Below are 69,603 nucleotides of genomic sequence, written 5' to 3'. Positions count from 1 at the left end.
TTGCATGAAATGATGTCTATCTAAATGAACTCCAAGAAATGGATATGAGGTTTTTTTGTTATTTTGCTTTTTGTTGTTGGCATTTCCCCCCCTCCTCTGTTGCTGCTTTTGTTTTCTGTGCCTTTGTATGTAGGTCTGTCTGATTGGGGGAGGGTACGGGGGATGACAGATATGATGAGACAAAGAATGAGCAAATGCAGCAGTGATACAGACACTGTGGTGAAAAGGCTATACACCTTGTGGGGGGTTGAGGGGTCAGGAGGGAAAAACTGGGAGAAAAGGAGGGAAGAGGTGACAGTGTTCAAAAAGAAATGTACTCGTTACCTGACTTGTGTCACTGTAACCCTTCTGGACATCTCCTTTACCATAACAATAAAAAAGAAAAAGCCTTGGAAAGGACCACTACAGGGCAGATGAGGCCACCAGGCACAGAAACAGCGGAGGGGAGCATGCAATTCTGCTTTGGGACTCAGAAAATAAGTACCATATCCTCTTGCTCTCTTATGTCCTCCTAGAGAGAACATTGATCATAGATGGCAGCTTTGAACCTTTCTTCAGTGGCTGATTTTATCCTTGAAGGCTTAACAAGCAGGCCCGAGCTTCAGCTGCCCCTCTTCTTCTTGTTTCTTGGGATATACGTGGTCACGGTGGTGGGGAACCTGGGCATGATCCTCTTGATCGCCACCAGCTCCCCTCTGCACTCTCCTATGTATTATTTCCTCAGTCATTTGTCCTTCATCGACCTCTGCTATTCCTCCGTCATTACCCCGAAGATGCTGGTGAACTTCGTGTCCGAGAAAAACGTCATCTCCTTTCTAGAGTGCATGACGCAGCTCTACTTCTTCCTGGTGTTTGTCATTGCTGAGGGCTACCTGCTGACGGCCATGGCGTATGACCGCTACGTGGCCATCTGCAGCCCCCTGCTCTACAGCGCCGTCATGTCCCACAGGGCCTGCTCCGTCATGATGGCCGTGGTGTACTCGCTGGGTTTGTTCGGGGCCACCGTCCACACCACGCGCATGACCATGCTGTCCTTCTGTGGGTCTCATGTCATCAGCCATTACTTCTGTGACATTCTGCCCTTGCTGACCCTGTCCTGCTCCAGCACCCGCATCAATGAGACACTGCTGTTTATTATCGGAGGGGTCAACACCTTAGCGCCCACCCTGGCTGTCCTGGTCTCTTATGCTTTCATTCTGTCTAGTATTCTCCGTATTCGCTCCACGGAGGGGCGATCCAAAGCTTTTGGCACGTGTAGCTCCCACCTCATGGCTGTGGGCATCTTTTTTGGATCTATAACATTCATGTACTTCAAGCCCCCTTCCAGTGACTCCATGGAACAAGAGAAGGTATCATCTGTGTTCTACACCACAGTGATCCCCATGCTGAACCCCCTCATCTACAGTCTGAGGAACAAGGATGTGAAAACTGCCTTGAGGAAGGTGGCCGGGGGGAGGCAATCCTCCTAACAGACAAAGCACACCAGGGGCAGGCTCCCGGCATGCTCTTCCTGATGAAGTGTGCATTCCCTGTGTAAGAATGAGGGAGGCCTGCGAGGTTGGGTTTGAGACTGATCTACAGTTCACGGCTTATCAAAGAGTGTAATGTTTCCAATAGTGAATATAATATCTGAAAATGTTTCAGAGATGTAGGAATTGGCAGAAAATGGAGGGCAATTGAACATGAACACTTCTATCATTACGGTAGTGATATTGCTCTCTTCCACTGGAAACTAGACGTGATGTTATCATATAGGAAGAAAGGTCTTTCTAGTGTTGGGAAAAGAATATATTTGATCAAAAATGTATGTAGTATATACCCAAAATCTCATATATTATAACTTTCTGTTGTGAACAACAATCATCAATAAAGCATTTAATTTCTAAAAATAAAAGGAATATATTTGATTGTATTTGCATGTCCATTCACTTAGTATTCCAGTTCCTGAGGGGTTTGTACATTAGTCTTACTGATACAGTGTTTGGTGAAGAGAAATGATGCATGACAGCCAGTTCTGTATCGTTTATGAATAAGCTACCTGGGAGAAATTCTTGGTCTTAATTATCTCCTTTCTTTCCTTTTTAAAAAAATCATGATGTATTTTTTTTCCAACTTAAATACAGGATTGCAAACTACAAGATTTAAGTTTATCTTTGTAAAGCCTGCAAGACAGTGTTCCAGATGACCAAGAAGGAATATAAAGTAGTCCTTGTAAATAAACGTATAATGTATTTCAATGGGCTAGTTATGGTGTTTCACAAACACAAGTGTGGATATACATGAACTATTGATTTTGATGACATCACCATGCATATTTTGGGTCTATAACACAAATTTGGTGATCCTGTACTGTTTCTGGTCTCTGTTGCCCTTCTTCCAGGGAGCGGGAAAGCTCATAAACTCTCAAGGAGTTAGTAAAAACCATTGTCGTGGAGTCCATGTTAGTTTCTGATAGCTGCTTATGAGTTTCCTACAATTTAGTGTTTTAAGCACAGAATAGTGGACAACTGCAGTCATAATATTCAATGTGTATGTATAAATATATACATATATACACGTGGGGGATGGGGAGAATAAAAGGGGAACATTGATCAAGAGGTTCTGTGCTCATAAACTGACAGGGTGAATTGAAATCCCTTTGTACAACTCCTTGACAGTCAAATAAACAGGTCACATAGGTTAAAGAACAATAAAATTAAATGGATAAATAAAAGAGTAAATTTGTTCTCCTACAATTCTAGAGGCCATAAGTTTTCATTTCAGTGGGCCTATAATAGGGTTTAGGCTGACCCTCATTCCTTCTGGAAGTTGCGGGACAGACTCTTCATTGCTACTGCAAGTTCCATGGGGAAGTCAGCTTGGCTTCAGTTGTAGTTGTATCACTCCAGTCTCTACTATTGTGGTCAAAAAAGAAGACTTGAATAAGTTTTCTTTTCTATCCCTCATAAGGATATGTTTGATTTCATCTAAATCCCACCTAAATATTTTTTGATAATTTGTTCATCCCAAGATCCTTAAACTACTCACACCTGCAAACTTTTTTCTTTTTGCACAGAAAGTAACATTTACAGGCAGCATGCAGTAAGCTGTGGATATCTTTGGGAAGATATTTTCAGCCTACTACAAATCTTTAGAGATATGAGGACCTCTGAGATTAATTTAAAAATCATATACTCTGTGGAATTCCTAGAGTTGTCATCTGATGCAATAACATGGAAAGCTCACTATTTTAATTAATTGTAATTAACTCTTGAATTAACTCTACAAATTACAAAACTATAAAAAGTTCATGGGCCTCATTCAAGGATACATGTCCAAATGCTTGGAAGAAAAATATATGCTGAGCCCAAGGCGTTCTCAGTGTCAGTCATTATATGAAAGTGGTTATTTTATTCATTTCATATTTTTCAATATATTATATCCTAAAGTATTGATTCATATTCACAGTCCTTTAGTATCTGTCATTCATAACAAACACTAGTTCTGTGGTCAGCCACAGTGACCTCAATGATATTTTTCTGCTTGGAACTGAGTACCTTCTTGGGATTAACTGAAAGTAGAATATCCTCGATAGCCTTTGAACTTCATTGTTGTAACCAGGTAGTTTCTAAGCTAGTGTGTAAGGAATGGTTCCTACAGCCCATTCCTACACAATGAATGTACTTCTAGTAGTAAAGGTATCTTTATGAAGGAGAAGAAAGTAGATTGAGAAATAATAGTTCCTGGGTGACATTAGATAAATTGTGAAGTTTATTAATGTTTTCTCATTAAAGTGCCTGAGAATGTTCAGATTGCATTTTGAACAATATAACTTTGTATTGACCTCATTGAGAAATAGATACTGAGAAACATTGAGAAACAAAGCTTAATTTAACCACATACCACAAATACAAAGCCAAGAGTATAACTCCAGCCTCAAAAACACTACACTGAGGCTTTTTCTCCATTTTTATGATGAATAGTTTTGAGGATGAAATTCAAAGTACTTTCAACATGACTTCTTAAATAAGGAATGATTGCACCTCAAAGACCGCTCTACATGTTTAGTGTAAGCTTCCTTACCATCAAAAAAATGTTTCCAGCAAATGGACCTCAAAAGCAGAAGCTTTTTTTTTTGGGCGGGGGGCCGGTCGTGGGCCTGAACTCTGGGCCTGGGCGCTGTCCTCCCTCAGCTCTTCAGCTCAAGGCTAGTGCTCTACCCCTTGAGCCACAACGCCACTTCTGGCTTTTTTCTTTTTGCTTATGTGGTGCTGAGGAAAGGAACCCAGGGCCTCATGCATGCAAGGCAAGCTCTCTACCACTGAGCCACCTTCCCAGCCCAAGCAGAAGCTTTTATATCTGATAAAGTAAGACTTCAGATAAAATCAATCAGAAAAGGCAGTGAAAGGTACTTCATAAAGGGACCAATTCAGCATGAGGAAATTATAATCGTTGACACACATGAACCAAAGAGCAGCATACCCATGTCCATTAAACACACTTCTAGACTCAGAAGCATTGATGAACCTGTATAGTGATAGTGAGAAACTTAACCCTATTCTCACCAATTGATAGGTTGTCCAATCAATAAATTAATAAAGAAACCTCAGAACCACATGACACTGTAGACCAAATGGACTTAACAGATATCTAGAGAGTACTTCAACGGGCAGCTACACAATGTGTATTCTTCTCAGATGGCCAAATAGATCACATTTTTAGGCAGAAGGCAAATCCTAGCAAGTGCAAGAAAATTTTAAATAAACCCTATAGTTTATCAGACCATAATAGAATTAAACAAGAACTCAACAGCAAAAGACACCACATAAAATATTCACATACATTCAGATAATGGCAGATTGTTGAAAGATGAATGGGTCACTGAAGAAATAAAGGAGGGACATGAAAAAAAGTTCTTGGTATCTAATGAAAATGAAAACATACCCTATCAGAACAGCAACAGCAGTGCTAAGAGGACAATTTCTGAAGTTTATTTATGGATGCCTACATAAACAAAGAGCTCTCAAGGAAATATTTTACTGATGCACCACAAACTTCTGTGGAAACAGGATCAAAAATTTTTCAAAATTAGCAGACAGAAAAAAATAAAAATTAGGACAGAAATTAATGAAAGAAAACCAAAAAAACATAAATAGATCAAAAAGTTGTTTCATTGAAAAAAGAAAAAAATTGGTAATGCTGTAGGTAATTTGGCCGTAAGAAGGGAGGAAAGACTCAATAAAATTAGAGATGAAGAAAGGAGTATCACAACAAATGGCAATGAAATCTAAAGCATCCTGAGGGAATAGTTTGAAAACCTATATTCAAATAAAAGATACAGCACTAGAAAATTTGTGAAATAATGTTCTAGAATCCTGTTGTTTTATAGATGCGGAATCTGGGTCTCAGCATCTCAACAACTTTCTCGAGTCAATTATTGTGATCAAACATATGTCTTTGTATACTCCAATGTGTATAGTCTAACTAGCTGATGAATCGTTGGCCAAGAACTAAGAATTGATTTCTAACTTGCATTTGGAAACCTCTCATTTAATCTCTCTGTGTTGCAGGTACCACACTGGGCCCAGAACATAATACCATCATTTGGGCAGAGTGCAAAACATTCTGGTGATGTCTGGCCTCCACAGTCTGTGGGGGTTTGCATGTGTGTGAGCATGTTTTGTGTTTCTAATGAGGTCCCTAAGCTCACCACACCTCTCAGGACAACTGCATCTCACACCATCCTCTTGCTTTTAAGACTAGAAGTATAGGGAGGGAAGTTACATATTATGAGCTTCTTCAAGGTCCTGAGTATGTGTCCCATTAGAGCAATTGTGAGAGTTCGCCTTCATCCAACAAAATAATTCAGCACTTGAAATACAGGTGTATGCATCAGGCAGCAGAGGAAGTTTCTTTTTGTTGAAACAGGGATCCCTGGCCCGAGCAAAGGGAGTGGTTTCTAAGAACCTCAACCTCCCTGCAGATCCGGGTAAGCCTCCAGCTCAACCTCCCTGCAGATCTGGGTAAGTCTCCAGTTCCCACCCTGGCGGGCATCATTTCTAACATCCAGGCAAATATACTGGAAGCAGTACATAGGCAACGTTTTGGCTTTTTACCAGGAGCATTGGCTTCACTATTCTCTCCAGTCAATTATGTCCTCTTGTCTCCCTTTGTGTCGGTCCAGCCTTGCCAGCATCACTCAATCCGAGAGGAGAAACCTGGCACTTGCATGACTGAAGCCTTTACTCCTCTAACGTCCTTCTAGCTTACTTATTACTGTTCTTTGTCTTCTTGTACCCCAGCTTCTACAGGCCTCAAGAGACCAAGATGACAATGTGAATCCCAAGAAGAATGCTCACTTTTCACATAGAATATTAGTCATAGATGACCACTTCTTATCTATCTGGAAGGAATGTTTCCTGGCCACTAGGAGATCAAGAAATATTGAACTCAAGTGGTCTTGCTTCATTTCCCCTGGTTCAGCAGCACTTACTAGCTGTGTTAGTTACTCACTTTGGGATGAAGGACCTTCAGTGCTTCAACTCCTCCTGTGCCTCTAAAAAAAGCACAATGCATCCAACCTTGCATATTTTCATTATTCACATCAAGGAAAGGGAAAAGGATCCAGGACATAGAAGAGGCAAACAAGTCTGTCTCCTACTAAGCTGGTGGGATTCTTCTCCATCCCTCCATGTGAAGCATATTTTTTAAATGCATCACATTAACTTTTAATTGGCATTCAGTGGATTTATTGGTTTAGTTGATCATAAGAGTCTTTTGAAGCTGATTTTCCTCATTCCCCCTTTGCAGATTGGAACCCTGAGGTTTTCGTTAACTTGAATGTTGCAAATGAGTTAACATTTTGCCTCTCTTCACACCCAAACCTGTCCAGTGCTTGGGTGAATGGACTTTAAATTTTTCTCCTTAAATTCATCTGCCATTTTCTGTGATCAGACAGACACGAGAAGTACTGAGTTTGCAAAGTTGGTCAGGTTTCTTTCCAGTTGGATCACATCAAACTTTTAACACATAAATCTTCACTCTTAATTCTATGAGAGGTATGCCAAACTGTTTCCTTGAATACTGTCTGAACACAGTGACTCTGTGTGCCCCTTAAAGGAAAGGTGCTGAGAGGGAATGATCTTTTAGTCGTCTTTGCACTTTTAATAATCTATCGAATGGGCTTTTCAGAAGCCAGAAACAATTTTGCCTTTATTGCCATTATTCTTCTTCAAGGCCTGATGAGCTTTGAGGTAAACTGAGGTAAAGAGGTTTGTGCTGCGCCTCCACCATGCTGGTGGAAGGATGAGCAGTATTCTCCAGTTGCTTCATGCATGAGCCCCACACCTTCCTGGGGCACGCAATCTAGATTTGCTCCTTCCTGGATGCATTTTGAAATCCAGACTATTTGATAACATCTAAACACGTTCACATTGCCTTGTGAACATTCAGTTTGCCGATGAACTTGAGGACCTCAGGTATCAAGATGCTAATCCATCACCTAAAACTGGAATAAAGAGAGCTCTGACACTGTACCCCCTGGCTCTGAATACTATGTCTACTCTTAAGTTCTCTGTGTCTCAGTAATTTCATCAGTAAAACAGGGGTACAAATAATGCATACAGTTTCAACGGTTTTGAAGATTTAAATAATATCGATAAAGCACATGAAAGTCATATGCAATCAGTGAGGGGAAAAAGGCAACTGAGGGATACGGAGGGAAACAAAGGAAGGCAATCAGTATTGTTTCTGGTGGCTTTTTTTTTTTAATGGAAAAACAGAGTTACTACCACGCCCCAAAGCATGATGGGTACACCAACTGTTGGAAAGTTCAAGTTTTACACCAGCACCCAGCAGTATCTCTTTTTCCCAATAAGGACTGTGCAGTGGGGCTTGGCAGGCCTATAGCTCACTGCTAGGGTGAGCGTATAGCTTTTGTGGTGGGGGAATGGATGTGATGTTCAGAAATTCTGAACTTTGAGCTGAGCACCTGGGTCAGAGGAAACTAACTTAGTTTCTTTCTCCCATCCTTTTCTAGTTTGGCAAGAAGGTGTTGAGTGGGCACTTCTGCTCAGAAGTGTTCTCACCCTGCGTGGTGGAAAGATTCCCTTCAGGGAGCGACTCCTTCCCTTACCCCCAATGGCCTGTCCCTTCTCATCCCAAGCCTAAAAGAGTATCTCACAGATCTGATAATAGAGCATACAACGGCATAAGTGGGAAGACTTGGGGAAATGAAACCATGGTTGGAATCTTTTGTTGATATTTTCTACCATGGAGAGCTATTGGCAAATAGCTTCCTTTCTCCGCATATAGCACAGTCTTGATTGTGCTGCTGGAATGAGGACGTAGTTTGCCTGTTGATCAAGGAGAACTTGCATTTGTGATCTAAATTCTGGACCAGCTAGGATGAAGTCCAATTTGCATTAGGGAGATTGAGCAGAGTATCAGCATCAGAGCTAATGAAAACGGTGACTCTGTGTTTCCACTTTGGCCTTCTTCCTTGATGCAGGTTTGGCTTCATTTGGAAGAACAAGGCCCTTTTGAACTCAGTTCTTGTTTTTCATTTCTGTAGAAATCTCCAGAGAAGAATGGCTCCTGGGAATCATTGCACCGCAAGCATATTCACCTTGCTGGGTTTAAGGCCACAGCCAGAGCTGCAGCTGCCCCTCCTCCTGCTCTTCCTGGCGATCTACGCAGTGACGGTAATTGGGAACTTTAGCATGGTGGTCCTGATCGCCTTTAGCACACCACTCCACACTCCCATGTACTATTTCCTGAGTAGTTTGTCCGTCATTGATCTCTGCTATTCCACTGTTATCACTCCCAAAATGCTGGTGAACTTCCTAGGGAAGAAGAATATGATCCCATATTCTGAGTGCATGGCCCAGCTCTTTTTCTTTGTGGTCTTTGTGGAGGCCGAGGGCTACCTCCTGACTGCCGTGGCCTACGATTGCTATGTGACCATCTGCAGCCGCTGCTCTATAACATGACCATGTCCTGCTGGCTCTGCTCACTGCTGGTCCTGGTTGCCTTCGCCCTGGCATTCTGTCTGCCATGACCCACACTGGTGCCATGATGAAACTGAACTTCTGTAAATCCCACGTCATCAGTCACTGCTTTGTGATGTTCTCCTCAGTCTCTCCTGCTCCAGCATACAGCTCAATGAGCTTCTGCTTTTCATCATTGCAGGACTCAGCACCTTGGTGCCCATACTAGCTGTTATCATTTCTTATGCCTTCATCTTCTGTAGCATCCTTCGCATCCAGTCCTCTGAGGGCCAGTCCAAAGCATTTGGAACTTGCAGCTCCCATCTCATGGCAGTGAGAATCTTACTTTAAGCCTCCTAGTAACTCCCTGGAGTAGGAGAAGGTTTCCTCTGTCTTCTATACCACAGTGATTCCCATGCTAAACCCATTGATACACAGCCTGAGGAACGAGGGTGTCAGGAAGGCACTGAGGAGTGCCTCCGTGGGGAAATGAGATTTGCCCCTGGAGCTTTGTAGATCAGAGATATGAGTAGCTCCAATGGACACAGTTCCTCTCTGTTTATTTTCTTTGTTGTTGTATTATAGTACATTTTTGTGGTGCAGAGGGAATACTCCTATGCTCCAGGTAATCTCTCAACCATGAGATACACACTGAACTCTAATAGCTTCATTTACAAAGGTTATTGTTAAATCCATAGTTGATTTGATTTTCTCAATGAAATGAAAACAGAGAGCTGGGTGAGGTGAGACATGCCTGTAATCCACTCACTTGGGAGGCCAAGATAGGAGGATCACAAGTTTGAGGGCAGTCTGAGCTACAGCAGGGATAGCCTGTCTGAACCTGATTCTCTACCCAAGCCAAAAGAAAAATAGAAAACAAAATCCTACAGAGCTGGTATTAGTGTTCAGATAGATGATAGATAGATACAAAGATGGATGATAGATAGATAGATAGATAGATAGATAGATAGATAGATAGATAGATAGATAGATAGATAGATTTTTTTAATTGGCTAGTCCTGAGGCTTGAACTCTGGGTGTGGGTGCTGTCCTTGAGCTTTTATGCTCAAGGGTAGCACTTTACCACTTGAGCTTTTAATTTCAGCTTTTAATTGGGGTTAAGAATCTAACAGACTTTTCTGCCCAGGCTAGCTCTGAACTGCAATCCTTCGATCTCAGCCTCCTGAGTAGCTAAGATTACAGATATGAGCCACTGGTGCCTGGCTGATGTTCTTATTTTGACAGGAAAACTAGGTTTATTTTTTTTCTTATTGTGGCAGAAAAACAATGAGAATTCAGATTTTTCCCCATTCTCTTTCCTTTTTGAAAAGCCCATGTATGCCTACCAAGTACTTCCTGTGTGAGAAGAACTCAGAGAGAAGTACAGTGATTTAGACATTTAAGGATATGCAGCCTCACTCTAGAGACCGTAATTTGTATGAGAACAAGGCAAATGCAAAATAAAGAAAAACAGAAACTATAGCTACAGAACAGGTATGGGCCATTCTAGTAACTATATCATAGTCAATATGCATCTACTATCCAACATGTTCAAAATCTCTTTTATTTTTGTTTTTTGGGGCCCTCAGAAGACACTTAGGTCTTCCACAAAGACACAGGACAAATGAAGTATGCAGACAGCCATCTCAGTCAATGTAGTTTGCATGAGAAACTCCTTAGAAACTTAAGAAAGAGGGGAGAAAGTTATTAGGTAACAATTTACTTTAACCTTATTAAAAGTTGTCTTTTAATAATAGATGATACCATAATTTATTTGCAGATTGTAGCCGACCTCAAGATGTCTAGGAAACCAATGGCAAAATTAATAGGCAATAGGAGGTAAATTAATAATGAGAAATCAATACAAAATTTATAACTAGTTACAGTATATGACGTATTTCCAACAGCAACAAGAAGATAAAATAAATGTGAAGGTATTTAACCAGGAAAAAAATAGTGAGAAACTATGTGAAGGAAGCATTCAAGTTCTTCCCAAAAAATACCAAAATTAGACTGATTAAATGAAAATTTTTTCTTGGACACAGTGCCTTTACATTTAAAGATTTAAGTTCTCTGTAGTTAATTTCTGGGTTTAAAACTACTCTGATGAAAATACCCCCCCCAAAAGGATCATTTTTTTGTAGTTTTAGAGAGTTCTTTGTCTTTAGGAGATGCCAATATACATTTGATAACTGAAATATAGCCCAAATCCAAGAAACTGCACTTGCGTAAGACCTGCAGTGCGATTACTTTTGATGTGTGGATGTGCCTTTGGAACCATGATCATAGTCAGGATCATAAATATTTTAACCTCTGTCCACTAGCAATAACTGATTTTGTCACAGTATATTGTTGGCAATTTCTATAATGTTATGTAATTAGAATCATACAATATATGTTATTTTGGTGTATTTCACTCAAAATAATAGCTTAACTGCTTTTAAAATTATGAAATTATATGTGGGCATATGTGGGTCTGTGCGTTTATTGACTAAGACTTTGATCTTTATGTAATATCCCTTTAAGGTTAGGGAACATCAGTATTGTCTGATCACGTTGTAAATTATCAAGAACGTAGACTCCAAGGAACTATATACGTAAAACATTATGGGTTAAATCTATTTAGTCTTTTCAGACTTTAGCTTGATTTTACGTATGCATGAGTGCTTTATAGAAAATCAACAAAAGATGAAAGGAAACACTTGAAATATTATGAGGTAGATTACACCTTCCAGTGCCTCTGAAATAATGAAGTTTGGGAGATGTTACTTACCACTTCTGGTACTCAATTTCTACATTTGAACAGAAATGTAGGTTTGAATACATGAGAATTTAGTTTATGAAGATGTATAGTACATTCTTATTGGAAGGAACACATGGATCTTTTATAGAAAGAGGTTATAGTATGTGATCTTTCCCATGACCCCTTTCCTACTGGCACAGGCCTGTGGTTGAGGTAGAATCTCTTGTACTTTTCTGCCTGGATTGGCTTAGAACCATGTTGCTCCCAATCTCCACCTCCTGAGTATTTAGGATTACAGGCATGAAACATCGGTTCCTGGCTCACAGAATCTTTCTCTCTGCTCTGTCCATACTCTCTCTCAACCACACTTGGTCAAAGACCAACACAAAGGACATGTAGGTAAAATAGCATACAAGTGCCCTGGTCCATCTGTAAGAAACCTACATTAGATCCATCCATCTGTTCCTTCACAAGCCCTGTTTATGTTTCAGAAAACACAGGATTCCACTTGAAGCCATGTGGCTGAAACCCTCTCATAGTTTTCAGCAACAGGTAGACTCTCAGGGGCTTATTCAATGCAGAAATCTGAGGAGTGCTGTGTAATCATGCCAATAAAAAATGAACAAATATGGGAAGAAGAGACATGAGAGGTTATAGGAAGGTGACCCAAAGTCAGGAAAATGTTAAGAAATTTCAATACACTTTGCTAACTGAGAACAGATATGCCTTCCTGAATAGAATAATTAGTTACATGACCTTGGCAATTTGTGCTTAGTCTTCATGTTGTAGCTTCTTCATTTGCAGAAGGAGGCAGCAATGCAGCAATAATGTCCTTGGCCTCCACCACACACAGAAAGTCCTTAGGAATGTGATATTGTTCATGTGTTTGTCACTGCGCCTCCCACCTTCACTTCTCAGGAAGGAAACCCACATTGTTCAGCATCTTCCTCAGTGAGGACTTCACCTCTTTATTCCTGAGGCTGTAAATCAAAGGATTCAGCATGGGGGTGGCCAGGTTATTCAGGACCTGAACGGTTGCATTCAGCCAGGGATTGGGGATGGGCTGCAGGTAGATGAGGACCACCGGCATAAAGGAGAGGAGGATGGCCGTGAGGTGGGCGCTGCAGGTGGAGAAGGCCCGGCGCCGGCCCTCTGCAGAGCGGATGCGCAGGATGGAGCCCACGATGCAGCTGTAGGAGGCCAGGATGAGGAGGAAGCAGCTGAGGGGCATGAGGCCCACGCTGACCAACCCCACCAGCTCCAGGGACGAGGTGTCTGCGCAGGCCAGCTTCAGCATCACCGGGATGTCGCAGAAGTAATAGTCCACCTCGTTGGGGCCGCAGTAGGGCAGCTGGAAGGTCAGCACAGTTAGAAAGATGGCCTGGATGCAGCCACAGAAGGAGGTGCCCAGCGCCAGGATGGCACACACTCTGTGGCTCATGATGGTGGAGTAGCGCAGAGGAAAGCAGATGGCCACGAAGCGGTCGTAGGCCATCACCGTGTACAGGAAGCACTCGGTGCAGCCCAGGAAGTGGTAGAAGAAGAGCTGGGACACGCACCCCGAGTAGGAAATCACTCGGCTGTTCCCCACAAGGTAGAAGAGCATCTTGGGGGAGCTCACCGAGGGGAAGAATATATCACACACAGACAGCTTGCACAGGAAGAAGTACATGGGTGTGTGCAGCCGGGGGGAGGAGACAATGGCCAGGAAGATGAGCAGGTTTCCCAGCAGAGTGAAGACGTAGAAGGCCAGGAACAGGAGGAAGAGCGTGGTTTCCAGGCCCTCCGTGTGCGGGATGCCCAGCAGGACAAACACTGTCACCACCGACACATTCCTCATCTCCTTCAGAACATGCAGCAGGACAGCGCTGATGCGCAAGGTCAAGCGCAGAAGCTCCGGAAGGACACACGGTTCCTGTCTTCAAAACCAAGAGAGGACTTTGAACATCAAGGCAGAGTCATGTGAACACATGAGGGGACTGAAATTCCTGCCTCTAATCACAGAACAGACCTACAAACACATGGGCAATTGCTTTTTAACAAATGTGCCAATGTGAATATATTGAACAATAGTCTTTTCGCTATTTCTGGAAAAGTTGAATGACCACTTAAAAAATGAGAAAGAACCAACTTTCTAAACCCCTCCCAAATCAACAACCCAAGGGTCCTAGACTCATACCGAATGCTTATATATAAATATACTTATAGTGATTGTAGATTTAAGTGAAAAATCTGAAACTATAATAGTTCCTCAGAGTATTTTGGAAATCTCTGGTTTGGGTAAAGATTTGTGACACACTGAAAGTACAATTAATTTGCAGTTCTAACATGAAAATTTAAACTAGTTGAAAACCAGAAGTGTCTATTTCAAGGTCATAATATCAAATGAATAAAGATCCTTAGAAGACTAAATGTGAGACAAGAATCACATGGAATCGGAGACATTGGACCGAAGGATCTGGGCATTAAAAATGGACACTATTGTCCAATTGGTGGAGGTGAAATAGGGTATTGAATTAAGAATAATTGCAGCATAGTCGGGTGCCAGTGGGTCACACCTGTATCCTAGCTACTCAGAAGGCTGAGATCTGAGGATCACGGTTCAAAGCCAGCCCTGGCAGGAAAATCTGTGCGACTCTTTTTTTGTTTGTTTGTTTGTTTGTTGTTTTTGGGTCTGGTCGTGGGGCCTGAACTCTGGGCCTGGGCGCTGTCCCTCAGTTCTTCAGCTCAAGGCTAGTGCTGCACCACTTGAGCCACAGCGCCACTTCCAGCTTTTTCTTTTTTTTCTTTTTTTTTTGCTTATGTGGTGCTGGGGAATCGAACCCAGGGCCTCATGCATGCAAGGCAAGCGCTCTACCACTGAGCTACCTTCCCAGCCCCTAAGCCACCTTCCCAGCCCTGTCTGTGAGACTCTTATCTCCAGTTAACCATCAGAAAACCAGAAGTGGTGCTGTTACTTGAGTGGTAAGGTGCTTACCTGGAGCTGAAGAGCTCAGGGACAGTGCCCAGAACCACAGTTCAAGCCCCACGACTGAAAAAAGAAAAATAATTGTAACAGAACTAATCTGCATATTTTAGAAACTAAGGATGCATAGTAAGCTATTTTGAAGTGACTGTGTGTACCCATTACATGCAATTCATAGTATTTCTGAAATACAGGTGAAACACTGATTCAAAATTAAATAGTAAAATGTGAGCAACTTCTTTAGATTCAATCCCAAGCACTGACAGAAACAAAACCACAATAAAAATCTATCAGCAGAAAGGAGAAAAAGTGACTCTCCCATTCTCTTGAAGAATAAAAGGATAACCCAAACTGAGAATAAGATTTATAAATTACACACTCAGAATTTAAAAATAAACTCTAAAATGCAACAAAAAAATCAATTTCTCCATCTCAAGAGAAACAGGCAAGTGACTTGGGCAGATACTTTATGAAGAAAAGATGTCCCATGAGCCCTGGAGATTTCCTCTGTCTTGACTTCTAAGCAAATACTTTTGCCCATGCTGTTTTAATTTAAATTGTTGTTTTGAAACAAACTTAGAGAAATTGAAACAATATTTTCAAAATATTATTTACCACTTTAATAAAAGATATGCAGGTGACAAATAGCTGAAAAGACATGTATCATGGTTAATTAGGGGAAATTAAAAGTAAACCATGAGATACTACTATATCTATAAAGACAAGGAGGGAAAGTCCCTGAAAAGAACTAAGTACCACAAGAATACAGGGCAACTAGATCATCATCACTTTTCTATGTTTGTGCAAATGAAGTGAATACTTATTTCTTTCATGAAAACCTGCTTCTAAGACAATAAGCCTTTAATCCTCTCCATTCTAAAATTCTTTCCAGGAAAGAAGCTTCTTCAAAGAACTAGAAATCCTGAGGTTTACGACATTGAGCATTCAAAATACGTTATTCCAGCGGCTCTGGGACGAAGGTGTCACAGAAGGAAGAACTACAAAGATAGAACCCTGTTGTCCTCAGGAACGGCTGGTGGAGTCCTCTGCAGTGAGGTAAACGCAGCCCAGGGAACATTTTCAGGTTCTTAGAACAGCACGTAGTGTCCTGGCCACAGGAGCTGAGAGCCAGTGTTTGTATTAGAGTTCCACATCGTACACCATCAAGACTGCTGAAACATTCAGGCCTGATTCACTTCTTTCAGACACCTGGAGAACGTGTTCAGATTCTGGCATTGGTACCACTGAGGGAGCAATTAAAGTTAAGCACATTTACCATCCAAAGGAAAGCAACTTTAGCAGGGTCTCCTGAAGTGTGAAACACTTAAGAGAACGGACCCCAAATCCAACTTCAAATTTTCGTACCAACTCCTTTTTTTTTGCTTGTCTCTCACACAGTGAAGTCTGCCGATGATACCACTGTGAAACCCCCACTCCAATTTTATAAAAACACTTGTAAACACTTCACTGTAGAAACATCTAGTTGATTCTCACTTCAACTTTATAAACATTTTATAAGCAAGTGTCTCATAGAGATCTATAACAAACATCACTATTTAAAAGACTAATCCTTTTCATCCCAGCCTGTCTCCCTGAACAGGAGAGATAAATCTCTTAAGGGCTTATTATAATAGAAGTGATAAGTCCCAGTGTGACAGAGAAATCTCACAGCGGAAGAGGATGTCTCAGATGATGATTTAACCTAGAGAAAATTTCCTTTATATTTGTTTTAATAAAAACTATTGTCCTTCCTCATTGTTCCTCTTTTACTTCTGTTTTGGTAGTAAGGATGCGTACAAATGAGTATGCCCTGTATGGCTGGCATAATCTCACCCAAGGACTCAGATACTGGCTCTTGAAAGGGTAGACAAGGTTTTACTTTTGTTTTTTCTGATACTGAGATTTGAACTCGGGGTCTATGGCTTGCTTGGCTAGATTATTCAGCTGATGTCTTCCACTTGAGCCACACCTCCCACTCAGCTTTTTGCTGGCTATTTTGTAGATATGTCTCACAGTCTTTTCTACCTGGGCTAGCTGTGAAACTCAAATCCTCTAATGGTGTAGCTAGGCTTAGCAGCCTGTGCCCCTGGCCTCCAGTGAGGTTTTATTCTTTTAAGCCCATGAATTTGCAGTAAAACAAATCAGGCCTGCCAGGCGTCAATGGCTCACGCCTGAGTAGTAGGATTCTAGCTACTCAGGAGGCTGAGATCTGGTGATCACAATTCAAAGCCGGCCTGGGCAGGAAAGTCCACATGAGACTCTCATCTCCAGTAAACCACTAGAAAACCAGAAGTGGTGCTGTGGTTCAAGTGGTAGAGTGCTTGCATTGAGCCAAAGAGTGCAGGGACAGTGCCCAAGCCCAGAGTTCAAGCCCCATGACCGACAAAAAACAAAACAAAACAAAACAAAAAAAAATCAGGCCTATAAAAATAACTTCACAGGGCTGGGAAGGTGGCTCAGTGGCAGAGTGCTTGCCTTGCATGCATGAGACCCTGGGTTCGATTCCTTAGCACCACACAAGCAGAAAAAGCAGGAAGTAGCACTGTGGCTCTAGTGGTAGAGCGCTAGCCTTGAGCTGAAGAGCTGAGGGACAGCGCCCAGGCCTAGAGTTCAGGCCCCACAACTTTCAAAACAAAGAAAAAACTATTCACATACTATGTGTGTGGTGTGTATGTGTGTATGTCTGTGTGTATATGTGTAAGTGTGTGTGTTTTGTATTGTGTGTGAGTATTGTGTGTTGAAGAGAGTGGGTGGATTATAATTCTCTTGAGGAAATCAAAGGAAACAAGGCTGACTCCTTTAACCACAATGATTCAGAGATTGATAAAACCAAATGTAGACCTAAGGGTTGTGATAATTTAATATGGATCAGTGTATGAATGTGGAAAAGTTTAACAAGAGTTTAGAAAATAAAGTTCAGTGTTGGATTGATATGTCGCAGCTCCGTGGTATAGACTTCTGGGTTGTCTTGCAAAGGCCAGCCCTGAACCTGTCCCCTAAGGGTCATGGGCTGAGCTTTCAGATGGTTTTCTTGTAGGTTTTTATAGATAAAAGATTGCTGAAAACAAAAGAGGCTGAGACTGATCTCACTTCACCATCTTAAGAGCTATTCTTTATGAGTCCCAGCCAACAGGCCTGTGTCAGCATAAAATTTCACAGTAATTATCAAAATTCTACTATTGCACAACTTGTTTTTTAGTGTCAATTTTATTTTCATTTTAACAAGTAATAATTATCTCACTGTAAATATCTAGCTGCACTGACAAAAAAGCATGGAGGAGCAAATGCTGACACTTTTCTTCTGAAGATCTTTACACATTTTATGGTTTATCCTACCCCCAATTTTCTACATTCCCAACCATTTCAGACCTACTAGTTCCCATAATAATTTAAATGTCCTATTCTATTTCTAATAATAGGACTCTTATGTAGCATCTATCCCAAGCTATAGTGTTTCTATATTTAAAGGAAAAAGTAATTGGGCTGTTTTTAAGAGAATATAAATCTCTATTTCAAAGAGTAATTGGCCTGACATCTCATATTATTACATTTTTTGTATCTTTTTCTTTATCATCTGCAGCTATTTATACCTAGCTGCAGATCACTGTAAAGGAAACTTTTGCTGCAACAATGTTTGATAAGAAATGTACTCGTTATCTTGCCCATGTAATTGTAACTTCTCTGTACGGTATTTTCACAATAAAAAAAAAAAAAAACTTTTGCTGTCTCTTGAATTTTTAAAAATTTTGTTACCGTGGCTGGGAAGGTGGCTCAGTGGTAGAGTGCTTGCCTTGCATGCCTGAGGCCCTGGGTTCGATTCCTCAGCACCACATAAGCAAAAAGGAAAAAGCTGGAAGTGGCTGTGGATCAAGTGGTAGAGCATTAGCCTTGAGCTGAAGAGCTGAGGGACAGCGCTCAGGCCCAGAGTTCAAGGCCCCACGACCGGAACCAAAAAAAAAAAATTTTTTTTGTTACCGTTACTATAAAGGTAATATACAGAGGGTTGGAGTGACATGTCAGGTAAAGAGTACATATGCTTTTGGACAAGGTCACTCCTTCACTCCTTCCCTCCTTCTCTCCTGTTTTTTCCTCCCATGCCCACCTACAAGTTATATAGTTGATTTTCAACACAGTATCTAGTATCACTGCTGCCTTTGTTTACCCTTTGTCTCTTGAATTTTTAAAAGGATGCCTTATTTTTGCTGACAGCCCTGAGGTTGGAACCCAGGGCATTGTGCTCTTGTGTGACTTTTTGGCTCAAAGCTATCACATTAACCCTTACCTCCACTTCCATTTTACATAGCTGCACTTAAATGGTTAAAGGGTGATAATTATGTTGCATACACACTGATTTTCATAAAGGGAGAATAAATCTTACAAGAGGAAATAAATCTCAAGAACATTATCAAGGACCTACTCCACAGCAGACGTTTTCTGGGTACCAGAGCTGTGATGTTGAGCCTTATATATAAGGTAGAGACTTCGCTGATATCACCAGGTGGTATAGACCTAGACATTGGCTGCAAATTGTTCTAAAGCTAAGAGTGAATGGTATGGTGTATAACATGTGAACACCGTTATATGTTACAGACTGTGATAGACAATTTGCTCCAGGAAAGTTAGAATGAACTTGTGACTTTAAATGAGCATCATTATTCCACAATACTGTGAAATTCCGGAAATTATGTAATCACTTAATCACAATCAAAAAAAAAAAAAAAAGAACCTTGGGGAAGGTAGGGAGGGAGGGGATGGTAAGGTGAAAACAATGGATGGGGTAACAATGTTCAAGGGGAAGTGTACTCATTACCTCACTCATGTAACTGTAACCCTCTGTATAGTATCTTTACAATAAAAAAAAACAACAATAATAAAATCATAGACAAAAAAAGAGTGAATGGAAAAGTGTGTATTGGAGTGAGCTTATAACATACAGGTGGCTCTCTAATTCAGATGTTGAAGCCAACTATTTTTTTTTTAATAAGAAAGGAGAGCAACCTTAAATAAATGTACTCACTACCTTATGTAACTGTAACCCCAATGTTCATCACCTTGACAATAAAAATAAAAATAAAAATCTCCTAAAAATTAAAAAAAATACTGAGGGAAAAAAATGTTTGAGGTAGAAAAACATCATTTCCAAGACAGAGAGATATACATCTTAAGGTCACCAGTATACCATAGATACGAGAGAAGCTGTGTTCTGAAACAAGGAGGAGAGGCCGCTGGGCTGGGAAGGTGGCATTTCCTTATGTTAAGGACTATGCTTTGATCCAACATGATGGGGCAGGGGAAGGAGAAGACACTGGTGACTCGTGAATCCCCATTCCTATAGCGTGTGTCTCAGGGATAATTATGAGAGAAAAAACAGAGACTATGACATGAATAGTTCCACAGGAAAAGAAACAGTGTCCGTATAATCTCAGGAAACAAAGAAAGGTAAGGATAGATAGATTAAGCCAACAGCTCTTGGTTGGTGCAAGGTTCTAAGCAGGACAGTTAATCAAATACATTTGCATCACTTCTTTTCACAGGACTGTTCTTTTCCCGAACATCTTCAGGGCGATGCTGACGTCCTTGTTCCGCAGGCTGTAGATGAGGGGGTTCAGCATGGGCACCGTGATGGTGTAGAACACGGAAGACACTTTCCCTTGGTCTGTGGAGTTGACAGAGGATGGATTCAGATACATGAAAGCGGCAGAACCATAGAAGAGAGCAACTGCGGAGATGTGGGAGCTGCAGGTGCTGAAGGCCTTGGATCTGCCCTGGGCGGAGCGAATGCGGAGGATGCTGGCGATGATGAAGATGTAGGAGCCCAGGATGGTGAGGCTGGGGGTAAGAATATTAATTCCACTAAATATTAGAATCAGTATTTGATTGACATAGATGGGAGAACAGGAGAGCTTCAGGACAGAAATAAGATCGCAGAAATAATGATTGATAACATTAAATTTGCAGAAGTGAACCCTCAGCAGGAAGCCTGTATGAGCAGATGCACAAACTACACCAATGGTGTAGACCCCTAGCACAAGGATGACACAGGCCTGATTGGACATGATGGTATTATAAAGTAACGGGCTGCAGATGGCCATGTAGCGGTCATAAGCCATGGCAGCCAGCATGTAGCACTCTGAGATAGCAAAAACAAGAAAGAAGAAGAGCTGAGCCATGCACTCTGGGTAGGAGATGGTGTTCTCTGTCACAAAGCTCGCCAGCATTTTGGGGGTGATGACGGTGGACTGGCCCACATCAATTAAGGAGAGACTGCTGAGGAGATAGTACATGGGGTTGTGCAGGTGAGAACTGAGCGCGATCAGCACCATCATGCCCAGGTTCCCCAGCACCGTGAGCACGTAGATCCCCAGGAAGAGGAGGAAGAGGGGCAGCTGGAGCCCTGGCTTCTCCGTTAGCCCCGCCAGGATGAACTCAGTCACTGTGGAGTGGTTTCCTGGGGCCATGTCCTGTGTTCAGAGTCTGAAAGGGAGGAGAAAAGAGCATTGGTGTGGGAGGGACATGGCTGCCATCATGCTCCTTTTGGAACAAGGTGACACCCTTGAAAACCTTTGAGCTGTTTTCTTTTTTGAATATTGCAAAGATTTCACATTCATATTTCTAGGTTGAGATGTAGGTATTTAGTTACATGGAGAATGCCGTGAACGTGAGTAAAGCTGGTTGAGTGGCAGCTGGAAGAAGAACTCCTGCCTACACATGGTCATGTTTAGTAACCTCAGAGTAATTGCTTCTGATAGTCAACCTGTTCAGCTTCTTGCATCAGGAAATAAGAATTCTACAAAAATTCTCCAGCTTTTCTTGTTATGTAAACAAACACAATAGCTACAGTAAATAAGAAAACACAACAAAATAAATTTGGCAGAAATTTATCAATGAGGAAGAAGAGCTGTGACTCGAGGTGGTAGAGCACTAACCTTGAGTGAAAAAGCACAGAGACAGCACCCAGGCCCTGAGTTCAAACCATGTGTCTGATTTTTTTAAAAAAATAAGAAATTTATCAGTGAGAAAATGAGCACAGTCATTATTGTGGCAATATTCTACCAGTTGGAAAATAACTGATTATTACAGATGTCAAATTTCAGAAACACTGATCTTAATAGCTCAATGTTTCCTTTGACTTTTGTGAAAGTTGGGAGCACAAGGCAGAACTGAGAAATGCAGATTGATACGTGTAACTTTTTATTTGTTGAATAGAGTAGATGGGTTAACTTTTGCATGCACCAAAGTAAAAGTCCAAATACATTATTTTTGTTTTGTTTTGTTTTTGGGTCCGGTCGTGGGGCCTGAACTCTGGGCCTGGGTGCTGTCCCTCAGCTCTTCAACTCAAGGCTAGCACTCTACGACTTGAGCCACAGGGCCACTTCTGGCTTTTTTCTTTTTGCTTATGTGGTGCTGAGGAATCAAACCTAGGGCCTCAGGCATGCAAGACAAGCACTCTACCACTGAGCCAACTTCCCAGCCCCATAGTCCAAATATATTAGAGTAGAATTTGTTGAAAAGCAATTGAAACATGAGAGATCTGAAAGTCCCTAACAGCTTGGCAATTATTTAGACACTGTGTGATCTATCCTGCCTCATGGTTCTTACCTGAGAGCACATAAACAATTGCTGTATAAAACTTTGTACAAAATTTTTCATGGTAGCTCTATTAACCATGCCCTGGAATTATAAACAACCAATATGTTAATTAAGGATGAATTGACAACCTATGTCTCTATGTATGTATCCACAAATTTATCATCTATCTATATATGTATGTATCTATCTTATCTAGACTACTACTGAGCCTTAAAAAGAAATACACAGAAATCCAAGCAACAGAATGAATCTCAGAACACTATTTTAGTATGAGTCTTATGAGCTAGATTTCAGACTTATGGGACTAATTGCCAGTGTAGAAATGTAGACTGATGTAAATACATCCCAAGCTTCATTTTTGGTCAGTGTTGAGCTCAATTCACATGAAACAGCAATAATTTCAGAGAAGCTCATATTCTAACAGAAGTCAAATAAAGCAATTAAAAATTCAGATTCAGTCGATAAAACTAAATTCGTAGACTACAATGAATTATCCTGGCTTATTCAAGTATGTTGTAATAAATGATTAGACAGTAATCCCCTTGAGATCTGTAGCATAAATTATCCAATTCGTGGCCCATGGAAATTGAACCCCAGTGCGTTGGTCTGTGGGCACTGGAGTCGTGGGGAGTTCCTGTGGCAGCCTGTGGCACTGCTCGAATATTTATTTTCTCTCCTATCTCTTCCATAATGTGGCAACTGTGGAGCCATTCTGCAAAACCTTGTGATGGATTGGGCCATCCACTTGGTGCTCAGAGATCTACACTTCTGAACAACGAAGTATTTTCTCTGTGTGCTACACCTTTCACTCTGGGAGACAGTCCAGGGTTACAGTGTAATAAACACACATCCAGCATACCACAGCGGGCTTGAGATGTATTTTATGAGTAACTAGTCAAATGAAAGTCTATGGGAACAAATGCCTGATTTTGCATAATAATTATTTCCAGGCCTCGTAGTTTCACGTCACGAGTGTGAGATGAACGTACTCACCTTCTTTCTGCCTGAAAATTCCCAATATCAAACTTGTTTTGCCCCTTGCAAATGATTCTCAGGCTGGTATTGGGAATCACGGGTACCCCCGAGTTCTGCAATCTTCATCGCTGAGAACCAGGGCCTTACATATGACTCAAAGTTCTCTTTGAAGCTGGTTTGCATCACAGGTCAACATTTCAAAGCACATGGTTTTCGTGTATGCTTATTTAGCTTCTGGGTAGTGGACATCTTCCTTTTCCCAGCCATCTGGGCTATGAAGTGTTCCAAGTTTAAATTCATCGGGTACTAAATATTATGAGGGCAACACTCTCCAAGGATTGTCATTCCCCCAGAACCAAGCTCCAGGGAGAAAGAACCACCTTTGCTGACATTTCCCCAATTGGCTCATTATCCTTCAGCAGGTCCTGTTTAAAATTGTCGTCTTCTTCCAAGATGCTGTTTATATGTTGTTATTGCCTATGAGTAAGAGCTCTTTTTCCACATTCCCTGATCCCATATTTTGTAGTGTAATGCTGCATGTTTAATAAGTGTCGCGATTACTTACAGCTTATATATTCCAAAAGGGTTAATTAGCTATTTTAGAGATTATATTTTCATATTGTTTACAAACACAATTAGGTAAGAAAGCCAGACACAAAAAAAATATGGAGACAATCCAGGGATATTGAACAAATATATTTATTTGCTGATTCCATGTAAGCGAGTCTTCTCCCCAAACAGCTATATCCATAAAAATAGAGGGAGTCACTTTTAGAGAACATTCATGGTGTCAGAATGACATGGCGCACCCCGTGTAGAAGGACTCAGGCGTGCAGGAGAGGCCATGTCCTCCAGGTGTTCAAACCTGTGAGTCCAGTCCTGCTACAAAAACTTTTCTTCCCACTACCAAGTAAGTACCTGAAGTGGATGAGTAACAGGCATCCATTGCTGTCTCTGTCCCATTGTGTTAGGAAACAACCTAAATTCATAAATTTCTTTCCTTTTTGTGGTACTTAGGACAGAGGTACATTACCAGTCCACTTTTTGAGTTCATTCTTCAGATAAGAGTCTTATGCTCTGTGTGTTGGTATGGAACCTCTTCTCACCACTTTCCGAGAACCTAGAACACCTGCATGAACCTACACCTGGCTTAAGAAAATTATGCTTTTTAACTTTATTTTTGTGCCACTCACGGAGCTTGAACTCAAAGCCTGGGTGCTATCCCTTAGGGTTTTTTTCACTGTTTAATTAAGTTTTCTATTGTGAAAATACTGTACAGAGGGGTTACAGCTACAAGATCAAGGTCATATGTACATCTCTTATCCAGCATTGTTGCCTCCTCCTTTGTTTTTCCCCTACTATCCCTTCTCTCCCACCTCCTCACCTACACCCCCCCCACCTAAATTATAAAGTTCGTTTTTCAACATAGTGTCTTGTACATCTCATTGTTGCAATGGGTCCACCTGTATCCCTATTTAAACATTTTGTTTTTTCCTTCCCCTCCCCAAATTATACCAACATCAAATACAGTGAAAACAGGATATACCATGGGGGAGTGACGTACAAAGCAATAAAAAAAATCACATGGTACCTTATAAATATGTTAGAAACAATAGCAAGGAAGAAAAAACTACTTGTGTCCCTATCTTGGAGTTCATTTTGCTTACTATCATCTTATCTGACCTTTTTCTGCTTGTCCCAGACATATACTAGTTATTGCAAATAAGGGAAACCAGGGCTGGGAAGGTGGCTCAGTGGTAGAGCGCTTGCCTTGCATGCATGAGGCCCTGGGTTCAATTCCCCAGCACCACATAAGCAAAAAGAAAAAAGCCAGAAGTGGTGCTGTGGCTCAAGTGGTAGAGCGCTAGCCTTGAGGTGAAGAGCTGGGGAACAGCCCCCAGGCCCAGAGTTCAGGCCCACCACTAGACTAAAAAAAATAAAAATAAAAAAATAAGGGAAACCATGTATCCCTTAGTTTTTGCACTCATAGTTTTCCACTCTACCACCTGAGTCATAGTTCTGCTTTTGGCTTTTTGCTGGTTATATGGAGATAAAGGTCTCACAGACTTCCCTGCCTGGGGCTGGCTTTGAATCTCCATCCTCAGATCACAGCCTCCTGAGTTGCTAGGACTACAGGTGTGTGCCCAGGTCACATTACTCCTTTTCATCAGAAATGTTTCTTTTCAATAAACTTATATAAAGCCGCCTTGACATCCTTGTTCCTCAGGCTGTAGATCAAGGGGTTCAGCATGGGGATAATGATGGTGTAAAACACAGAGGACACCTTCCCTTGGTCCATGTTGCTGACTGAGGATGGCTGGAGGTACATGAAGGCCGTAGAACCATAGAAGATGGCAACCGCGGAGAGGTGGGAGCTGCAGGTGCTGAAGGCCTTGGACCTGCCCGAGGTGGAGCGGATGCGGAGGATGCTGGCGATGATGAAGATGTAGGAGCTAAGGGTAGTCAGGCTTGGAATGATGATATTAAATGCACAGAAGCTCATCCCTACAACCTGGTTGATAAACGTGCTAGAGCAGGCGCTCTCCAGTAACGGGTAGAGGTCACAGAAGTAGTGGTTTATTATACCATTACAGAAGTTCAGCCTGAGCAGGCAACCTGTGTGGGCTGTGGAGCCAATCAAACTCAAGCCATAAACCCCAACGACCATCCAGAAACAGACCTGAGAAGACATAGTGGCATTGTAGAGCAAGGGCTTACAGATGGCCGCGTAGCGGTCGTAGGCCATGGCAGAGAGCATGTGACACTCAGCGATAATGAAAAAACAGAAGACGTAGAACTGAGCCATGCACTCCGCATAGGAGATGGTGTTCTCTGTCACGAAGCTCACCAGCATTTTGGGGGTGATGACAGTGGACTGACAGAAGTCAATGAAGGAGAGACTGCTGAGGAGATAGTACATGGGGGTGTGCAGGTTAGAACTGAGTGCGATCAGCGCGATCATGCCCAGGTTCCCCAGCACCGTGAGCATGTAGATCCCCAGGAAGAGGAGGAGGAGGGGCAGCTGGAGCTCTGGCTTCTCCGTTAGCCCACAGAGGAGAAACTCGGTCACTGGTGAGTGATTTCCCTTTGCTCTTTCCTCTGGGAAGACCATGTCCAAAGAGGGGAAAAACTGCGACACAGCCATTGATGATTCTGTCATTCAATGAGCTACCGACGGCCTCTGTCTGTCCCTTCAGCCAGGTGTCTCTGGCTCTCTATGATCTCTTCACCTGCGTCAGCAGTCAAAACCTTGGAGCCCCATCTGTGGTGGAATACATAACAAAAGCAAGAAACGTATCCTACAGGAACATATCCAGCCAGCATTTTTTTAGGTCACCAATGACCTGTCTTTCCGCTTTACTTGTCTCCCACAATGTTATGCCCATAAATACACATCCCCATCACAAAGGCTCCATTTTTCTATTGTCCTGCCGTGGTGTCTCAGACAGTAGTGTGAGGCTCTGACTCACTCCACCTCCCCCTGAGACTGGTTCTGACCCGATGTCTTCATTCCTAAGTCCTCTTCTGCCATGTCCTCCCACCTCTGTGTCCTGAGACCCTGGTAGAAAATTCCCAAACGAATTGCCCTCGATCAGGGGCTCAACCTCCTCTGCCTGAATAAATTCCTAATGAATAAATTATAAGGAAAATGTTGTTGCTTTCTACAAGGAAAATGTGTTGGTTGGTTATTCCTTAAAAATTAATTGGGAGAAGGATTAAAATGCAAAGACTGCATATCTAACATACAATGTGATCAATGTGGCCATTCACAAATGTTCACGGTCACAGGAGCATTATCAAGGTATTCGATATTTTTATTGCTTTCCTAAATTCTTTATGCTACTTTGTGTTTTGTAATTGTTTTGTTTGGGATACTTTGGGGTGGTAAGAATACTTAATATAAAACTCACCATCTGAAATTTTGATATTCACACTATGACATTGTTAGCACAAAACACTACACTTTACAGAGAATCATTAGGTCTTGTTTCATAATGTAAATGGACTCTTTGAATATCTGTTCACTGTCTCCTCTACTTCTCAACTGCCGGTAACCTTTGCTGCCTTGTCTAACTCCGAGACTCACTTATAGCAACATCTCATAAATGATCTCGCACAGCCTTAATTTTCTGTGACTGTCTCTGAAAGGGCAATGTTGCCTCTGAAGAGTAAACATTAGAAGGTCTCGCAGAAGGAAGCGGTGACAACTCAGAATTATCATTATACTGCAAAAATCACAACCAGAATTTTGCTTGCCTTGCATGCATGAGGCCCTGGGTTCAATTCCTCATCACCACATAAGCAAAAAGAAAAAAAGCCGGAAGTGGCGCTGTGGCTCAAGTGGTAGAGCGCTAGCCTTGAGCTGAAGAGCTGAGGGACAGCGCCCAGGCCCAGAGTTCAGGCCCCACGACCAGACCCAAAAAAAAAAAGTAAACCTTCAGACATACCCCTTTTCTTCCCAGAACGTTCAGTGTTGAGTGCTCTGCTTCTCTACTATAAGGAAGAAAATAATGTCTGTGAACATGGGAGACAGTGATCCTCAAAACTATCTTCTGGAAACCAATGTTGATCTCCGAGGGAGCGAGGGCTCACAGACATGTGTCCATCGTGAAAGCTTGCATGTGACAATTTATGCATGCAGCAGGTAAAGAGACTGTGCTCGGGGATGAGATAATGGCCTCCCGCTAGAACGCTGTCCCCAGTGCGGACTCTATGGGGAGGGACACCATTACAAGTCCCCAGGCTTATGTATCTCAGGCTGCACTTTATCACACTGGCCTGATGAATGATTTCTGTTCAGTTATGGATTTTTTTAACATGCTATGAAAGATAACGTCAGGTCTCTAGTGAGTTCAATAACAGCACATTGTAAAATTGAAAATTTTAGGAAGTTTTTTAGACGTACACTAAAGGAAATGATGAAGGTGGTTTCCCAAAAGGGTGGGGGACTAGAAAAATGGGGACAGAAATCTTTGTAAGATTTGAAAGATTTTGTTTCCATGTATTTAATTGATTCCAAAAGTATATTTAACTTGAGGCTTGAATGAAAAAAGATTTCACTGAGCTCTCTTGTTACTTCAAAGATTTTTCTAAGACCTCTGAGGAATTCCTAAAAATGGAGGGAAATGGGCGGACTTTTCCTTCTAAAATTAAAAGGGAAATGCTGAGGACACATGAAAACATATACCACATAGATATTTTCATATTAAACTACTAGTGAGTAAAATTATATTTCATCTAATATAATTTTGTTACGCAAATCAGTTAAAAGTGATACTGAGATAATATTTGTAATGAAAATGTCCTTAATATATTTTCTAATGGTTTTACTTTTTCTTAAAGCTTGGATTTTTTTTTAGTATAAATTGTGTCTACAGCTAAATTCTGCCCTTTTTGTTTAAAGTTTAAGGATATCTATACTATAAAAATTTAACTGCATGGAAATGCTCATCATCAACAATTATTAAATTTTAGAATTGAAATATACATGTGGTAGTGGTGCATATAACCCTACTTACTCAGGAGGCTGAGATCTGAGAGTGGCAATTTGAAGTCAGAATAAACCACGAGACTCTCTATGTCCAAAAGAGCTAGCAAAATAAAGCCAGAAGTGGAGCTGTGGATCAAGAGGTAGAGCACCACCCTTGAGTGGAAAAGTCAAGTGAGAGCAGAAGGCCCTGATTTCAAAGCCATGGTACTGGCACAAGAAAACAAAATAAAAAAAGACATATGCAAGCAAGATTTTTTTTTATCAAGCACTTGACAATTTATCGTTCTCAAGCATAGATCAGTAGTAAAGCACACAGGAGAGCGTGCGTGAGCGTGTTTTGTGAGATGAAGCAGAAGTGAACATGATTACAGCCTGGAGTGCTGCGAATGGAGGAAGAAACGCACGGGGCTGACATCGAGAAGATCTGTGGAGTTTGGAAGACATGATGGAGGTTAAAACAGAGGCACAACCACAATGAAGAGAGGGTGTGGTGGGGCAGGATCATTGCCGCGTCGTGGGATTCGCTGCTCCACACAACCATACGCACTGTATGTTTACTGCACGCATTGCTTCATGTGTTCACACAAGTGATGTCCAAAGCATATGGGAATTTCACAGGCCAGCCACAGGTGATAAGACACTGATTCACCACCAGATAGGACCATGACAACCTACTAGAACGTTATCACTCAAGAAACGATCAGAAATTCCCTTTCCCTGTGGGCTCTCCCTTTTTGAACATAAAACACTATCCTTGCTGGACTATGGGTTGAAAGCGAGGTCGTGAGAGATAAAGTTAGAGCTCTAGGGAGCTTATCAACAACCAATTTAAAATTTCAAAACATTTTAGGACCTACACTAAAGCAATCATCTTAAGGTGATTATTCACAAGTGGAAAAAATAGAAAGTAGAGACAACAATCTATTTATTAATAGTCATGTGGAAAATTGCCCCCCAAAAATCTACCTTTTAAAATTGTAAAAGGCAAGAACTTCCTAACAAAATACCTCAGGAACATCAGGAGACAGATAGTTCTCCTGTGTTGATTCAAACCTTAAAATGAAGTGGAAAGCACAAAGCCGTTGTGAAGGAGCTGACAGTTCTTGTTAGGACCAAGGAGCCTTTCTTGGCAGAAACAGTAACAGAGAAGACATCTTTGTATTTGGAGACAAAGCGGAGGTGAGCTCCCTCCTCCTGTCTTTGCACCAGTCACATCTCTCTTATTGTCTAATTTTTAGTTCCTCACACCTCTTGCATATCTCAAATCCTTCAATTATTTTACAAATTCTTTTAGATTTGTGTGCTAACACATGCATAAGAAAGCCAGGAAACAAACTTCGAAGACTATCAAATGATGTTGAACCAATGTATTTATTCTCATTTAATGTGAATAGCTCTGGCCTTGAAAGAGATGTTCAAACATACAGAAAGCATCGACCTCGCAGTTTACTTTGAAACATGTCAGTGGCATTCAGACGCGAGACAGCTTCCCACACGCCGCTGACTCCGGGCCTCCCAGGGAAACGCCGTCCCAGGGTCTGAAGCTGGGAATTCAGTCCTGTCTTTGGCATTGTGTCCACAGCAGTCCAGGCATGGCAGGCACCTGCCCGTGCTTGATCAAGCATCTCAGTCTGAGTCCTCGTCAAACCTCTGGAAATCGTACTTTTTTTCATTATGAAAGCAAAATACTAATTTTTTATAGAAAACTACTTTTTCCCCAGGAATTTCTTTAGAGCAATTTTGACATCCTTGTTCCTCAGGCTGTAGATCAAGGGGTTCAGCATGGGGATAATGATGGTGTAAAACACAGAGGACACCTTCCCTGGGTTCCTGGAGCTGACTGAGGATGGCTGCAGGTACATGAAGGCTAGAGTGCCGAAGAAGACAGCCACAGCGGAGATGTGGGAGCTGCAAGTGCTGAAGGCCTTGGACCTGCCCTGGGTGGAGCGAATGCGGAGGATGCTGGCGATGATGAAGATGTAGGAGCCCAGGATGGTGAGGCTGGGGACGATGATATTAAATGCACTGAAGCACAGGACCACTACCTCATTGACAAACGTGCTGGAGCAGGAGAGCTCCAGTAATGGGAAAAGGTCACAGAAGTAATGGTTTATTACATCTGCCTGGCAGAAATTCAGTCTTAGCATGAAGACTGTGTGGGCCGTGGCACCAATCAACCCCACGCTGTACACACCAGCCACCATCCAGGAGCAGACTCCACGGGACATGGTGGCATTGTAGAGCAAGGGCTTACAGATGGCCACGTAGCGGTCGTAGGCCATGGCAGACAGCATGTGGCACTCGGCTATTGCAAAAACACACAAGAAGTAGAGCTGAGCCATGCATTCAGGATAGGAGATGGTGTTCTCTGTCACAAAGCTCGCCAGCATTTTGGGGGTGATGACAGTGGACTGGCCCACATCAATGAAGGAGAGACTGCTGAGGAGATAGTACATGGGGTTGTGCAGGTGAGAACTGAGCGCGATCAGCGCGATCATGCCCAGGTTCCCCAGCACCGTGAGCACGTAGATCCCCAGGAAGAGGAGAAAGAGGGGCAGCCAGAGCCCTGGCTTCTCCGTTAGCCCCGCCAGGGTGAACTCAGTCACTGCGGAGTGGTTTCCTGGGGCCATTTCCTTTGATAATTGTATGTAAGGAAAGAAGAACGTTTATGAGGCACTTATTGTCCTGAATGGTAATGAAATGTGAAATGTCACTGAAGCCTTTTAGTCCACTTCTCGCTACTCCTAAATCTTATTTATTTCAGCAATCAAAGACCTTGAGATCCTGCCAGCATGGTCTCTCATATAAAGAGAACTTGATTTGTGACCTGTTTAGGAAGAGCTACCATTATTTGTATCTAGTCCCTTCAACCCCACATTCAACTCCAGGATCATCTGAGTGAGTACACTGGGCACTTTGCCTTCATTCTAGTATTCTCTCCTAGGTCAAGCAAACTGATTTTGTAGTAAAATAATAACATCCACAAGATACCCACGGTCAGTCTCACACTTAGTGCTGAAACATATAGGCTATGTTGCAATACTTAATATTATGTCTATTAAATTCTAAACCATGCACTAATGTGTTGTAACTAAAAGCACTATCTGTGCCTTCAGAAATGACTTGTCCAATATTTCTACACCCATTTACTGTCCCCCACCTCATCTCTGCAGGTGATGATTGCTGTATTTTCCATCTCTGGACTTGTTGTACATACCTCATTCATCTCTGTTTGTGCTGAGAGAGACAAGGGATTCCGAGATTTAAAGTCTAGGGTTCAGGCTCACTTCTCCGTCTTCCTGGGACTTCGCGTAGGGGTATTTTCCTCTCCTTTGCTCAGAAGGCAAAACTGACATGGAGTTGGGTCACTCATCCTGCTCCCTCATGAAGTGGGTGCTCACCTCTGCCCGCCCCTCTGCACACGTAGGCTGATGTGATGGCGTTCTACGCAGGACAGGCGATGAGAGACTAGGTGGGAACAGAGGGCAGTAATGAAATCTCAGGAGAATCTTTTCCCAAAACAATTAGAACTTCACACTTCCCCACTGGTTCTCAAGGGCTGATAATAGTGCTGCTCCTGTGCATGCCTTCCTGTTAGATTGTATGTTAAAAACATGCAAACATGAGAGGCAATATGAAGTCCAATGATACACCACTTTTAAAAGTCAGCATTTCTGGGTTTTTTTTTTTACAAGGCGGATGCTAAAGAAATAAAGAAACGACTATCATCAATTTCTGTAGAGTTACGTGGGTATTCTCTCTGGTGCACTGAGCACCATCACCCATCCTCCAGGGCAGGGCTGCATGTCCTGACCTTTGACCTGACTAGGGAGTCATGGGGCTCCTGTGGTCTCCCTCTAAAGAAACATAACCTCAATCTACCCAAGTTCAAACCCATCATCCAGACTGGAGCTATTCAGTAACATACATGACCAGCATCCCCCAAATCACTGCAAACTAGAAAGATCTAGAGCATTCTGACAGCTTAGTGGAAGGTGAGATCTGTGCTGATAGGTCACAGGCCCATGTCTTCATGAAAGTCGCAAGATCACACTTCAACACCTTAGAAAAGAAGAAAGTGCATGGGACAGTGAATACCTGGGCCAGAACCTATGCTATGGTCCACGGAAGAATTGTTGAAGGCCCTGCAGGGGAGGGAGGTCCACCACAGTGACTCCTACACGTGGTCCTTCCAGGTAAGAGGAATCGGGTGTATGCCGGAGCGTACACTCAGCATATGGAGTGTGTGCTGGGGCAGGCGGGCCATTCTGGTGGAACGAAGTATGAGTGAGAGGTGAATAAGAGGTGAAGTTAGGCGCCAGGGCTTCGGTAAATGAAATTATTCTGTACCTTGAAAGGTGGGATACTTTAGACATGAACTTTTTTTAACCTTTCTTGTCTGTTCTTATTTTTCAGCTTTTTGGGATTTAAGTAATGCACAATAAACTCCAAATGTTTAATGTGTACTATTTGGTAAGTTTTGATATATATACATAAGTTTTGATATATGCAGATAAATATAATTCTGTCAACTCTCTCAAGGAAATACGTGTATGTGAGTACATTTAACCTAAGATGTACAGCACATGTATAGAAATTATCCTACACAAATAAAATGTGTCACCATCTCCCCCCAGGGACTGAGAAACTCCAATTTTTTTCCTTTTTTATTGTGAAAATACTGTACAGAGGGGTTACGATTACATGAGCAAGATCATGAGTACATTTCTTATCAAGCATTGTAACCTCCTCCTTTGTTTCCCCTTGAAACTTCATTTTATGATACAGTATTTTGGCAAATGTACTTCACTTCAAGGTCTGTGGCCTGGAAACGGCAATGTCTTTACATCCACCAGGGGGCGGTAGAGCACAATCTGCAGAGCGCAGCCAGTAATGTGGAGACTGGATGACAGATGACAGCATGACGGTGACCCAATGCTCTGTCCCAAGGGAACACAAGAAGGGTTTGGACGCAGTCGTGTGGTTCTGCTTATGATAACTTTGGAAACTAAAGATGTCAGATGGTCACTGACCTACATTGCCATGACAACTAGGAAGCCAACAGTGGCTGCTGGAATATATGCAGTATGTCTGAACAGAACACCTGGCTTAGGGCTCCTGACTTAACACCAGATGTAGCCCCTCAGGTGAGCCTGGATGGCTGTAAATGTAAGCTAAAGGGAAGAGGGCCACCACCGGTGCCATCTTCCCACTGGGACATGGCAATGAGCGATCAGAAGCCAGGGGTGATTTGGAGAGGCAGAGAAGAGCCTGTGGGCTCATTCTCAAGAAGAAGGTAAGGCGGACTCGCCATTCCCACTCAAGCTCGTTTCCAGCGCTGAAGGCTTGCACGGAGAGCGTGAGCATTTGCTGCAGGTCACCCGTGGGGTCACTGTGGCCAGCATGCAGCTGTCCTTTTGCATTTCGCATTCCTTTATAGTGAGGAAGAGACCTGGCTCCATGCTGCCTGCAGACCATGCCCAGTGCCGCTTCCTCCTCTCACATTACGGGAACACGAAGCTCCAAAACCGAGGAGAGTAGATCCTGTTGCCGGCGCATCTATCAAAGGGAAATTCCACATTCCCTGGCTCTTAGGGTTGCTAGGAATCAAAACATAAATCAACCCTCACAACCAGGACTTGCAAATTTAGTATAAATCTCAGTTTTAAATATGCTACCTAAAACCTACCACATCCTGTATACTTGCCATTTCTGTATGCCTAACTACAAATTGTGCCTAATTGCAAATCGAACTTGGTATAATATTGTGGAGGACTGCTGTTCTCTAAAATGAGGTGCTCCCTTCCACCATCTTGAATGCAGGTGTGGACTAGTTACCAGTACCATCTTTATCTCCAATGACAACATAGCTATAATGGTTGACCAGAGTTTCGGAGTGGTCTCCAAACCTTCCTTGTGTCTTGTTGGAATAGAACATCAGCTTCTTTCCACGTTGAGTGCCTTTACAATTTTGTTCCTTCATATAAATCTCTGTGTGGATGTGCCAGCTATTTAATTGAGTTAGAAAAATCTTTGCCATCTCATTTCCTTTGCAGTCATGCTCTTGTTTCAGCCTGCTACTTGTTATTAAGACCTGTTACCCACAAAGGGATTGCAAGCCAGGCAAGGTGCCACACACCTGTAATCCAGCACGGTAGAGGTGGTAGCAAGTAGTCTCGTGCATTTTGGGTTTGAAGGTGAAATGCCCTCCCCAGGGTGAAGGGCTAAGCACTTCGTCTGGCAGCTGTAGACCAACTGAATGGTTTGGGCCATTGATGGTGTGGGGACGATTGAACCCAAAGCTTTGTGCTCGCTGGGAAACTGCTTTACCATGAGCATGCCCCTGGCTCTGTCTTTTCTTCTTTACCTGATAAATAAAGATGGACATCAGACTTGGCTCTAGTGGCTTATTGGGCTTTGTTGGTTTTTATATTCTGTTCTTAGCATTGAAAGATTGCCTTTTTCCAGTGGTCTACAATGTTCACTTCTCTGAACAGCAAATCCTCATGAATGTTTTAGCTGGTTTGTCATCACTCTGAGCCTTCTTCAAGCCCCTGGTCCACTGATTTCCCATCAGTAAATTACAGTCCCTGGAAGTAGTTGAGGTTCTGTTTTACAACACTGGAAATCTCTCCCTGAGTGTGTTGTCCTGACAAGCTCCACATGTTGCTATAACAACAGACGTCTTCCTCCAAATGGATTTTTGCAGAACAAGACAAAATTTCCATTGAAAATCTGCAAGTTTTCTTTTTTTGGGGGTGGGGGGGTCCAGTCATGGGGCCTGAACTCTGGGCCTGGGCACTGTCCCTCGGCTCTTCAGCTCAAGGCTAGCGCTCTACCACTTGAGCCACAGCACCACTTCTGGCTTTTTTCTTTTTGCTTACGTGGTGCTGAGGAATCGAACCCAGGGCCTCAGGCATGCAAGACAAGCACTCTACCACTGAGCCACCTTCCCAGCCCCTCTGCAAGTTTTCTTTAAGTAAACTTAAAAGATAAATATATTTCATAACAATGAAGTAGGGGCCAAAATGCGAAACCAAAAATGAAGCAGCTACATGTAGATTTTTAGGTTGAACTGTAACCAAATATTGTGGCTTCATATTATTATTTTATAGTGTACTTTTTTTCATTGTTGATGGTTTGAACTTTAATAAAAGATAAATATATTTATCTGTGGCTGCCCCTACACCAGACCTCAGTGTACATCTTTTCTAAGCCACTCAAATTGCCTCTCTTGATTGCTAGACTCGACTCTAGCAGAACATGCTTCCATGTGAAGCATTTTGCTCAAGACAGCTCAAAATAATACTAATAAGATAGGTATGCCAAAACGTCTAAAAGAAACCCCTTTGTACAACTACTTAAGGATATTAATAATAATTTTTCTTTTTTTTTTTTAGGTTCAGGACTGGCACTTGAACTCAGTACCTGCAGCTGCTTTTGCTTTCTGGCTAGCTCTCTGCCAATGAAGCCACGCCTCCAACTCCAGTTTTTAAAAAGTATTCAAGTAAGTCTAAATGTTGGATAGAGAAAGCCGTGAACAGGATGCAACTGTTTGATAAGTGGACACATTTACTCAGATTATAGTTAAGTTTTAACCAGAATCCATAGGTCCCTTAATGGAAGATCACTGTGTATACCCATTTCTCTGATAGACTGGACACTGATGGTAAAATATTAGTCTCTGAGCATAACCTATGCAAAGTCCCAAGTTATTTGTGAGTGTATCTCTTTAATATGTGGACCCGAGAGCAGATCGCTGTTCATATCTACTGCAACTTCACCAACCTCACAGGCTTCTAAATGAAACCAACTGGTCAATATTGAAGAGTTTCACAAAGCACAAATACCCTCAAGAGGGCATGTCAGAAAATATCCCCGTGATCATGATTAGAACCGGAGCACACAGTGTTGTTGAGATCTCTCTGTCCTGAATCAGGAAATGCACGGTACCGAATCAGATTTGCTTTCTGATAGTGTAACTGATCTCTTTTGCTCATTATTCCATTCTGCTCCTTACTTCTGTCCTTGCTCATGTGAGCTTTTGGATTAAAGGCTGTAGTCTCACAGTGATGAGGGAGGGCCTGCCAATAAAGGAAAAGTAGACTTAGATGATATTCCTTTAAATCAGTCCCTTGTATAACCATACAGATGTGTTGCTGGCCTCTTTTTAAAAATCATATAATTGGATGACATTTGGGATGACCTAGGCATGGAAATAATCAACAATCTGCAGAGCAACCAAGGATACAGAGAAGGACAGAGGATGAGAAAAGTGGACAGCAAACAGCATGAGATCGTGTGATGGGATTCAGGAGGAAAGAACCTTTATCATTATTTATTTGGAAGATGCTGGAAGGAGTTGTTTCAGCCAGATAACAGAGAAGAATGAGGAAGTGAGGATCCTGACCACTGACTGCTGGGGTAAGATCCTATAAAGAGTCTCGGGGATACAGTCACCGGGTCTGAGATCAGATGGCTGAGGTTTCCGGCACCTTCCGGTGTCATGAGCCTCATGAGCGTGAGCATCCACCTCATCCTGCCGATTCTGAGACTTCCCACTCAAAACACACAGCGCCTCTATCTGATTATCTGTGGCCGTTACGAGTTGGAGTTGGGAGCATGTTTTAAGAGGAACGCTGCGTCTTCTTGCAGCTTACCCCTTCGGCCGTCTGAGGCCCTGACTCCAAGCCTCTGGGTATTGGCTTGCACAGGAACTTTATCACACTTAGCTTCATTTTGGAAAAGCAATAACTTGTGATTCATAAAACTCTGAATGAAAGTAACAAAGCATGACCTTATTTATTCATGTTTGCAAAAAAAATGTATAAGAGATACTATTTGATAAGTTATAGAACAAAGAAACTAGACTCCTGGTGTGCTCCGCTCCCAGACCCGGCAACAAACAGAACCTGCAGGACCTCATCATGTGACGGTTAGAGGTAAAATATGCATCAAAAATAATCGCCCTTGTTATGTTTGATGGACTTTGGAAATTATTTGATCGATGTGTTTTTATTCCTCAGCCGCATTTTCACTGGCCTTGCTGCTCACAATCTCATTTCACGAGACCCTGTGAACTCGGTCTGGTCTGTGGCTGACTCACGGGTCCTAGGAGACGGGTCTCCAAGGCAACCGAATGCAGAGCCCAAGGAGAGCACAGGCAGGGCCAGCGAAGGACCCCCCTAAGCCTGACTTTCCTTCTCTTTGGGTCTTGACAGCAGAGCCTATGTCCTCAGCCTGGGTGAAACCAGCGGTGTACAAACCTACTACATCCTTCCCCATGCTGAGCGTCATACAGATTCCATAAAGTCCTATCATGTAATAAAAGCGTGATGTCTCACTTATCAGTGAGGACAGGCCCTGAGAAATGTGTCATTAGGTGATTTTGTCATTGTGTCAAGAGTACCACGGCATATGTTTATACAAATTACCTGCATGGTTTACATCAGTTCCTCCATGAGACCTCTTGATATAATTTAAAAACAGAGTACACATGAGATGATAAAGCTGCTATTGATTTAACAATATAGTTTTTTGTTTTTTGTTTTTGTCGGTCGGGGGTTCTGAACTCTGGGCCTGGGCGCTGTCCCTCAGCTCTTTATCAAGGCTAGCACTCGACCACTTGAGCCACAGCGCTACTTCCACCTCTTTCTGCTTATGTGGTGCTGAGGAATCGAACCCAGGGCCTCATGCATATGAGGCAAGCATTCTACCACTGAGCCACCTTCCCAGCCCCTAACAATATAGTTTTAAATTAAACCTTCTTATTTCATAGGCAGAAGCACCCCCTGAATATAACAATAAAATCTATAGCATAAAACCAAATGCAGTAACATGCACCTGTAATCCTAGTTACTCAGGAGGCTGAGATCTGAAGATTGCAGTCCTATGCCAGCCTGGGCAAGAAAGTCCATGAGACTCTTATCTCCAAATACCACCAAAAGATTGGAAGTGGAATTGTGGTTCAAGTGATAGAGCACCAGCCTTGAGGGGGAAAAGCTAAGGAACAATGCCCAAACCCTGAGTTCAAGCCCCAGTACTTTCATAATACAAAAAATGAAACAAAGCAAACAAACAAAATAAACCTCTGTGGTATAGTGAATACACAAACCAGTCACCTAAGGATCCACTGCTACAACCCAGTACCTCATGCTGAGCTGTTCTTACAGATAACTGGAAGTGTAGTAGGTTTGTTTATACCCACATTACCACAAACACGTGAGCGCATGTGTCTCTCTCATGTTGAAAGGGCTACAAAGCAACTGAGCATCAGGACCTCTCCAGTTCTGTAATGATCTTAAGAGAGCACCTTGCATTCGTGGTCCAGTATTGGAAGCACCATTGCTTGGTGCACAGCTGAACAGAGTATATGTATTTTATAATAAAGAGCTGCACCATATCTAACAAATATGCTATTCTTATAAACAAAATCAAATTGGGAAAAGAAAACTGTTGGCATTTTTCTTGTTTTCTTGTCACTCTTGTGCCTTAGCCTCTCATGGATTCTTTTTTTTTTTTTGTCCCTAATTCCTCAATTTTTTTATTCTTCTAAGTTTTCCACTACTTTCATATCCCCTCAACTGATAAAACTTTATTTAAATGTCTGCTACACTAGGCCTGTCTCAACATTTACAGGTAGAACTTGCTTCTCTTATTTGACCCATTTTATATTTTAACTACGTTCATTTTGTGATGGGTGATGCATAATTTGTTTCATAATTAATAGTTCTTTCTGGTTCATTTTTTATTCTCTGAAATTCTTTGTTAGATAGCATGAAACATTTGCTCAATTAATGCAACAAGTTAATTAAAATAGATAGAATCTACTTAGATCTGGGATCCAGACTCCAAATTTTGTACCTTAATTTATATCAATATAAATTGCATTAATTATATTAATTTAATTGCAATGAAATTATAGTTAGGAACTATTTACAGTGGTCATTTCAGAGTTCTAGTTCTAAGCTCAAAGTTTCTTTTATACTGATTAAGAACTAGGAATAAGGAATAATTTCCATTGTACTTCTGCTGGCTTTTGGGGTGATCTGACCTAAATGTGTTTCTTGAGTTTGACCACAGTTGGATTCCAAGTGGCTTGGCATAGTTCTATAAATAACAAAGTTGGCAGTGGCTGAGGGCCAGCTGTGCAAAGATATCATCTACCAGGAGATGGGCAGCTTGATACTGCAAATAGCTAACACCGTTCAACTATGCCCAGGCTCCTGGGCTGGAGTGAGAGGGGAGAATTAAAGATGGAAGTGGTAAGCAAAGATCCACAGAAGTGCCCAGTGCCTCTCCCTGGAAAGCTTCAATCTATGTGGTAGATAAGCTCCAAATTGCTGCAGAATCTTGTTCCAGAACACATAAGATTAATAGATTTAAATACATTTCCTTGACAGAACTATACTTTTTTCTTATTTCTTTCTGTGTTTTTTTATGAATATTGCTTGCCCTGTTGATTCATTGCACATAAAATAATTGCTTTACATGACATTGACAATCCTATACATCCCTATCTACTTACATCTAAAAGGACATAAGCATTTATTGCTCTGAGCCCACCCCCTTTTTTTGTGGTCCTGGGACTAAAATTCAGCACCTAGGGTTAAAATTCAGGCATTGTCCCCTGAGCTTTTTTTCCTCAAAGCTAGGTGTCTACCATTTGAGCCACAGCCATTACTCTGCTTTGGCATAGATTTTTCATTCATTTTGCACCCTAAAGGATTTCTACTGTGTTTTGCTAGAACAATAGAGTCCAATATATTGTGTCTTGTTCAAATAATTGTTATTCTCAGCGATTATATTATGCATAAGCCAGTATGAGCATATGCGCATCTTTTCATATATTTAAATTATATATTCCTTTGTGCCATGAAAATACCTAGGAGTATAAACTGCATGTAGCCAGGGATTCAGAACAGGAGAGCTGGGTGTGGGATATCGCATGTCTCAGCCTTGTGGCTGATGGAAAGAACCAGCAAGTCTCCGGTTCATTCAAACCATGAGGGTCGTCATGGTTGGTAAGTTAAGCCTTCTGCATTCCATCCTGAAATTCACCAAGTCTCCAATTGCTCACGCAGGCCCTGTGGCTCGGGTTTTAATTCTTGTTCTTCGCCATGTGCTGGGCAAAGCCACTTCTGAACCCTGAAATATGATCGCCAGCTGCCAGTGGCATTGCTGCACGGTGAGCGCATCCTGCACACAGCACAGAGCTGCGGGAGCCAAGGCCTTCCCAAGGCTCCGTGTCCACCTTTGTAATTCCCCATTACCACTACCAATTGCATTGTAACTGGTGAGTGCGATTTTTATCACTAGCTCGGATATGAAGAGACATAGGGAGGCTGGGAAGTACGAGCGTTTTAGGAAGAATCAACTTCAGTAAAGCTGTCCACAGCAGGCAAACGGGCAGAGCCTCAGGCTCCTGTGAGGTCACATTCATGGTTAGCTTTCCCTGAGCTGCAATTGCAGAGAGAGCCATGAGGCATAAACACTTGAATAAACTTTTTTTTTTTTTTGCATTGCTCAGGCCAATTTTCCCTGTCTTATTAACCGACGCTGCCCCTTGACACAACCCACAAATAAGGACCAAAAATGAGAGGGAAAAAAATTCAAAGTTGTAATGAGCTTGAGAGGTATCTCGCAGGAGTGATACCACTGAGATTAATTAATGTGAAAAGTTTTCTTCTCTGTGAATCCCTGTGGGAGCTATGGCAAGTTGATGTAAGTGGTTCGCATTTTTGTAAATATGTTTCTTATTAAGATCCTTCCATTATCTAATTTAAGAAAGAAGCACTATTAGCTGAGTTTCAACAAATGATGATGATTGGGCTTGGGAATAGCAGGACCACGTGATTAGTTTTGAACAAGTTGCCTAATCCAATTTTCCCATCTGTAAGATAGAGATAATATCAATTAGTCTGCGCTTCCTAGTCTTATTATGAGAGTTAAGTAGATGAAACTACAAAGGACTAAACACAGTACTCAACTCATGTCAAATACTACAAATCTTAGCTGATCACAACAAAACTTTTATATTCTCTTGGTATCTCAAAGATGGCCTGGTGGTTAGCCTTACTGTTTCCTCTTCTATCTGCAGTTATAATTTGAGTCTGAGTTTGTGCATCTAACTGAAACCCTCTCCAATCGAATATGACCTTTAATCTTATAACTATGCTATTGTTGACAAGTTCTTAACGTCCAGTGGTTATTACAAGTTAGGAAGGTTGTCACTACTGATGTTTCCTGAGAATGTCAGTCAGTTTAAAACAGGCTCATGTTCTGTACTATTTTTCTTACCTTGTCATTATATTTTTGCCTACAATTTGTTATTTGTAGCTAAAGCCCAAATACACATTGAATTGACATGAACTCTGTAATTATGATACTTCTATCATGTGTTAGGGCTCAGCAGCTCATGAGCCTTATGTTAAAGAGAACTGAGGACTAGAATTCTACTGTGTGAATGTAAGTGAACCCAGAAAGCATTATATATTCAAATGCTGTAGTCTATACAACACTGGCTCTATTGGTTCATTTTTATGTGTTAACTTGGTTTGGCAACAGAATGTCCAGATACTTGGGCAAATCTTACTCTGAGCATTTGTGCAGGTGTGCACAATGACAGTAACGTTTCAGTCACTACACAAAGTAGAGCTTGCCCTGCCTCTGTGGGCGGCTCCCCTCCCCCCCTCCATCAGTGGAAGGCCTGGCACAAAGACGCTAAGTGGACAAGAACTCAGTGGTCTGACTGATAGCAGGACAGCCCGCCCTTAGACTAGAATGTGTACCCCTGGCTTGTCTGCTTCTCAGGCTTTCACAGTCAGGCAGAGTTACACTGAATTTACACCAGCAGCTCCACTGGCCAGCTCCAAATCTTGGCATTTCTTAGCCTCCAAATCTGTTAACCAGTTTCTGATAACACACACACACACACTCACACACACACACACACACACACACTCACACACACACACACACACACACACTCACACACACACACACACACACACACTCACACACATATACACACATACACACACAGAGACAGACACAAAGTCTTCAACTTATGATAGTTTTACTTTTGATTTATTTATTTAGTTTTTTACTTTCAAGTGGTACGAATGCTGTATGTGCACTAAAAATTGTACTTTCCACTTTGAACCTTGACCTCTTCCTCCATGGACTATATGCAGTGTCACCATCTTGCAGTGTTGGGCAGTGGTGGAGAACCTCAGCTCCATCATCTGCACCAGATCCACAGGATAGACAACCAGTGTGACCAGCTGTTTACTACTGTGTGGCCAAGTGACGGTGACAGGTATGCTAGGTCTAGTAAATGGACTGTCACCTGACAACACCTTCAACTTACCGTAGCTTAATTAGGATGTAACTGGGTCAATCTAGGGCATTTTGTATGTGTATCTGTTGGGCTCATCTCTGGAAAACCCGGACTAATTAGCTAACATGCTAGCTAGCTTATAAATAAGCTAAGCCCTGGGCCTGGATAACATTCTTTGATCCTCACAATGACCCTGTAAGGGAAGGTCTTTGTCCTGGTCGCTCCTTTGACAAGACCGTACTCAGAGTTCCCCAGTGACTCAGAAGGTCAGTGCCTGAGCGGGCAGTCTAAAGATTTGATTGTAAAGCTCACCACATACTTAAACACTACTCATAAACAATGTTTTATGTCACTAGTGTTCCTGAAGGGCTGGTTCCAAGGAGAAGTCTCATGAGTTGAAAACTACCAGACTGAAATGTCAGTCGTAGCGTACTTCAGCAACACAGAGAATGAGAGCAAGAGAGAGAGAGAGAGAGAGAGAGAGAGAGAGAGAGAGAGAGAGAGAGAGAGAGAGAGAGAGAGAGAGAGAGAGAGAGGAGGGGGGGAAGTCAAGAAATGCAAAAAGCAAAGTCAAATCTGTTCAGGAGACAAAGAAGCCAACAACACAACAGAACAACAGTCTGGATTGGACAGGATCCGCACTGCCATCAGTGAGTAAGACACGTGCTGGCTCATAACCTGGACTCCTGACGTAGCCCCTCTTCGTGGCCCTCTGTCTACCCTCTCCTCATTCACCCGCCAAGGCTCCACACCAGCGTCTGCTTCGAGTCTAAGCCCACAGATGGCTGGGTCAGTGGTGAAGGACATGCCTACCTTTGCTTCACCTAGGAAAGACCTGCTGTCGGTCTTAGCCAGAAATCAGACAACAGAAGGCCTTTTTTTCATATAACTTTTTAAAAAATTGTTATTGTAAAGGTGATGTACAGAGGGATTACAGTTACATAAGGTAATGAGTTCTTTTCTTGTTTCAACACTGTTCATATGACACTATTTGAAACTATAGGATTACATCTCTTTTACATGTGCATCAAAATCCAGAAGAATAAAGTCACGGCAGGCCTTGGAGGAGACCTTCATGGCCACCTCCATGAGAAATCACCATGATGAAGAGGAAAAGGAAGAAGGATGTGTGAAAAGAAAGATGACAAAACTGAAGGTTGTCAAGCAGAAGGTCTGGGTGGTTCTGTTTACTGAGAAAAGTGCGCCCCCCCCCCCATTGCAGTGTGCGTTCCATAAGCACACAGGCCGTAGAGTCAGAAAGTCATCTTGGCATCTTAGCTCCTCGTATTACAGAATGGAGATGATAGTACAAATACCCGTGCTTCTCAAATTCAGAAATACTTATGAGATCCTTTGTGCTGTGCCGTGTGCGTGGATTGAACCGCTGCCTTCATGACTCCTCAGGAAGGAAGCCCAATCGATGCAGGACCCTCCTCAGCGAGGACTTCACCTCTTTATTCCTGAGGCTGTAAATCAAAGGATTCAGCATGGGGGTGGCCAGGTTATTCAGGACCTGAACGGTTGCATTCAGCCAGGGATTGGGGATGGGCTGCAGGTAGATGAGGACCACCGGCATGTAGAAAATTAGGATAGCTGTGAGGTGGGCGCTGCAGGTGGAGAAGGCCCGGCGCCGGCCCTCTGCAGAGCGGATGCGCAGGATGGAGCCCACGATGCAGCTGTAGGAGGCCAGGATGAGGAGGAAGCAGCTGAGGGGCATGAGGCCCACGCTGACCAACCCCACCAGCTCCAGGGACGAGGTGTCTGCGCAGGCCAGCTTCAGCATCACCGGGATGTCGCAGAAGTAATAGTCCACCTCGTTGGGGCCGCAGTAGGGCAGCTGGAAGGTCAGCACAGTTAGAAAGATGGCCTGGATGCAGCCACAGAAGGAGGTGCCCAGCGCCAGGATGGCACACACTCTGTGGCTCATGATGGTGGAGTAGCGCAGAGGAAAGCAGATGGCCACGAAGCGGTCGTAGGCCATCACCGTGTACAGGAAGCACTCGGTGCAGCCCAGGAAGTGGTAGAAGAAGAGCTGGGACACGCACCCCGAGTAGGAAATCACTCGGCTGTTCCCCACAAGGTAGAAGAGCATCTTGGGGGAGCTCACCGAGGGGAAGAATATATCAAAAATAGACAGCTTGCACAGGAAGAAGTACATGGGTGTGTGCAGCCGGGGGGAGGAGACAATGGCCAGGAAGATGAGCAGGTTTCCCAGCAGGGTGAAGACATAGAAGGCCAGGAACAGGAGGAAGAGTATGGTTTCCAGGCCCTCCGTGTGCGGGATGCCCAGCAGGACGAACTCTGTCACCACTGACACATTCCTCATCACTGTGAGAAAGCCTGACTTTGAAAAGATTCCAAGACTCCCAAATCTGCACCCCAGTGTCTGACTATAAAACGTTTTACTGCTGAGGGCGTTATTTCTGTCTTTTAACAAGCCCCAGCCTGTCTTGTTAGAAAGGTTGCTGTAAATCTCTCAGATAATACAAAACACCTGTTTCAGAGTCAGTTTATGTGGCCTCTGGAGGAAATATTTTGCAAAGGCTAATGGTTTCCACATCAAGACCAGAAAGTTTATTGACATTTTCAAAAATATTCTTGAGTCAAAAATGTTTTTCTAGGGCTTGGCTTTCTTTGAGCATGTTTACATTTGGTGTTCTTGTGCTATCTGTAAGTAACAAACTCCTGTTTCACCCTCTGAAAAAATAACAGGAATAAAATTATATTTACACACCAGAGCAATGAATAGAAATCTGACTTTGTAGCCTATGAGCTATATTAGTCAAGATCATTTACGTGGTGTGTTTCATAGGCATAACTTCATAAGCTGTGAACAACAAAAACCGTAATAGTAAAAGCATCATCCTCATTATGAACATACCCTTGCTATCCCAGGACACATGACGAATTGACCGAGATGAAAAATGCTAATGATTTAGTCTACGAGTCTCTTACTCTGTGTCTCTGATCAATGTATCTGAAGCTTAGTTCTATAAGTGCTTTCGCTGAATGTTGCACCTCTGTCATCTGCAAATCATTTTTTTATGAAATCACTCTATAGAGTCAACTAGCTGACATCTTGTATCATGAGTGTTACGGTCTCCCACGCCACACATGTGCATGGGCACATACGTGCCTCTGTACCAGTTCAGGAAGTTTTACTATGTTCCAAGCACTGGCTCCATGGTCTAAAAATACGGCTTATCATTGAAGGTGGTGATGGAGACAGTACGTTACACAGCACTGTCCTAGAACCAGGCAGGATGAAGAGTCAGGAGAGAACTCGCCAGCCTCTGAGGTGTGAGCAAGCCCAGCGCACCTGCAGCGTGTGGGCAACACAGCCTCTGGGAGCTCCTCTTCCCTCCTGGGTCAGAACACACTTGACTCCACACCTGGCCCACGCTGACTCCAAGTCTGGATGGATTTTAAAGCCCACTTCAGGAAAAGAAAATTCCTAAGAACCAGAAAGGTCCGTGTGTGTGTGTGTGTGTGTGTGTGTGTGTGTGTGTGTGTGTGTGTGTGTGTGTGTGTGTGTGTGTGTGTGTGTGTGTGTGTGTGTGTGTGTGTGTGTGTGTGTGTGTGTGTGTGTGTGTGTGTGTGTGTGTGTCTGGGGAGGGAGAACCTAAGAACGAGATACAGAAGGTCAAACACTCACAGTCTACCTGGAAGCTTGGGGTTTCTGGAGCGCGGTTAGGAGCTGACCCTCGCAGCTCCTGTGTGAAGCACAGTGCTCTGGGCTGGGCCTGCGGTCCCTGACTGTGAAGACTGAGGTCTCCAGGGGCTCCTGCAGCCCCGCCCCGCACACAGCCGCCACCTCCCTGAACTCAGAGTAATTTCCCAACCCTCTTAAGCCCACTGGGACTCGGTGCCAGCGCTGAGGGAGCAATTCCTTTGTCAACTTTATTCCTCATGCGATGGCGAGCAAACGGCAATGACCTCCTGGAAGGAGACGCTCCATGAGAGAAGTGTGTCCACAGATTGCCTGCCTGGCAGAATGGACTCAGAGGCCAGCAGGGGCCAGGGGAGCGATGGAGGGGTGAGGGGATGATGGAGGGGTGAGGGGAATGATGAAGGGGATAAGGGGATAATGGAGGGGTGAGTGGTGTGATGGAGGGATGAGGGGGTAAAGGACGGGTGAGGGGATGATGGAGGAGTAAGGGGGATGATGGAGGGGTGAGGGGGATGATGGAGGGGTGAGGGGGATGATGGAGGGGTAAGGGGGATGATGGAGGGGTGAGGGGATGATGGAGGGGTAAGGGATGATGGAGGGGTAAGGGGGATGATGGAGGGGTGAGGGGTGATGGAGGGGTGAGGGGTAGGGAGTGATGGAGGGGTGAGGGTGATGGAGGGGTGAGGGGCAGGAAGTGATGGAGGGGTGAGTTGGTTTAGGATACTTCGGGTGATTATATAGAAATGTCAAAACAGAATCCTCCTGTATGAATAATAGATGCTAATTTTTAAAATCTTCAAAAAGCAGGGATGAAGAGAAAATGTATTAGCGGAAGCATGGTGCATGCAGGAGAGAATTCACATGGTGGAGCTCTGCTGAACAACTAACTTACAGTCTAACAAAATGAATACGGAGGCTGGAACTGGAGACGTGTGGGGAGCGAGGTGAGGACGGGGATGAGGGGAGGATGGAAGAGCCCACCGTTGTGTCCCGGGCATAGCCAGTGACACCAGAAAGATCGGGGGGAGGGGTGGGACTGGGAGGAATGGGGAAGCAATGAAAGGCATGGTATCAACCTAGATAAACTGGCATGTTGATTGGTAACCCTTCTGTACAACTACTGAAAGAATATAATGTAAAGAAGGCTAATAAGCAAAGAAAAATTGCCATTTAAGGCAAAATTACAGTCATTTAGTAACTACTTATTGTGCATCAACCATCAGAATAAATCCTAAAATAATAAGACCCAGCTCATAAAATGATTGATATATTTATGTCTTAAAAGAAAAACATAATACATAATATTTAGTTAACCATTAACTGTAAGCTCTTATCACTTGCTAAGTACTACACATTAATGTAGCACTCATTTAATCTCATTAGTGCATTTCATCTTCCAAAAAATCTTTATGAAGTGGACTATATTATTTAACAAAACAAAAAAGTTAATAAAAATATACAATTTCAGTAATGATCTAATGAAATACGAGTGGACCTTCAAATTAATGCTGAATTAGGCTGACTTACACTGCAAGAGATATAACACATATACATAATAGTTGTTACAAAAATGACCATGGGCTCTGCGACCATTCTCTCAAATCTAACCAGAAAGGTATCGAGCTGGCAGTATTTCCCACATTGTTGTTGTTATTTGTCATGGGGCTTGAACTCAGGGCCAGGGGAATGCTCCTGAGCCCTTTTGCTCAAAGCTGGCACCCTACCACTTTGAACCACAGCTCCACTTCCATTTTTTTTTTCTGGTAGTTGATTGGAGATAAGAGTCACTCAGACTTTCCTGCCAGGGCTGGCTTTGAACGATGATGCTCAGATCTCTGCCTCCTGAGTAGCTGGGATTACAGGCGTGAGCCACCAGGGCCCAGCCCCAGATTTTTTATAGTAGAACATTTAGTATCAATTGAATCGTTTTAAACAAGGAAGCAGGGTTGACAATAGTTGTGCTGCATCTCAAAACTGAAATGATGTGTCTGTTTTCTTGAAGCTACCAAAAAGGCAAGTTTATTACTCATTCCAATTTTCAAATTCTCACTTGCTGCAATCTCATTATCCACTGGGTTAATTATCAAAGACTGAATCAAGCAGGTCATCCTAGCCTCATTTTATAAAGAAGGACCTAGGAAGTTGCCTGAAGTTAGGCCCACAGGAAAGCCCGGGTGTTCCTAAACTTAGCTCACTTTCCACCCGCCATCATCTGATTCCTAAAGTGCCTCAGCCTCCCAGCTGCCCCCGTGAGAGCCGCGCTGCGCTGCGAGCTCATCCTGCAGATCCGGGCGCGTCTCCACCAGCCTCACACTGCCAGCCTCTACTGGAGTGTCACCACGGGGATGCTAGAGGCTTTTGCTGAAATAAAACCATCTTTCACAGTCACCCTTTTTTTCTAAAATGAAGTATAGCAAAAACTAAGTTTTTTTTTGACTTGGGGTGGTTTTTTGGCAAAATAATTCTAGTCTCAAGAAATTTGGTCTATTTACAAAACTTTAGCAAGGATGGTAATTCTATACATAGCTGAAAAGATGATATTTTGGACAAAGACTTGGTAATAGTCGAGGGGCCTTACTGTATCCATTAAGCCAGCCTGAGTGGTGTATATACATTGGCTTGTGAAATGGAGCCTCAAATTAGACCTGTAAGCTTTTCCATGCTAGGCAATCAAATCCAAGCACTTGCCCAGTTATGTCACATTATAAGAAGAAGAGAGAGAGACTCTTGGTAAACCTCTACAAATGTTCATCTTTCCTCGAAGGTGAGAATATTAAATAACACTTTGAATCCTGGAAGAACTATGTAGGGTGAAAATAAGCTAAAATTTTATTATATTTTATTTTTGTTGGTCATGGGGTTTGAGCTCAGGGCCTGGTCACTGTCCTTGAGCTCTTTCGCTCAAGGCTAGTGCTCTGACACTTTGAGACACAGAACCACTTGCAGTTTTCTAGTGTTTAATTGGAGATGAGTCTCACAGACTTTCCTGCCCAAGCTGGCTTAGAACAACAATTTTCAGCTCTCAGCCTCTTGAGTAGTTAAGATTACAAGCGTGAGCTACTGGCACCTGGTTCAATAAATTAATCTTTTAAAAAACCAGACTTAACCAAGAGCACATAGGCATTATCACTTTAATAACAACAATGTTGATTTTTAAGGAACAGCACATCAAGGAGAGCTATTTCAACGAAGCCTAAGGGTAAGAAACAAACACGGTGAGATCCAGGTTCAGGTTCACACACAACTGCTGTTAACCCTGACTTAAGGTCCGGGGAGAGGCTGTGGGCATCCTTCCATTTACAGCACAAAACTGATTCAAACGGGCACGAAACAGCAAACTGTATCACAGCAGGAGATGGAGGAGGAAACCGCGTTAGCCTAGAGGAAGCCCCTCTTCTCCTCCTCCTCCTCCTCAGCGGGTGAAGAGCCGGGGGTTCACGGAGGACTTCAGGAAAGCATTGCCTTTCTTCACAAGCATGGGTACGCCGGGGCCTGGGGAGAAAGGCCTGAGCCAGGCTGGCGGGGCAGGGCGGACCGTGGGCATAGATGAGGAGCTGGCTACCCAGGGAGACGCGGGGCGCGGGCTGTGCGCTTAGCTGCGTGGATGTGACGTAGGGCGCAGGCTGTGCGCTTACCTGCGTGGTCGTGGAGCCACGACACCGCCTTCCTTTCCAGAAGGTGCCACTCATCTTTCAGGTCCCTGCAGTTTGCATGCAGCCAGAGCACGGCCAGCATTGTTGCCCAGTCTGAGCCGTCCACTTGCTGCGTGACAGACAGAGACCTGAGACTGCAGACCGGGCAGGGAGCCCCTAGAGGCCAGCCCCCACCCCAGCCTCCCCTGCCACACTGAGCCGGGTCCCTCCTCGCTCAGCTTCCGATGCCTGCTTGCCAGGCATAAAACCAGGTCCGGAGCCCAGAGCAACAGCCCACTGGATCTTAGGGTGAAGGTGCTTAAGTTTTAGACCCAGGGAAGTGAGTGGGACAGTACTAGAAAGGCCTAAAGTAATGTTCACTTCCTCCACCAGGAGGACTGGCTGGGAATAGAACCAGAGTGGAAGCGGGGATTTGCTTTCCCTTTGCCATCCATCACTCTGAACATGATTCCTACTGCCTGTCCTGCTAATTCCTTGTTCTTTCTGCTTTAACTTCAAAAACTTTTAAACTCTTCTTTGTTCGACACGGATTTCATTTATGCCTACCATGTCTTCTCCTATCTGAATGGCCCCCAATCCACTCTGAGCTTCTCTACTCACCTCACTCCCTCAAAGACTTTCCCCTGTGTTTTTCCTTTGACTCTTACCTCATCAGGGTAGGAAGTCTGCATGTCCTCGAAATTGAGACCAAGGACCTGAGCCAGAGCTCCGTCCAGGTTCCAAGAACCATCTGCATTTTGCAGATACACCAGGAACATAATTGAAGTCTCTCTGCGGACTTTGGGAAGAAGATAAAACGAGAAAGGATGGGTGATGACAGAGCTATTGCCTTCTCCGCACCCTGAGGTAAGCTGCTAATCCCAGGGACAGGCTGGAGCAGGAGCGCTGCAGAGACAAAGCCACCAGACAGCCTCTACAGCTGTCCTCCAAACCAGCGCGTGAAAGGGCCGTCCCTGGATCTAAGATCTAAACAAGGAAGGCAGCCCGGTTGTGCAGAGGTAAGGCCCCACCTGCATGCCGTCTGTGTAGGCAGAGAGAACAGATAGGCTGTGTTCAATGGAGCCACTGTCGGCTCCGGTGGGGTGATGGTTTCATGCACTGACTCTAAAAGCTGGACAAACCTCACCTGCAGCTACTGCACTTCAAGTCATTTCCCTCCTGGGAAGAGAAAGCTCTAGGACAGCAGAGCTGTGAAGATCAAGGGCAGATCAGTCCCCACAGATCAGAGAAGTGAACTTACAGCCCAACTCACTCTTATGGCCGCCTTTGGAGCTGGATGCCTGTGTGTTCTGGCTGAGAAAAGGAGCTTTCACCGCATCTAGAAGGGTGACAGAAAAGCCATCGTCCCTGGAGATGGCGGCACAGCGACCGTCGGGTCTCCAGCCCTGCAGGCCCACACTCACCGCAACTCTGGTAGGTCATGGTGGCACAGCAAGAGCGCTGGCGCCCGGGGTTACGCAACGAGGATGAAGTTGCTGCCAAGGCTGAAAAACCCCAGAGAGAGGTTGAGACAGGCTGCACCTGCTCTCCGTGGCAGGTGGCGACAATCAGGTCCGAGGCCTCCCGCCTCGCTCTTCTTCCCACAAGCCCTCTGACATTCCCATCACATACGAAGTGAAGCCCCCCACTTCCCGGACCTCTGTCCTTTTCTGTACAGTGTTCTGCTGTCCAGGGCTCCCCGTGCCCCACACCTGGCGGGACTGGGCTCACCTCTGCTGTAGCACTGGGCCCTGGCGGCGGTGGACGTGGAGAACAGCACGGGCCGCGGAACCTCCCTGTGCGCCATGGGCCCCTGGACCGGCTCGTTGAGCTCCTTGTTGATGGCGACAAACGCTGTGAAGGAACTCATGACCCCAGACTCCAGGCTCAGGTTCAGCACCTCAATCTTATTTCTGCCTATGGTCTCACGGAAGCCCAGGTCTTTGGTTTGGATTAAGGACTTTGCAGCAAGGCGATGAATGGTGAGGCTGAAAGGGAAAATTCCTGAGCTGTAGAGGAAGAGAAGAACCACTTGCCTGCCTCGGCCTTGGGAGCTATGCATAACGGAGAGGGAAGGCCAGAGCCGAAGAGAAAGCAGACCGGAACGGATTAGAAAAGAACACAGATTGTAGCAAAATGCTTGGGTTCCGGAATTTAATCAGAGGCGGGAAGAGAAAAGGGGGGGGGGAGAAGAAAAGGGAGAATTCTTACTTGGCATCAGGCTTGGGTTGTAGCAAAAATGTCACCTTACTCTCGAAACTCTTGCCCTGCAGGGTGTACTTCAGGCATACCTCTCCTGTAGCCTCCGATGGCTACAAATAAGAGAAGAGCAGATGTGAGCAAAGGAGATGGCCCCAGGAAAACTCCCCCGCTCAGGGCCTGGAAATGCCCTGCCGGGAACCGGGCATCAAGGAAAGCCAGGACCGGAAGGGATGGGAACTCAGGGTAAACACTACCTGACAAGGACAAGGGCTCCCTGAGAGCCATTCAGTAATCAAATTGCCAGAGCAGTGAGAAGACAAGTAGACAGAAACGGGGGCTCACCGGCATCACCCCACTCAGCTGGGCATAAATGATTAACCTCTGACCCCTAAAGATGGTGGTCTGCTCGGGGGAAATCATGCTGGTGGACAGATCAGAAGGCAAATCCCAGCTCAGAGAGACGTCTTCTACCACAGACTGCAGAGACCGCTGCAGAGACCTGAGGGCCTGGGGCAGGAGAGGAGGAAGAAAGAAAACAAGACAGGCTGGTAAGAATACCAGCGATCATCTGGTGTCATTTGCAGGGAAATGGACGGACCTGAAACAAATCATGGTAAGTGATGTAAGCCAAGCTCAGAGAGACAAACGGCACGCATTTCCTCTCACAGGCAGAAGCTAGATTGAAATACCTGGGACATGACAAATGATACAGGACTCCAGGCCTTCACCCACTGTGAGACCAAAGGAGGATGTACTTAGGGGAGGGACACAAAGGCGCCAGGCCGCTGTGCCTCCGATCATATAAAACCAGCTCCAGGAAATGGAAACGAGAGGGTTTTTTTCCTTTTCTGCTGTGTTTGTTTTTTGTTTCTTTTTGTTCTATTTGTTCATTTATATATCTTTGGGAGGCACAGAAATGAAAGGACAAATGGTGAACAAACGCAACAGTGGTACTCTCTGGACACTATATTAAATATGAACTGTACAACTTGTAGGTAGGATGGGAGGGAAAAACTGGAGAGAGCAAAAAAAGAATAGCCATGATAGTTACTATTAACTAAGTATTTACAGTGCGTCAGGGGTATGTGATATAATGTGTTATGTTTGACCCTAAACCTTCTATTTGAATTAAGGATTTCTTTTGCTCTGCACATAGTAAAGCTAAAGCTGAAAGATTTAACATAAATGTGAATGAAGTGAATGTTTGGGAAACATTCCTCTAAAGAAGGAAATTATATAAACACCCAGTGAGAAAGAGGGTCTTGAAAAATACAACCAGAGATGATGTCTCTTTATGCATATTCATAAAAGTATCACTATCACCCTCTCCAGCCTCAGACTTGTTCCTTTTCCTTCATTCTGTATTGTTTCCATGGTGATGGGCTACAGTAATGAAGAGACACGGAGTCTCAAACCTGACACCAAAACTCAGTGTTCCCAGTTCTGGTTGTCGATGGAAGCCCCTCAAATTCTTGTCAGTATTTCGTCTTCCCTCTTGTAGCTACCAGGGCCGGTGCCACGGTACCGCTCCTCACCTTTGACTGCATTCTGTCCTTGCCCGTGATGAACTCGGCAGTGCCCCCTGACACCCGGGCAATGTTTTTTATTAAGCTGGTGGAGGCGCCTTCTCCAATACCAAATGAGAAACACCTGCAATTATTAAAAGAAAAAATTGAAAGGATGGAGATCAGAGACAGGCCCTCAAAAAGGGAATTACCAAATGAACACTCAGAGGTCTACACACAAAGAGAGAGATAGTATACTTTCTCAACCAAAAATACATTAGCACCATTTATTGAGCATCTGCTGGGACCCATGTAAAGAAATGCTATAAATAAGTGCTATGATTGCATGATCAAGAGTCTCCTAAGGAGAAGTCCTCTGCTTTATTTTTCAGGTGAAGATCTCAGGCCCCCAGTATGTTAGAAATCAGTCCAATATGGCTGTCCTATTAAATGGTAGAATGGGCATTGGAGCCCTGGTCTCTCTGACCACCAGGTTCTCCTGAGAACCCTGGGAAAGGTAGAAAGCATGGCCAGCACCACCCCCACACAGTCTTGGAAGCCTCTCTTCCCAGTCACCTGGATAACATAACGTTTGGTCGTACCTGTGCTTTTTGCTGTTGAACTTAACTTCTTTAATTACGCTAAAAGTCTCAGCAACTTCTCCATCAGTAAAGACAAAAACCTGCACAAAGAAAGACAATATTCAACAAGTGTATGTCTGATTCATTTTAAGGACATGGAACCTGAACTATCTAACTTAAGAGGCTCTAATGCCTCTTCAAACTATCATTGGATCCCTGTGTTCCATGTAGATGGAAAAGTACGTCACCTCTTTCTGCCTGATATTCAAACAGACCCTCCAGCCAGCCTGAAGAGGTCTTGGCTGCCCTGCCCAGATTGGCTTCCCAAGTAGAACCTATTGGACTGTTCAGTTTGTGTTTTTGCTCTTTGGCTTTTCTCGCACACATAACCAGAGTAGGTTTGGGTCTGTTCAGATCCCTGGATGTCTCCGCCCCTTCCAATTCCAGCTTCCCCTGAAAATTTAGACCCCTGCACAAAGGAATCATGGTCCCCGGCGTGCCCCTGAGGAGGAAGACCAGTGCCCGTTCTCATCATATCTCTTCGTGGTGTGAGAAAAGGCCGAATCCGACAGGGCCACGTTTCCACAGCCCAGCCAGGAGGCTCGGAGGCATGGATTCGTGCACCGAGTTTTCCCTCTTTCCACCTTGCTTTAGCTGTGACACGTCTCACCTGGAGCGGGTGGCCTGGGATGGGTCGCCCTCGGAACACGTTCTGCAGGGGTGTCAGGATCTCAGTGCCCCCGAGGTCCGCCGACATGAGCTTGACTCTCTCCACCGCCACCTCCATCGTCTTCTGAGTGTACCTCACACTCTCCCTGACAGACGCAAGCGCGCCGGGCAGGTGACGCCACCACGGCACCTGGCACCCCATGGCCGTGCCAGCTCTACACTCACCCATGCAAATAAGGATTCCTTTCTTTTACATGTTGTTATGGCGGGGGGGACTTCCCAGAAACTTACGGGAAGAACACCTCATAGGAAGAGCCAAATCCATAGATGTTGAAATAGCAGCCCATCGGCAGGCTCTTGAGCAGCAGGATCAGCGTCTCCTGAAGGGGAGCGGGAGAGGAGGCAACATGAGAGCCCGCGGGGACAGACGGATGCCCACAGGACCCTTGACCCTGACGACCCCCAGGGTGGCCTCCCCGCTGTCCTAGCTGCTGGAGGAGGCGTCCACGCGGCCCCACCGAACCCCTCGGACCCATCCCCACGTGAACACGGGACTCCCACGGCAGAGTGAGCATTGCTTTTACCTTGGCGGCGTCTATGCGCATTTGGGAGCGATTCTCTTTTCCCATGGGGCACTGCATGCTGCCCGAGCGATCCATGAGGAAGACGAACTCTCCACAGCTCCTCGAGGTCTCCACTTCTGGGATTTCGGGGTAGAAGCTCACCATGGCACACGGGTCCCCCATGAGGGTGTCTGAACACAGCACAGACCTCGGAGGTAAAGATTCCCAAAGACACCCCCCAAGCCCCTCTCCCTCCCCCCCCCCATCAATCAAAGTGGATTTGACTGGGGAAACCCCAGTCTAACTCCTGGTGTTCGATGATGCTGGTGATGTTTCCACTTGCAGCAGCGGTGGGAAGTGGGATAGATTCCCGTGAAAGAGCAGAAGGAAGGTGGGGTTCGCAGGCAGGAGGGAACATGACAATTTGTGCCCTGTGTGCCAGTTCACCAGCAAGTTAGCAAGGGAAGGAATGTACTAGAGATCATATCCCAAGAGTGGCCCAAAGAAGGAGACACGTTCATCCGAAAAGGTAAGCCTTCCCTGCAAGTCACATGGGTGGGTAGTCATCACAGGGGTTCCACTGTAATCTGACCAAAAAGGTGGTGATCCTGAGCCTCAAACCAATGACAGAGCGGTCACGGGGCCCCACACCAACAGCCCCATCCACTTCATTTAGGCAGCTCCCTTGGAACCAATGAGCAACGTTAGGTCATAGGAGACAACTCTGTGCATCAGTTTCAAGCCACAGCTGCGGTTTGTGTTTGAGAAGCAAATGAAAGTTGAGTCTAGATATGAATCACTAGTCTAGAGACAGAAATTAAGTGATCAGGGCTCATTAGTGCTGATGATGGAAGAGAACACAGGCTTCTCCCACTCCCTATGCTTTCAGAGTTCGGCCAGCATGATAGTTCTGCCCTTTGGGGCTGGAATTCTGACAGGGAATGGACTCTGTTTAACTAGGGGCGTATCCATGGGACACGCCTAATCAAACGACTTTGACAGAAAACATGGGACAGCACATCAGTCAGAAAATGCCCTGGCGGGGCTCAGGTCTCTGGGTGTAGAATGGAAGGCAGCAGTTGGTACGTGTGGGTAGATGGCGGTTGTGCTGAGACGCAGCTGATTTTAATGAGAGCAGAACTCTGGAATAATCAGGCTGCCGTGAGACCTGTGTGAGTTCACGCACACCGGGTTCACGATGGGCACAGGATGTGTTTCTGTTCATGCACACCAGGTTCACGACGGGCACAGGATGTGTTTCTGTTCATGCACACTGGGTTCACAATGGGCACAGGATGTGTTTCTGTTCATGCACACCGGGTTCACAATGGGCACAGGATGTGTTTCTGTTCATGCACACCGGGTTCACAATGGGCACAGGATGTGTTTCTGTTCACGCACACTGGGTTCACAACAGGCACAGGATGTGTTTCTGTTCATGCACACCGGGTTCACGATGGGCACAGGATGTGTTTCTGTTCACGCACACCGGGTTCACGATGGGCACAGGATGTGTTTCTGTTCACGCACACCGGGTTCACGATGGGCACAGGATGTGTTTCTGTTCATGCACACTGGGTTCACAATGGGCACAGGATGTGTTTCTGTTCATGCACACCGGGTTCACAATGGGCACAGGATGTGTTTCTGTTCATGCACACCGGGTTCACAATGGGCACAGGATGTGTTTCTGTTCACGCACACCGGGTTCACAATGGGCACAGGATGTGTTTCTGTTCTGCAGTTCTTTTAGGCAGACTCCGTGCCCTCAGGCTCTGTTCTTCCATCTCAGCCCCAGGACCTCCCCAGACTCAGCCCTGCTGGCAGGAACCCAGGGGCACTTGCCACTATGATTACCCATGCTGTGCTCTCGTTCAGGGACTCAGGTGAGGGCTCTACTCAGACCCAGCCCCACCTGATGCTGCGGAAATCACCATACTGAACGGTGAACTTGAGGAAGGAGGTACCTGGCTTGGCCTCTGCCCCGCCCAGCTCCACAGCCACGCGGGGGCTGTGCACCTCCGAGTAATAGATCAGGAGCTCCACATCGCGATCGAACCTGTGCCCTTCTGCCAAGGAGACCTGCGTGGGGGCCAGCAAAGGGCGGGGTCAGAGCTGGGCCAGGGCTTCTCCCGGGATTGGCACGAGGTGGCTCACTGCCAACAGGGAAAGCCAGGAAGATCCAGGAAGGGCTGGGCAAGCACCCGGCCCAGAATGTGAGGACCCACCACTACCTGAGCGCGGGTCTTGTCCTGGCCAAGGAACAGGATGGGGCTCAGGGCGCAGTTGGACTGGACCCGCTGGATGCCGAGCTGGGAGCTGAGTGTGGCACACATGCTCAGCGTGTAGGGCAGCTGCTCCAGGGGCGTGAGCGGGGTCTTCAGGTCCAGGCTGCTGTCCGCAGGCAGAGCTGCAAAGCGGACCTCCGTGCTGGTCAGCCTGCCAGCGTTACTGTTACCGTGAGACCCCGCGGCAGCCCGGGCAGGGGCTCTCACCTGACAGGTGGTATCTGGGGTTGAGGATGGTGGGGAGCACGTAGCGCAGGGCCCCGTCTGCCTCCAGGGGCAGCTCCTGGACGTACCGCAGGGTGAGGGCCACCCTGGAGCCCGGCTGCAGGTTCCCCACGTTGCAGCGGAACACGTCCCGGGAGCAGGCGTCCTCCTCCAGCAAATACGCCTGGAAGCCCTGGGCCAGGGCCTCCTCGTACTTTTTCTGGGCCTTGGGAGAGCAGGAAGACAGAGGCTAAGGACAAGTGCAGAGCACGGCCTACAGACCCCATTGTAGTCCAGAGCACCACACAGCCCTGACCCCGTCATAGTCCAGAGCGCCACACAGCCCTGACCCCATCATAGTCCAGAGCACCACACGGCCCTGAGCAGTGAGAGGCATGCCATGGCCCTCTGGATTTCACAGGTCCGCTTCAGATGCCTCTAATTGAGTCCCCTTACCCCTCTACTGGTATTCTTCGTGTATTATTATTAATTATTATTATTATTATTATTTCTCTTTTAGGCAAGCAATAAAAGAGGTGGCCATTGGCCATTGGCAAGGCTGGGTTTCATGGCACTCTGAAGAGTGTGTCTTCAGGAAATAAGAAGTGAGGAGGGAACGGGTCCCCCTCATTACCTTCATCTTGTCCTGCAATTCCGCCACAATCTTCTTCTCATCCACGAGCGCCTCGAAGCTGTAGACAGCAGAGTCTTCATCCATGGGGAAGACAAAGAAGGCCTCCAGAGGGACTTTCTCCTCGTTTTCATAGTTCAGGGTTGCAGACACGCCGGCCACGAACTCATGGATGGATAAGTCCACAGAGATGCTCTTCAGTGCCACTGAGGCGAGATCAGGTAACGGAGCTCAGCAAGCTTTCCTATACTGCCATCCATAACCCAGGGACTTTGCTAAGCACCCCAGAGACGGGGTGAGGAGGTGTCGCCGGGCAGGCTTACCTGGCTTGTTCTGACCAGCGAGTAGGCCACTGGCACGCACCATGGTGGAATGAAGTGTCTGTGGGAAAGACTCATTGTGAACAGAGGGCCCCACTGAACATGGTCCAGCAAACACAGCACCTTAAGTGCATATCTCCAGCAGAAGAACACATCCAGTGGGGTACCCTGCAGCTAGAAAGAGGAAAGGCAGAGAGAAGTGGGCAAAGCTGCCAACAGGAAGGCTCCTTTCAAACGCCCACCAGGGCCATAAGACTTACCAAGCTCTGCCCCACAGGAAACTGTTCAGACACTTCAGGGCTGCCTCACATACCCAGCCCACCTTTCCAAAAGTATGTTTACTCTTGGGCATGTATCCAAAAGATCACAATTAAAGATACAGTAAAGCCACATACACAGCCATGTTCATTGCTGCACTATTCACCATAGCCAAGTTATGATACATATAGAGATGTCTTTTATAGAGAGATACATATACACACCTATACATATGAACATATATAGAAAGAGAACACTTTCTTGATCTATGTATATGCATATGTACAAGAAAATGTTATGGATGGATGGATGGATGGATGGATGGACAGACAACAGATAGATGTCACATTCTGACAGTAGCACCAAGCAAGCACAGGAGCAGTTAAAGCTCCAGAAGAGATGGAATAGGCTTCCACCTCATTCATACGAGGGCAGGCAGAGGAGGCTAGGGCTGGGGAAGGAGAGAGTCTCGTCACACCTGCAGGAAGCTTCAAGCAGGAGGCACACACATGAGCAAAAAGCAGAAGGGTTGCATCAGGCAAGCAAAGCTCCCAGGCTGCAGTACTGCCCAAGGTTGACAAGCAGAAGACAGAAGCAGACCTGGGTCCCCTACAGAATCTATGTGCAGAGGAAATGCGCTATGCCGCGCCCTCTTCCCTGCGATTCCCGGTATACACAGCACTATTTGGGGGAAAGGATTACTTCTGTCTCTCTGGATGGAATCTCAGAAAGATTCCTGCCGGGAGAGAGCGGCCCTGGGGGACACCAAGGAGAGGCCTTGAATTCGAGGCAGTGGTGTAGATGGAGGACAGAGCCAAGGGTTTCTTTGGGAGGGAACCTGCAGAAGTGGAGACATGAGATGGGGGGAGAGGGAGGGAGGAAGGGGGAGGGGGGGAGAAGGGTGGTGCAGGCAGCCACACCCAGCAGCCTGTTGCCGGGCAGGAGCCACGGAGGAGATTTAGGATGACTGTGGCATTTTCAGCCCTGAAGTTTTCACTTCCCGGGTATTTACAAAAAGGACAGGGTGAGTCCCACATCCGTGCATGGAGGGACTGGGCGCTACACCCACTGGGTCTGCATGATGACCGAAAGCCTCACTTCCATGGGACAAACCCTAGAAAAAAAATTGAGACCAGAGCCTTGAGGAAGAAGAGGTGGCAGTCAGGAATGGGGAGACAGACAGACAGCGGTCAGAAGGGATTACACACCGATGGCTAAACGCCCTGTGCTCACACCCATTCACCACCACCCAAGACTGCAGAAATCATCAAGGGTCACAAACCAGGGCTCCGGCAGGCTCGCAGTCAGAGCAGCCCCCCAAATCCACAGGCCGGCGCTGGGGAGGCGGTGGGGGGAGCCCCTGGCCGGCGGACGGACGCACACCCCCCTGGGAGCTGGACTCTGGTCACTGCCCCCTCTGCAGCCTCGGCTCTGAGTCACCAACCCCAAGCTGCAGCCAGCCAGGCCCGCCCCTTCCAGGGACCAGTTACAATGCAGTGGTCTATCTGGCTAAGGGACCGAGGGAAAATTCTTAAGCAGATACTCAAACATCTGCTTTGGAAGGAAAAAAAAATGTCTTTAAGTTGAGCACCTGTTTATTTTCCTTCACTCTGGCCCCAGCAAAGTTCCGATTAGATGATAGACGGAAGAGATCTGGGTATCAGATGAAAATGCTAGAACCACATCCTTCTGAATCAGTCTTAATGACCAAAGCTGTCTTTGTGAAAATTCCTGCTATAGAGCCTTATGGGCTCTCTATCATCACCCCCTCACCTCTGACTTGAGACTTGGGTCCCTAGGTCATCCCCAGGGGCAGGCAGTGCACACACTTCTGCTCTCGTGTGAAAGCATCCAGGTACAAAACACCCAGCTTTCCTGGCATGGCCACTTGTGAGCTTCTCACCAGGCTAATAAGCTGAGTGCTATGGATAACACACACACACACACACACACACACACACACACACACACACACACACACTTACTGGATAGATTCTATAAATGCATGTGGGGGGGGGTGGGTCTAGCCAGATGTGGATGTTCACACTTATAGTCCCAGCTACTCAGAAGGCAGAGGGAGGAGGACTGTGATTTCAACACCAGTCCCGGTAACGTGAAGGTGACCCCAACTCAAAATACAAAAGACGTAGCTATTTGGGAGGCTAAGATCAAGTGATCATGGTTTCAAGGTCAGCTGGAGCAAAAAGTTGGGGAGACTCCATTGCCACTGGGCCTGGTGATACCTGCCAGTTTATCCAGGAGACGGCAGGCACAGAGGCTGGTACAGTGGTGCATGCCTGTCATCCCCAGAGATGCTGGAAGCACGTGGGAGAATCACAGCCCAGGCTGCACCAGACAGAGAGAGAGATACTGCCTGGGGGAAAAATGTGTAAAAGGACAGGAAGCATGGTTCAAGTGGTAGAGCATCTGCCTCGCAAGCAAGTGTGAAAGAATTACATAGAGATTAGACAGATGATACATAGACAGACAGACAGACAGCTGTGCTTGGAGTGTTACTCAGGGGTAGAGCACTGGCCAGACAAGGGCAGAGCATAGTACAGACACAAATGAACATGAAAGCATGGCTGTGGGTCTCCACTATCAAACAGGACAGACCTTTCTCAGTGGCCTCAGCTGTGTTTGTGGGGTGTGGGCCACACAGCTGGGTCTGCTCACACGAGTGCCACTACATAGCACATTCGCAGCGAGGCTTCTGAGCCTATGAAATCACTGGACCAGTGGTGTCTTTCAGCCCCTCAGTGCCTGACTTATCTACTTGGTTCACCTCTGGGTGCCTCAGAATTGTCCATAATTTGTTTTGTCTCTGTGAACATCTTCCTGCTGCCTGGAACCTCTTACCTACTCTAACTAGAACATTCCCTTCAGACTGACTCTCTCCCATGATACACCGAAGCACGATACTGCTTAAACTGGATAGACGTTTCCTGAACTTCTAATACAGAAATCGTAGCCTCAAGGTGACCTGTGCACCCCTGGATGATCTCCTTTGGTGCCCCATGCCCTGCTGTGTGTGCCTGGTATCTCCCTTCTTGGTTGTTTTTCTTGGCTAGTCAGAGATGTTTGAACGTTAGTTGGAAAATACTGAGTTGTGAACACGTAAATTAATAAGTGAATGAATGAACAACTACTGCACTCAAAAAAAAAAAAAAAAAAAAAAAGAATTTGGTTTCACATGCCTCTTCCCAGAATTTTTATCAAGTATTCAGGAGACAACACGGAGCAACAAGAAACACCCAGAAGTCTAAGATAGATGCATCAAGTGATAGGTCCAAATGCTCCAGGGGCTCCCCACATCTTCGGCCCTTTCTCGTGGCCGCCATTCTCTTCCCGTCCTGTCTCTGCTCCCCTCTAACCACAAGGGCCACATTAGAAAAGAAATTAGGTTCTCTCTTGAGCTCAGGCCTGCAGGAGTCCAGCCTGCAGGGAAGGAGCCCTCCAAAGCCCGCGTGCTGAGGGTCTTCCACGACCTTCTCCACCAAGGTCCTGGGAGCGGCACCATGCACACCGTCCCCAGACCAGTTAGTACCAGGGCCACACTACCCTCAGTGGCTCTAGTCACTCTTGCTGACTCTCAAGCCAGCCTTGTTAGTACTGCGTAGGCACATTTGAACAATTTGTTCACAAACACAGCACCACACAAAAAACAAAGTTTAAAGTGAACACTTAGATATGTAATGTAAGTGTCAAATTGGCCTTTTTTCGGGCTAAAAGTGTAATTTTATTTAGATGTTACTTGTACATAATCTAGAGTAAGATATACAAACGGATAAAAATTGTTTGACAGTATTAATAGCACTTCAAATTCAATTTACAACTGCATTGACAATACTGCAGGGTGACAGGTACTCGACTGAAAAAACTAAAATCACTTGCTCCTTTGGCCGATACATTCCCACTAGTCTTCAACGGATAAAATGCATTATGTATCTCAATTGCAAATATTACCAAACTCTCACAACCTAGTCACTTGATGCTCATAAAAAAATTTATGGGAATGAAAGCATGAATTTCCCAATAGCATTCTTAGTCAAAAAAACCTGGAGTGCACCTGATTCTCATGGTTTGGGGCTAACAGTGCCATCACCCAGGCTCTGCACCCTGCTACACAGGAGTGCCACCCTCCCCTGCCAGAGTCGACGTCGGGGGAGAGGATGTCAGCGCCCAGCTAAAATACATTCAGAGCAAAGCAGCCCAGGGTAATTTAAACAACCTTTTAATTTGTAACTATGTAATATCAGCAGAAATCAAACATGCCTGCTCTTAAAAATGATTTTCATTTATTTTGATACACAGTTTTTGAAAATGAAAACTAAAACTTCAGACTTCAATTTGTTCTTTTTTGTGCAATATCAAAATCTGGATTGAAATTTCAGGTGAAATCCAATGTGCTGAAAAAGATATTCTAAAAATAATGTAACTGGAATTCTAGTAATGTCCCATTCTTTTAAAGGTTATAGAACAACAAGGGGCAAAGACTTCTCCCTAAACATAAAACCAAATTTAAAATAACTTGATGAAAACTATGGACAGACAACTAATGATTACTAGGATCATGAATATTTATGACTAAAGTGCCACTAATTTTATTATAATAAGGTATAAAAATAAAAAGAATTTTGTATGCAAAGAAATTATAATTATCTCCAATATATTTGTCTAATCTAGTCTCTCTCTCCCTCCTTCCCTCCTTCTATCCCTCTCTTTTCTCTCTCCTCTCTCTCTTCTCTCTCTGTCTCTCTCTCCCTGTCTCTCTCTCTCTCCTCTCTCTGTCTCTGTCTCTGTCTCTCTCTTTCTGTCTGTCTGTTTGTCTGTCTGTCTGTCTGTCTGTCTGTCTCTCTCTCTCTCTCTCTCTCTCTCTCTCTCTCTCTCTCTCTCTCTCTCTTTCTCTCTCTCTTCAAATTGTACCAAGTAGTTAATTTTACTCCTGCTTAATAAGGCTTCTGACTTTGGGGATTAATACATCAATACCCACAGGGAGACCAAGATGATTTAAAATCTCCTGTTTGTGAAATTATTGCAGTTCCTGGAGAAAACAGGACACAATTTCAGAGCTGCTGAAGTTCACCCAGATGAGTGGCAGCATTCTGCTTGACACCAAGGGAAGAGGAGAGGAGCTGCAGAGCCCCTGCGGGCAGCAGTGGGACCAGGCTCTAGCCCGGGAGCATCCCTCCTTCTGCAAGGAAGAAAGGAGAGCAACGCTCAGGAGAAGCAGCCGCCAGGCGCTCGTCTGCCACGTAAGTACCCAGGTTGTACAATGGATTGTACAGGTTGTAGAATGGATGTACAAAATGGTATAGATGAGAGAAGACAGACAGACAACAGACAGATAGATGCCTACACACACACATTCACACCTGTGTGGACAGGTACAGAGGTGGATAGAGAGATAGGTAAGAGATACAGGAGGGATAGAGAGACAAACAGAGAAACAGAGACAAGTGGAGTCTGGTCTTAGACCAGATTGATAGGTTGATATGTAATTTACAGATGTCTGGCAAGTTGAGAAACATAAACAAGCAGGAAAAGATCACAACTTTTCAGAACATGGCACTAGGAAAGGATTCTTTGCTACCACAACCCCTGAGTCCCCCTGCAACAAATCCAGGTTGTTGAGCGTGGATCTGATTGGAGAGGCACAGATGGTGCATCCCGAAGCTCAGCCTAGAAGGTCCTGCTCTCCCCTGAATTCTGGGACTCCACAGGAGGAAGTTAGAGAGTGTTCACCACCAAAAGACTTTTTCCTTGGCCACTGTCTCATAACTAGGACACTGTGAGGAGACACTGTAGCTCTTGTATTTGTGGCTTCTCTAACCATAGATGGAGAATTAAGGGCAACAGATTGGGGGAAGATGAGGAACGGGTTGCAGCCCTTCGTGTTCTGCAGACACAGTCTTTGACTTGGCCTGCTAGCATTCCAAAGGAGCATTCCCAGCAGGTGCAATCAGAGGGTATCAGGAAGGAAAGTCAGGACACCCCAGGGGTCATGGGGGAGCTGGCCCTTGAGCGCCCTCTGTGGTTGGACGCTGCACTGCAGGGAGATTCGGGTCCAGCTGTCAGCAAGCCTGCAGGGAAGGACCAGTCTCCAGGAAGCCAGCACTGTGCGCACAGCCAGATGTCTTCCTGCTCTTCCACGCACTTCCCTCAACGCTGCCAGTTGCCACACGTCTCCAACCTAACCCCCCATTTCTCCCTCCACCTGGGTGAGAGCCGTCCTTCCGGGAAGATGAGGAATCAGTCGTGGGTGAGCGAGTTCCTGCTGCTGGGCATCCCGGGTGCAGAGGGCCAGGACGGTGCTCTGCTGCTGCTCCTGGCCGCCGTGTACACCTGCGCCCTCCTGGGCAACGCGCTGCTGCTCGTGGCCGTGGCCTCCTCGCCCCGGCTCCACACCCCCATGTACTTTTTCCTGGGAAACCTGTCCATCTTCGACCTGGGTTTCTCTTCCACCACCATCCCCAAGATGCTGGCCTACCTGTCCGGGCGGAGCCACGCCATCTCCTTCCGGGGCTGCGCCACCCAGCTCTTCTTCTACCACTGCCTGGGCTGCACCGAGTGCTTCCTGTACACCGTGATGGCCTACGACCGCTTCGTGGCCGTCTGCCACCCGCTGCGCTACACGGCCATCATGAGCCCCCGGCCGTGCGCCGCCCTGGCCACCGGGACCTGGGTGGGTGGCTGCGTGCACGCCACGCTGCTCACCTCCCTCACCTTCCGGCTGCCCTACTGTGGCTCCCGAGAGGTGAGCTACTACTTCTGCGACATCCCCGCCGTGCTGCCGCTGGCCTGCGGGGACCCGGCCCTGGCTCAGAGGGTCAGCTTCACCAACGTGGGCCTGCTGTCCCTCATCTGCTTCTCTCTCATCCTCTGCTCCTACACTCGCATTGGCATCGCCATAGCCAAGATTCGCTCCACCGAGGGCAGGCAGCGGGCCTTCTCCACCTGCAGCGCCCACATCACCGCCATTGCCTGTGCCTATGGCCCCGTCATCATCATCTACCTGCAGCCCGACCCCAGTCCTCTGCTGGGGGCCATAGTGCAGATCCTGAACAATCTGGTGACTCCCGCGTTGAATCCACTCATCTACAGCCTGAGGAATAAGGATGTGAAATCAGCCCTGAGCAGCCTCCTTCCCCGGAGAAGCCTGGTCCTGGGAAAGAAGTGAAACAACCAAAGCTCTGCTGGACAAAGCGCAGATCGCCCCCGATGGCAGGACTTCACCTTGCCTTCCAGGACATATGGAAAGAAAATGTATTAAGCTTCAGTTTCCTATTTTTACTGTTTATAAATATACCCATGTGGTTTTCAAATTCCTCTGTGCTTTATTATGAAATGGAAAGTTTCTCAAAGGTATTTACACTGATTGTGTTCAGATTTTCAGTTTGCCTGCATTTTGGTTGAGAGATGAGGCCATGTGTGCAATTCTCCTCTGGTGGTATTACTTCTCTCTCTCTTACGAATTTTATTGTAAACGTGATCTACAAACTCTCACAGCTACAGTTACATGATTCAGCTAATGAGTACATTTCCTTTTGAACAGTGTCACCACCTCCCTCATTCTCACCATCTTTCCCCTGCAACTCCCCTCCCTCCATATTTGTTTAGTTCATTTCCAACATACTCTCTAGTGACCATTGCTGCTGAATTGGTTCACCCTTTGTCTCACCATATCTGTGCTCTCCCTCCCGCTCCCCAAATCAGATAAACTTAGACACAAGCAAAAGAGTACAGAAATCAGAAACTGCAACAGATGGAATAAACCAAAGAAAAAAGGAAAGAAGAAAAGAAAAGGGAAAAGAGAACCACAAACAGTATAATAAAAAATTCTTCCATTCCTTGCAGTTCCTTTCAATAAGCATCATTTTATATGATATGATGCATGTCGCTGTTAAGCCCTTGACATCCTCTTCTAAGAATGTCCTTCTCTGTTCTCATTGTGTGAATGTTTAGACTGCTGTTTAATTAATCATGTTTTTGAGTGTTATTATTTGTCTTTTACTGTCCATTGGGTTTACTTGTTGATTTACAGGCACATTCTAGTTATTACAAATGAGGGAAAACATGCAGCTTATATTTCTTTGGGTCTGGATTAGTTCACCTAGTATAGTTTTTCCAAGTCTTTCCATTTCCTTACAAATGAGACACTAAAGCCACCAGTACAACCATATGAATTGGAACATGTTTTACCATAACCAAGATATGGAATCAACCCAGATACCCCTCTGTGGACAAAAGGATGAAGAAAATGTGGTACATATACAAAATGGAATTTTATGCTTCTATTAGAAAGAGTGACATTTCTCTCTCTCTCTGTCTCTCTCTGTCTCTCTCTGTCTCTCTCTTTCTCTCTCTTTCTCTCTCTCTCTCTGTCTCTCTCTGTCTCTGTCTCTGTCTGTCTCTGTCTCTCGCTCTCTCTCTCCCCCTCTCTCCGTCTCTCTGTCTCTCTCTGTCTCTCTCTGTCTCTCTGTCTCTCTGTCTCTCTCTCTCTGTCTCTCTCTCTCTGTCTCTCTGTCTCTCTCTCTCTCTCTCTCTCTCTCTCTCTCTCTCTCTCTCTCTCTCTCTCTCTCTCTCTCTCTCTCTCTCTCTCTGTCCTGGGGCTTGAACTCTGGGCCTGGGCACTATCCCTGAGCTCTTCAGCAAGAGCCAGACCACTTGAGCCACAGAGCCACTTGCAGTTTTCTGGTGGTTAATTGACCCTAAGAGTCTCATGGACTCTGAGCCTCCTGAGTAGCTAGTATTATAGGCATATGCCACCGGCATCTGGCTTCTCATTTTTTTATTGAAGCAATTTTTCTAGTATATATGAGTTGTACATGAGGCTTTCATTGTGGCATTTCCATACTTACAGTGTCTTCCAGTTATACTCACCAATCCTTCACTCCCCTAACCCACTTCTTAAACAATTTCAATGGTTTCAGTATTTCATCTTCATACATGAATGCACAGTACTTCAGCCATATCTGCCGTCTCTGCTCAGCCCCTCCTCCCAGTGGACCCCACACAGCCAGGAGCTGTCACTCATTGTGTCCAGTGTATGTTAATCACTCAAGGGTTTCCACGGTGGGTCCTCGGGCACTCCATACTGTCATTTCATCAGTTTAACCTCCTCCAAGGGGCTCTCTGTCCCCATCCCTGTGTTACTCAACAGCTAGTAGTGAGTTTTCTTATGCAATCTTCATACACAGGTGGAATGTATCTCAAAATTAGTCATTCTCCTTCATTTTCTTTACCTCTCCTGGAATCCCATCAATGAATTGTGCTGTTGTGATGTGTGTGGGGGGAGGAGTGTATATCTTTCATCCTGCGTGCAATTATACCCTGCTGCATGTGGATGTTTCCATCCAAGAATAAACATACCACGTCCTCGTGGTCCCATATGATTTTGGTGCTGAAAACCCTCGCTGCCAGCGGGTGCTGGTGGCTCGTGCCTTTCATCCTAGCTACTCAGGAGACTGAGGTCTGAAGCCAGCCTGGGCAGGAGAGTCTGTGAGACTCTTATCTCCAATTACCACCAAAAAGCTAGAAGTAGAGCTATGGTTCAAGTGGAAGAGTAGCAGACATAAGATTAAAAAAAAAAAAAAAGGCTAAAAGCCGTTCAAGCCCTGGGACTGGCACACAAAAAAAATTGTTCCTAGGGATGTCATGGCCATCATAATATCTTTCATATAAAATAATTACTGAGTCACGATAACCAAACTTTTGAAAGAAAACCATGTGAGTCCTTCAGGTGGCCATGTGCTTGAAGCTTTCTGTGCTCAGTGCAGTGTTGTACCCATGCGCGGGGGGCAGCGGGACGGATCACCTCCCAAGCTCTGGAGCTGAACTGTAAGAGCTGGAAGTATCTGAGGAGCAGAAAGTTCAGGAAACAAGACCATAAAGATCTGGAGGTGACAACGTTGAGGACACACCCTGTCGTTCCACCGCAGAGACGTACTTCCTCCTGGTGTCTCCTGCGTGCCGTGGCCTCACAGAGTCCTGCGGACCCCGGGGGCAG

General features: G+C 44.9%; 8 protein-coding genes and 1 pseudogene across 11 annotated transcripts; 3 read left to right on the top strand and 6 right to left on the bottom strand.

The window, feature by feature from the left end:
* Positions 1 to 533: 533 nt before the first annotated feature.
* LOC138824412 (olfactory receptor 8D2-like) lies at positions 534 to 1,469 on the top strand. Its single transcript, XM_070018259.1, has one exon. It carries the CDS (start codon positions 534 to 536, stop codon positions 1,467 to 1,469), a length of 936 nt encoding a protein of 311 aa, XP_069874360.1.
* A 7,098-nt stretch (positions 1,470 to 8,567) lies between these two features.
* LOC138824411 (olfactory receptor 8D1-like) lies at positions 8,568 to 9,459 on the top strand (annotated as a pseudogene).
* Positions 9,460 to 12,616: 3,157 nt separating this feature from the next.
* Positions 12,617 to 13,549, bottom strand: LOC138824410 (olfactory receptor 10D1B-like). The gene has a single exon (XM_070018257.1). The coding sequence runs from the start codon at positions 13,547 to 13,549 to the stop codon at positions 12,617 to 12,619; it is 933 nt and encodes a 310-aa protein (XP_069874358.1).
* Positions 13,550 to 18,411: 4,862 nt separating this feature from the next.
* Positions 18,412 to 21,141, bottom strand: LOC138824409 (olfactory receptor 8G5-like). Of its 2 annotated transcripts, XM_070018255.1 has the most exons (2): positions 20,229 to 21,132; positions 18,412 to 18,422 (listed from the first exon to the last, which is right to left on the bottom strand). In XM_070018255.1, exons 1-2 carry the CDS (start codon positions 21,130 to 21,132, stop codon positions 18,412 to 18,414), a joined length of 915 nt encoding a protein of 304 aa, XP_069874356.1. The 2 variants fall into 2 exon arrangements, with proteins under 2 accessions (XP_069874356.1, XP_069874357.1); XM_070018256.1 differs by lacking the exon at positions 18,412 to 18,422 and having other exon boundaries at positions 20,203 to 21,141.
* Positions 21,142 to 25,406: 4,265 nt separating this feature from the next.
* Positions 25,407 to 26,333, bottom strand: LOC138824408 (olfactory receptor 8G50-like). Its single transcript, XM_070018253.1, has one exon. It carries the CDS (start codon positions 26,226 to 26,228, stop codon positions 25,407 to 25,409), a length of 822 nt encoding a protein of 273 aa, XP_069874354.1. The 5' UTR covers positions 26,229 to 26,333.
* Positions 26,334 to 30,436: 4,103 nt separating this feature from the next.
* On the bottom strand, positions 30,437 to 31,366 carry LOC138824407 (olfactory receptor 8G50-like). The gene has a single exon (XM_070018252.1). It carries the CDS (start codon positions 31,358 to 31,360, stop codon positions 30,437 to 30,439), a length of 924 nt encoding a protein of 307 aa, XP_069874353.1. The 5' UTR covers positions 31,361 to 31,366.
* Positions 31,367 to 44,461: 13,095 nt separating this feature from the next.
* Positions 44,462 to 45,397, bottom strand: LOC138824426 (olfactory receptor 10D1B-like). Its single transcript, XM_070018274.1, has one exon. It carries the CDS (start codon positions 45,395 to 45,397, stop codon positions 44,462 to 44,464), a length of 936 nt encoding a protein of 311 aa, XP_069874375.1.
* A 4,469-nt stretch (positions 45,398 to 49,866) lies between these two features.
* Positions 49,867 to 60,958, bottom strand: LOC138824406 (von Willebrand factor A domain-containing protein 5A-like). 3 transcript variants are annotated; one of them, XM_070018248.1, is made up of 19 exons: positions 60,877 to 60,958; positions 59,340 to 59,397; positions 59,020 to 59,222; positions 58,389 to 58,611; positions 58,128 to 58,303; positions 57,861 to 57,975; positions 55,915 to 56,084; positions 55,622 to 55,710; positions 55,332 to 55,476; positions 54,683 to 54,762; positions 54,111 to 54,225; positions 52,918 to 53,082; positions 52,585 to 52,685; positions 52,105 to 52,361; positions 51,798 to 51,878; positions 51,635 to 51,712; positions 51,042 to 51,172; positions 50,377 to 50,503; positions 49,867 to 50,257 (listed from the first exon to the last, which is right to left on the bottom strand). In XM_070018248.1, the coding sequence occupies exons 2-19, from the start codon at positions 59,380 to 59,382 to the stop codon at positions 50,154 to 50,156; spliced, it is 2,403 nt and encodes an 800-aa protein (XP_069874349.1). In that variant the 5' UTR covers positions 59,383 to 59,397; positions 60,877 to 60,958; the 3' UTR covers positions 49,867 to 50,153. The 3 variants fall into 3 exon arrangements, with proteins under 3 accessions (XP_069874349.1, XP_069874352.1, XP_069874351.1); XM_070018251.1 differs by having other exon boundaries at positions 49,867 to 50,233; XM_070018250.1 differs by having other exon boundaries at positions 51,647 to 51,712.
* A 4,880-nt stretch (positions 60,959 to 65,838) lies between these two features.
* Positions 65,839 to 66,774, top strand: LOC138824405 (putative olfactory receptor 10D4). Its single transcript, XM_070018247.1, has one exon. It carries the CDS (start codon positions 65,839 to 65,841, stop codon positions 66,772 to 66,774), a length of 936 nt encoding a protein of 311 aa, XP_069874348.1.
* The last annotated feature ends 2,829 nt before the right edge of the window (positions 66,775 to 69,603 follow it).

Source organism: Dipodomys merriami, unplaced genomic scaffold (genome assembly GCF_024711535.1).
Source record: "Dipodomys merriami isolate MVZ:Mamm:240054 unplaced genomic scaffold, mDipMer1.0.p SCAF_129, whole genome shotgun sequence".
Classification (NCBI taxonomy): Eukaryota; Metazoa; Chordata; class Mammalia; order Rodentia; family Heteromyidae; genus Dipodomys; species Dipodomys merriami.
The sequence above is the reverse complement of the archived record's forward strand: the minus strand, read 5'-3'. Positions and strand labels throughout refer to the sequence as shown.

Excerpts from the sequence above, each read along its gene's own strand:
- LOC138824426 (XM_070018274.1), bottom strand. The coding sequence starts at position 45,397 with ATGAGGAATGTGTCAGTGGTGACAGAGTTCGTCCTGCTGGGCATCCCG.
- LOC138824412 (XM_070018259.1), top strand. The coding sequence starts at position 534 with ATGGCAGCTTTGAACCTTTCTTCAGTGGCTGATTTTATCCTTGAAGGC.
- LOC138824405 (XM_070018247.1), top strand. The coding sequence starts at position 65,839 with ATGAGGAATCAGTCGTGGGTGAGCGAGTTCCTGCTGCTGGGCATCCCG.
- LOC138824407 (XM_070018252.1), bottom strand. The coding sequence starts at position 31,360 with ATGGCCCCAGGAAACCACTCCGCAGTGACTGAGTTCACCCTGGCGGGG.
- LOC138824409 (XM_070018256.1), bottom strand. The coding sequence starts at position 21,132 with ATGGCCCCAGGAAACCACTCCACAGTGACTGAGTTCATCCTGGCGGGG.
- LOC138824408 (XM_070018253.1), bottom strand. The coding sequence starts at position 26,228 with ATGCTCACGGTGCTGGGGAACCTGGGCATGATCGCGCTGATCGCACTC.
- LOC138824410 (XM_070018257.1), bottom strand. The coding sequence starts at position 13,549 with ATGAGGAATGTGTCGGTGGTGACAGTGTTTGTCCTGCTGGGCATCCCG.
- LOC138824406 (XM_070018248.1), bottom strand. The coding sequence starts at position 59,382 with ATGGTGCGTGCCAGTGGCCTACTCGCTGGTCAGAACAAGCCAG. Across the intron at positions 58,304-58,388 it reads CCCCAGATACCACCTGTCAG|CTCTGCCTGCGGACAGCAGC; the intron begins GTGAGAGCCCCT and ends TCCGCTTTGCAG. Across the intron at positions 55,477-55,621 it reads TCCTATGAGGTGTTCTTCCC|GGAGAGTGTGAGGTACACTC; the intron begins GTAAGTTTCTGG and ends TGCGTCTGTCAG.